This window comes from Zingiber officinale, chromosome 9A (genome assembly GCF_018446385.1).
Source record: "Zingiber officinale cultivar Zhangliang chromosome 9A, Zo_v1.1, whole genome shotgun sequence".
NCBI classification, from domain to species: domain Eukaryota; kingdom Viridiplantae; phylum Streptophyta; class Magnoliopsida; order Zingiberales; family Zingiberaceae; genus Zingiber; species Zingiber officinale.
This window is the reverse complement of record NC_056002.1, coordinates 49222401-49294489: the sequence shown is the minus strand read 5'-3', so window position 1 is coordinate 49294489 and position 72089 is coordinate 49222401. Positions and strand designations below refer to the sequence as shown.

The 72089-nt window shown below is 38.7% G+C and overlaps 1 protein-coding gene and 1 long non-coding RNA gene across 3 annotated transcripts; one reads left to right on the top strand and one right to left on the bottom strand.

Annotated features, from left to right (window-relative positions):
• The first annotated feature begins 31749 nt into the window (after positions 1 to 31749).
• LOC122021289 lies at positions 31750 to 32897 on the top strand. 2 transcript variants are annotated; one of them, XR_006122497.1, is made up of 3 exons: positions 31772 to 32148; positions 32249 to 32417; positions 32520 to 32897. It is a non-coding gene; the product is annotated as an uncharacterized LOC122021289 (long non-coding RNA). The 2 variants fall into 2 exon arrangements; XR_006122496.1 differs by having other exon boundaries at positions 31750 to 32417.
• Positions 32898 to 33910: 1013 nt separating this feature from the next.
• Positions 33911 to 37311, bottom strand: LOC122020141 (zinc finger BED domain-containing protein RICESLEEPER 2-like). The gene is made up of 5 exons (XM_042577923.1): positions 35306 to 37311; positions 34917 to 35229; positions 34744 to 34856; positions 34213 to 34645; positions 33911 to 34126 (listed from the first exon to the last, which is right to left on the bottom strand). Exons 1-3 carry the CDS (start codon positions 37001 to 37003, stop codon positions 34759 to 34761), a joined length of 2109 nt encoding a protein of 702 aa, XP_042433857.1. The 5' UTR covers positions 37004 to 37311; the 3' UTR covers positions 33911 to 34126; positions 34213 to 34645; positions 34744 to 34758.
• Between the last annotated feature and the right edge of the window lie 34778 nt (positions 37312 to 72089).

Genomic DNA, 72089 nt, shown 5'->3' with positions numbered 1-72089 from the left:
GGTTGTAATGTTAAGGGTCGTTACCCAGCTAATGCCCGGACATGATGCCTATGTCAGGAATTCAGACAGGTTTCTCGATCAGGATGCCCAGGTCAGAAATTCAGATAAGTTACTCGGGTGAGAGGTCCAGGTCAGGAATTCAGGCAAGTTTCTTGGTCAGGATGCCCAGGTCAGGAATTCAAATTAGCAATATCAGGAATAAGGAAGAAGAAGAAGGAACCATCTCTACTGGTCAGGTTCTCTCACAGTAGACTCATATACACTAACTTGATACGCCTGGTCGGGATATGACGGATTACTCAGATGCACCCTGGTCAGGCCGGGCGATCGCTGGTTGTCAGAAGTTCTCTTGTTCATGCTCGATCAACGAAAACGACAAAAGAGTCAGAGAATTGTAACCACCTGTCAGAGAATATCTATTGTGTGTCAGGATATATTCTAGCGGTCTGTGACCAGCTGATAGCAGAACCTTCCTCCGACCTATAGGAGGATGCCAAGTGTCACCCACTGCCAGATAGAGTCTGACATCCGACATTCCCTGACACTTGCTAGAAGCCCTAAGTACACAAGGCCATATATAAAGGGGTGTCCTCTCCCTGGCACAGGTACGCTCACTCACCTTTTCTCATCTGTCTTCTACTTTATGTAATTTTTACTGTTCTTCTGGGGAAAAAGTACCTGACTTGAGCGTCGAAGGGATTGCTCCGGGGACTTTTCCCTGGTTCTTGATCCCTAACGTGGGGGGAGTTCGTTTGAGTGTGCACAGGAAACTCTCACTTCATTATCCTCGTCATCAACCCTCGTCAGCAGTCCGTGGAACTTGCCCGTATAGTATTGTACTCGTGGGAAGCCTCCATCGCCTTCTGTCAATGCTAGCGACAGCATAACCGACCTCCATCCAACTCAGATTCCGGACGGGATCAATTTGGCACTGTCTGTGGGAACACATTTACCTGTTATGGAATGTGTAGATGGAAGAGACCGGTAGAATCAACGTGACTATGACCGCTGGAGATTATGAGCTATTCAAAGAAGCCAAAAGGCATGCAGCTTCAGCAAAACAAACCACCGTTTCCCGATCGCATAAGATGCCTGAAGTTTCCAAGGATCCAACAAATATTTCCGATCGGGGATCTGAAAGAAAACAGCCTGAGGAGTTTCCCTCGACCTTCTACAGGGTGCCCGGTCTGGGTTTCTATCAGCGGGACCCTGGGTGCTACAACTAAAAGAAAGACCAACCGCAAGCTTCTATGACGGAGAGTTCCCTGCCCAGGGACTCTAAGATGGGAAAAGCTATTGTCCTCAGAGAAGAGCCCAGGGTAGAACCTGAAGAGCAAGTGTCTTTCTCCCTAAGGGTACTAGAGGAGAAGTTGCCCAAAGGGTACAAGCCCCCTGCTATTGGGGAATACGACGGTAGTAGGGACCCTGAAGATCATCTTCGCAAATTTAGAAACGCGGTGCTGTTGCATCAATATAGCGATGCTGTCAAGTGCTGAGTATTCCTGAACACCTTGTCTGGCTCAGCGCAAAAATGATTTGATGGACAGCCACACGGGTCCATCACTTGTTTTCAGGACTTCAAAACCACTTTCTTGCGTCACTTCGCTAGTAGCAGGAAATATCAAAAAATGGACCACTGCCTCTTTGCCCTCAAGCAGGGATCTGATGAACCTCTAAGGAGATATATTTAGTGCTTTAATCAAGTGGCTCAGGATGTCCCCTCTGCCACTTCAGAAATACTGATGAGCGCCTTCTCTCATGGATTGGTAGAAGGGGAATTCTTCAGAAACCTCATCAGAAGCCCTGTGAAGAATTTCGATGAAATGTTGGAGAAGACTGCCAGTTATATCAATGTAGAGGAAACACAGGCAGCGTGAAGGAAGGCTGATAGAACACCTTCTTCCGTCAACAAGCCGAAAAAAAGAACACCCCAGCCACCGACTCAGTCTATACCGCGCGCTCGGGAAACCCGACCTCCCTTTCCACCTAGTCAGGATTCCCGGCCGGTCCTAAGGGTGGCCACGGTCCATGCTCCCAAACCTGGTCTGTGGGGTCCTCGTTACTGTACCTACCATCGATCACATATGCACGCCACCAAAGATTGTTTTCAATTCGCTCGTGACTCTCAGCGCGCTACCGAGTTAGGCCTACCAGCTCTCGAGCTGGCACCCCAAGTGCAGAAGATGATAGACGACCAATGTATTACAGCGGGTCAAGCCAGCAAACCCTAATCAGATAGGGCGAGGTCGAACGGTCAGTAGCATGGAGGTGTCAGGTGTTGGTGTAAGCCGCACCAGAATCAAACCTGAGTTTTGATGTTGTCAAAGGTTCAAGTTAAGTCTGTTATGATCTAAGAAGTTGACTGAGTGTGCAGGATGTTTACTCAACAAAGAAAGACCTAGTTGGAGGCTAGGCAAGAGAAATCTTAGCAGATCGTGGAGCCCAGGCACAAATCCAAGCAGGTCAAGGGGACCCAATGCTTGGAGGTATGATCAAGAGGTCTGGAGGGCTGAAGATCGAAGGAAAAGTCCTGGGGAGCCGATCAAGGCTGAGTGAAAAGTCCAAACTAGATCTGGAGGATCAAAGTTTGACAGGTGGGTTGAGGTAAACAAACTAGAGGAGCAACTTTGAGGTCGAGTTCCAGAAGGGAACAACCCTAGGTCGCTGATCCAACTGAAGAAACCGGGAAAGTTTCCAAGTTGAGATCTAGAACAGTTCTACTATTCTTTTATTACTCATTCATTATTATGCTGTGTGCTAACATCTATATTGCAGGAAGTTTTTATTCTAACACTGTGCTGCAGGTCAGACTGGATCGGTCGACCGAACAAAGCATAACAGACAAAATCAGAAAGCAAACAGCTCAGACCAGATCAAAGTCAAATTCCGATCAAAGCTTCATCGGTCGATCGAACAGTAAGATCGGTCAACCGATCCCTGGTGACTCAGCACAGACTAAGTTAACAAACATCGATCAGCAGAAAAGGGAAAAGGCTGATTGGTCGACCGAACCGGATGATCGGTCGACCAATCCAATCAAAATTAATTACAACATTAATGAGGATCTCGGCAGATTTCGACGAACAGGGAAATAGACTGTTCGGTCGATCGAAAAATGGGTTTGGTCGACCAAACCATTCATGAGCATTTACTGCGACAGATCAAGCCAGCTACAGTCTTCAGCGAGGAAGGAATGGAGCTGGTTCGGTCGACCAAAAAGAGGGATTGGTCGACCGAACCTCCAGTACTCTTATAAATTGAGGCTCGAAGTCAGAGGCAGAATAGAAATTTCTAATCAATTCTGGTGCTCTTCTGCAAGCTGCTCACGCCTACGATTTCAGCAAGCAACTTCATTCGTGCCGACCAAGCTTCGTCTTTCAAATCTTATTGTCGGTATACTTATTTTATATTGCACTTAATTTACATAAGATAGTAGGTGTGTTACTATCTTAACATTCTTGTATCTGTACGATTCGCTTCTTTCCGAGGATTTCGGAAAGAAGGATTTTAGTACTTTGCCCATCCTTGTGGTCAAGGACTGCGGGCCTTCGAGTAGGAGTCGAGCTAGACTCTGAACGAAGTAAAATACTTTGTCTCCTTTTTATTTCCGCTGCACGACTTTGATTTGAAAGAAAAGAATAGTTTTAAAAAGCGCGATATTCACCCCCCTCTATCGCTCCAAATGATCTATCAATTGGTATCAGAGCCCGGTTAGCTCTGAAATTTCTTAACCGATTTTCAAAGCATCTTTTTAAAAACTTTCTTTTCTTTTCCTTTAGAATATTTTTATTATTTATTCTTCAGACACTACGAACTCATATCAAGAAGGATATAGTGTCCGACTTCCACTATTCAAAGGAGAAAATTTTAGTTATTGGAAGAATAGGATGGAGTGTTACTTGAAGTCCGATATCGAGCTCTGGTTCACTGTTTTGAAAGGATATACTCCCCCAACAAAGGACGGAACAACACTAGAACCAGAAGAATGGACTCCCCAAATGATCAAGAAGGCACAATTAAACTACAAGGCGATCAACACCATTCAGTGTGGGCTTACTATGGAGGAGTTGAACCGAATCGGTCCCTACGACGACGCCAAAGAATTATGGGACTCGCTAGTCAAGCTACACAAAGGAACTGACGACTCAAAGGTAAACAAATGAGATTTACTTTTAAATAATTTATTGAATATAAAAATGTTTCCCGGAGAGACGGCCTCGCAACTATATGCTCGACTGAAGGACATCTTAAACGACCTCCACCTGATCAAGCATAGTCTTGAAAACCGCGACACAATAAGGTATGCTTTGAACGCTTTTCCGAGGAATGCTTTGTGGGCATCAATTGTAGATGCGTACAAAGTTTCCAAGGATCTTTCAATTCTTAAGTTAGACGAGTTATTTTGTGATTTGGAATTACATGAATAGTGTAACACAAGCCATGTCGAGAAAGGTGTAGCTTTGTATGCAGGATCAAGAAAGGAAACAAGATCAAAAAAGAAGACCGAGTCAGAAAGCAAACCAGACTCAGATTCAACAAACGAAGAAGAATTAGTCAACATGGTCCGAAGGTTGTTGACTAAAAGGAAGTTTAGAAGAAGCACCAAAAAGACCTCACCAAATTAGATCCAAAATAAATCAAAAGTGATTTGTTATGGATGCAACAAGAAGGGCCATTTCAAAAATGAATGTCTAAATCGGAAAGAAGAAGGACCCAAATCATCAAGACGAAAGAAGGCTCTTCAAGCAACATGGGACGAAACTTCTTCCGACGAAGCTGACGCGGAGCAAACGAAGCACTCGAGCCACCTTGCATTTATGGCAAGAAATGAAGATTCCGGGTCCGAGTCCGATGAAGAGTACGAATCCAAGATCGACATCGAGTTCGATAGAAGCCTCGGATCGGAAGATCCAAATATAGTAACGATTTATTCAAAGTCTAATTTGCTTAAAGTAGTTAAATGTTTGCTTAAAAAATTATCAAAATCAGAAAAACAAAATAACTTGTTACTTATGGAAATAGACCACCTTAAGCAACAAGTTAACTTGAGTGACTGAACTAACCGAGTTCAAATCAGAACATCAACTCAAGTTGAAAAACTTGAGGAAGAAAATTCCGATTTGAAAGGTCAAGTCGAGCGACTCAAGAAAATGTTGGAAAGGTTCGAAATGAGATCAAAGTGTCTAAATATGGTACTTGGATCACAACGAGCCGTGTACAACAAATCAGGACTTGGTTACAAACCCAAACAAACAAACAAACCATACTTATCCTTAATCAGTCAAAATACTAGAAGTCAAGTCAAAGCATGAGTTCAAACAAAATTTTTAACCAAACAAATTGAACCAAACCTCTACTTGGTCCCTAAGAGTCAAATCAATTACTTAGATAGACCTTATCTAAACTATGACTCAGGGGGAGCAAATAGAAAAATAATCCAACCAACTTGATTAAATCAAACTCAATACTTAGCCTTAATATTATTATTATTATTTTGCATAGAATAGTTAGATGAAAAAGGTTTACCAAATCCTACAACATAGCATCGGAATGGATTGGGATGATAGTACATCAAGAAAACTTTGTCGAAGGCATGCCTAGGCTGAATATGGAATTTTACCTGGTGCATTAGACTTAGTGGACCTGACCGAAGCTACCCCAGTCAAACATGGGCTAGTTAGACCAAAATTTAGTACTAAGTTTTTTGGGCAGGAACAGTTTGGAAAGTCTTCAGCAAGTGGTCTAATGATATTCAGGTAGGCCATATGCCTCTCCACTGAACTGAAATTTATCCTTAGGACGCCTGCTTGATTAACCCAAAACTAAATTTGAATCTAACATGGGTTCAATAACCTCTTTCAATAAATTCAAAATTAATTGAAACTTAATTCAAATCTAATTCAAACTTAATTAATTTAAATTCAAAATTAATTGAAATCTAATTCAAATTTAATTAATTTAAATTCAAAATTAATTGAAATTTAATTCAAAACTAATTCAAACTTAATTATTAAAAATTATTTTAAACTGAATAAAACTTATTTTAAACTTATTAAAAATTATTTTAAACTTATTAAAAATATTTTAAACTTAATAAAAATTATTTTAAACTTGTTAAAAATATTTTTAAAATTATTAAAAATTATTTTAAAATTATTAAAATTTATTTTAAACTTATTTTAAAAACTTATTAAAGTAAAAAAAAAATTAAAACTTATTTAAAAAACTTTTTAAACTTAATTATCTTAAAAATTATTTAACTAAAATCATAAATACACTTCAACAACTTTATAAACAACTAACCCACTCAATTTCATCCTTTAACCAAACTTTAGTTTAATCCTACATTGTGTAGGTATCCAAAGCTCTAGATAAATGAATTTTGGATAGCGGCTGCTCTAGACACATGACTGGGGATCAACACAAATTTACCAACATTGAATTCAAAAGCTTAGGGTCAGTTGCCTTTGGAAACAATGGCAAGCTAAAGGTAATCGGTACAGGTGAAATTCAATTGCATTCAAATATTTCAATTAAAAAGGTTTTACTTGTTGAACATTTTAATTACAATTTGCTTAGTATAAGTCAACTCTGTGATTCAGGATTTAAGGTTAAATTTTTATCTTCTGAATGCTTAATAAGTTACAATGACTCAACTAATATATTACTAAAAGGCTTTAGAGATAAAAATATATACTTTATTCATTTACCTAAAACAATATCCAAATGTTTTCTAACTAATAATGATGAAACTTGGTTATGGCATAGGAGATTAGCTCATACCCACCTTAGAAATTTATTAAACTTAAGCAAAAATGGTTTAGTAAAAGGTTTGCCAAAACTAGGAAATCCTATAAATAAATGTTGTAATTCTTGTCAACAAGGAAAACAAATTAAATCAACTCATAAACCTACAAATCAAAATAGAACAAATAGAATACTTGAACTAATACATTTAGATTTATTTGATTCTCATGGAATAAAATCTTTAAATGAAAATCTTTATTGCTTAGTAATCATTGATGACTACTCTAAATTTACCTGGGTAAAATTCTTATCAAATAAAAGTGACACTTTTGAAACATTTAAACATTTTTGTAAACAAGCAGAAAATGAAAAAGAAATTAAAATTAAGAAAATAAGAAGTGATAATGGAGGTGAATTCAAAAATCAAAACTTTAATACTTTTTGTTTAGATAATGGATATCAACATGAGTTTTCATGCCCTAAAACTCCACAACAAAATGGCTTAGTTGAACGTAAGAATAGAACCTTACAAGAAGCTGCTCGCATAATGTTAAATGAATATAATATACCAAAACATTTTTGGGTTGAAGCTGTTAATACAGCTTGTTATGTCCAAAATCGAATTATAATTAACAAAGACTAAAATAAAACATCTTATGAAATTTACTTTAATAAAATTCCTAACATAAAATATTTCAAAGTTTTTGGTTGTAATGTTCATATCTTGAATCATAAAGATCACTTAAGCAAATTTACTTCAAAAACTAACCAAGGAATTTTTCTTGGGTACTCATCTACAAGTAAAGCCTATAGAGTTTACAATAAATCTACTTTGAAAATTGAGGAAACCACCAATGTAACCTTTAATGAAATTGATCATATTTCAATCAATGAACATGGTTCAAATTCTAGTCATCCAGTTAATCAAGAAGAAGAAGATGAATTAACAAAACAAACAACCTGAAATTTCTAATCAAAGAATATTAAAATCTAATCATAATCATCCAGTTAATCAAATCATAGGAAATCCTGAATTAAGGGTTCAAACAAGATCTGCCTTTAGAAATCTAAGTCAAATAGCATTAATATCTAAAATTGAACCTAAAACCATAAGTGATGCGTCAGTAGACCCTGACTGGATAATTGCAATACAAGAAGAGTTAAATCAATTTGAAAGGAACCAAGTTTGGGATTTAGTACCTCCACCAAAAGGAAAAATAATTATAGACACCAAATGGATATTTAGGAATAAATTAGATGATCAAAGTGAAATTCTATGAAATAAAGCTCGTCTAGTAGCCAAGGGGTTCAGTCAAGTCGAAGGACTAGATTACGACGAGACCTATGCCCTGGTAGCCCGGCTTGAATCAATTAGAATGTTGCTTGCCTATGCAGCATTTAAAGGTTAAATATGCCTTTTTAAATGGTTACATTAAGGAAGAAGCCTACATAAGTCAACCACCCGATTTTGAGGATATAGAAAACCCAACCTATGTTTTTAAGCTAAAAAAGGCATTATATGGCCTAAAGCAAGCACCTAGGGCTTGGTATGAAAGACTGTCTAGTTTCTTAAAATCTAAAGGGTTTAAAGAAGGACAAATTGATCCTACCCTATTTATAAAAACCTTTAATTCAGATATTTTCATAGCACAAGTTTATGTTGATGATATTGTATTTGGTTCAACTAACTCACAATTCTTAAATGAATTCATAACCTTAATAGAAAATGAATTTGAAATGAGTTTAGTTGGTGAATTAAATTACTTCTTAGGTCTTCAAATTATACAAAATAAAGATGGTAACTATGTACATCAAACTAAATATACAAAAGATCTTATTAAAAAATTTGGTATGGAAGATTCAAAAGACAGTAAAACTCCTATGGCAACTAACATTAACCTTGATAATGATGAAAATGGTAAACCTATTGACTTAAAGCTTTATAGAAGCATGATAGAAAGTTTACTTTACCTAACTGCGAGTCGAGCTGACATTTTATTTACAGTTAGTATGTGTGTCTGTTACCAAACTTGTGCGAAAGAATCCCATTTGTCCTTGGTTAAACGAATTATTAAATATTTAAAAGGAACTGTCAATGTAGGAATTTGGTACCCTAGAACTTCACTTTTTGACCTAGTCGGATATTCTGATTCCGATTATGCTGGGTGTAAGTTGGATAGAAAGAGTACAAGTGGAGGATGTCAGTTGTTAGGTTCGTCTTTAGTTAGTTGGTTTAGCCGTAAACAAAAATGTGTTGCCTTATCAACCACTGAAGCCGAATACATAGCAATGGGCGAATGTGTAGCTCAATTGCTATGGATGTCACATACATTAAAAGATTTTAATCTAGATTATAAAAATGTAAAAACCTATATTGATAATATAAGTTCTATAAACCTAACTAAAAATCCAGTACATCATTCTAGAACTAAACATATAGAGGTTAAACATCACTTTATTAGGGACCATGTGTCAAAAGGAAATATTGAATTAAATTATATAGAATCTAAATTTAACTTGGCAGACATTTTTACTAAATCATTACCTGAAGCAGAATTTAGTAATCTAAGACGACAATTAGGAATGTGCTTTATAGAATAGGTTTGTTTGTTTTTGAAATTATTACTTAATTTATCTTTCAAATTTTTTTTTGTAAAAATTCCCTTTCAAATTTTTAGTTTTCAAAATTTCTTTCAAATTTTTTGGAATAGCTTAGGATCTACCGTAGAATTGCATGATCCTATAGTCCTAGGAGCCAGCATCTCACAAACACAGTAAGATCCCTTGTTTGATAACTTAGAATGGGTGAGATGCTTAGGTCTTAGCCCTATATTTTAGATGCTTAATGTCAGTGCATTGCTATAAATCTGGGCTTTAAAACAACATACATGAATCAATTTGGGTTAACTAACCGGTAAAAATCCAGTTAATACTAAATACTCAAATTGACCAACCTGAGTTATCAGCTACTATCTAGTGGTAGTTAACCTTGAACAAAGGTTGGACATTTTATCATAAGGATAATTTTCCTTAGTTTTCCTACCCATGCTTGGACTCTAAGGAATTTGTCAATTTTAGGGGGAGCTTCAAACATGATTTTTAACTTTATATCTTTTTTGTTTAGTGACCAACTCCTTTTCAAAATATATATTTTTTTAAAAAAAATTTATATAATCTTTAAATTTTATTTTCCAAAATTTTTCAAACTTATTTTTGCCTTAGTGAAATATTCTTCCTTTTCAATATTATTTAACTTAATATTAATAAAAAATAATAATAATAATAATAAAACTATTTTTCAAAATTATTTTAGTAAATTTTTTTTTCAAAATTTACTTTACTTAGTAATTTTTTTTTTCAAAAATTTTTTTTCAGTTTTTTTTTACTTAGTATTTTTTTTCAAAATTTTATTCAAAATTTATCTTACTTAGTAATTTTTTAACAATTTTATTCATAATTTACATTACTTAGTAAAGTTTTCGAACAATTTTTTTCAAAATTTACATTACTTAGTAATATTTGTCAACAATCTTACTTGGTTTTTGGGTCTTCCCCTATTTTTGATGTGTGTCAAAGGGGGAGAGATAGTTAATTCAGGGGGAGTTATTTAACTCAGGGGAAGAAAAATTGCTTGTTTATTTACTTGTTGCATATTTTAACTTAACTTTGAACCTTGGTTGCCAAACATCAAAAAGGGGGAGATTGTTGGTGCAAGCCTCACCAGAATCAAACCTGAGTTTTGATGTTGTCAAAGGTTCAAGTTAAGTCTTGTTATGATCTAACAAGTTGACTGAGTATGCAGGATGTTTACTCAACTAAGAAAGACCTAGTTGGAGGCTAGGCAAGAGAAATCTTAGCAGATCGTGGAACCCAAGCGCAAATCCAAGCAGGTCAAGGGGACCCAATGCTTGGTGGTATAATCAAGAGGTCTGGAGGGCCGAAGATCGAAGGAAAAGTCCAGGGGAGCCGATCATGGCTGAGTGAAAAGTCCAAACTAGATCTGGAGGATCAAAATTTGACAGGTGGGTTGAGGTAAACAAACTAGAGGAGCAACTTTGAGGTCGAGTTCCAGAAGGGAACAACCCTAGGTCGCTGATCCAACTGAAGAAACCGGGAAGGTTTCCAAGTTGAGATCTAGAACAGTTCTACTATTCTTTTATTACTCATTCATTATTATGCTGTGTGCTAACATCTATATTGTAGGAAGTTTTTATTCTAACACTGTGCTGCAGGTCAGACTGGATCGGTCGACCGAACCAGCGGTTCAGTCGACCGAACAAAGCATAACAGACAAAATCAGAAAGCAAACAGCTCAGACCAGATCAAAGTCAAATTCCGATCAAAGCTTCATCGGTCGACCGAATAGTAAGATCGGTCGACCGATCCTTGGTGACTCAGCATAGACCAAGTTAACAAACATCGATTAGCAGAAAAGGGAAAATGCTGATCGGTCGACCGAACTGGATGACCGGTCGACCGAACTGGATGACTGATAGACTGATCCAATCAAAATTAATTGTAGCATTAATGAGGATCTCGGCAGATTTCGACGAACAGGGAAATAGACTGTTCGGCCGACCGAAAAATGGGTTCGGTCGACCGAACCATTCATGAGCATTTACTGCGACAGATCGAGCCAGCTGCAGTCTTCAGCGAGGAAGGAATGGAGCTGGTTCGGTCGACCGAACCTCCAGTACTCTTATAAATTGAGGCTTGAAGTCAGAGGCAGAATAGAAATTTCTAATCAATTCTGGTGCTCTTCTGCAAGCTGCACACGCCTACGATTTCAGCAAGCAACTTCATTCGTGCTGACCAAGCTTCGTCTTTCAAATCTTATTGTCGGTATACTTATTTTATATTGCACTTAATTTACATAAGATAGTAGGTGTGTTACTATCTTAACATTCTTGTATCTGTACGATTCGCTTCTTTCCGAGAATTTTGAAAAGAATGATTTTAGTGCTTTGCCCATCGGTGCGGTCAAGGACTGCGGGCCTTCGAGTAGGAGTCGAGCTAGACTCTGAACGAAGTAAAATACTTTGTCTCCTTTTTATTTCCACTGCACGACTTTGATTTGAAAGAAAAGAATAGTTTTAAAAAGCGCGATATTCACCCCCCCCCCCCCTCTATCACTCCAAACGATCTATCATCAGGGAGCAAGGAGAAGTTCGAGAAGAGGAGAATAGAGGAAATACGACCATTCGAGAGATAGGTATGATTTCTGGAGGGCCTACAGATGAAGATTCGGGAAGGGCAAGTAAGTATCACTAACGACGTTTAGAAATTCACGCTGTTGGATGCAGCCAAGAGCAAGCGGCTGGTCCTGTCATCAGCTTCGGACCACAAGATTTAGAGTGGTTGGAGCTGCCCCATGATAATGCCTTAATCATCAAAGCTATCATAGTTAATAGCCGCGTGTCCCAGATTTTTGTCGATGTCGGGAACTCTGTCAACGTACTGTTTAAAATTGCATTTGAAGAAATGCAGATAGACGCTCGCGAGCTTCAACCAGTGGCTACCTCTCTATACGGCTTCACGGGCAATGAAATAAAGCCCATGGGCCAGATCAAGTTGGCCATATCCCTGGGCAGCGAGCCCCTAGTGCGAACAAGGAGGAAAACCTTCATCGTGGTGGATTCGCCCTCGTCTTATAACGTCATACTGGGTAGGCCGACATTGTAACACCCCAACCCTCCTCACTACTAGTTTGTGAGGGTGGAGCGCTACTAGACTACTAACTTATCTTAACTAATGTTGCTCACATGAAATCATCTATGCTTAAAACTCTCAAAACTCAAAGCATACAATATGTAACAGCGGAAAACATACTACTCAAGCATACGTTCACAACTAAAACTATACATAAATCTGAACATGCTAGAAACTATATATATGAATCTACACAAGCATGCAACAATGATAAAACTCAGATAATAAAACAATGTGCATAGCAATTAAAAGAAAGAATTCTAAACATAAAATATCCAATGTAAACCTAACAACATGAAAGAATGGTTCCAATATTCTGAATACAAAGTCTTAATGAATTATTAAACTAAATCCCAAGGCTTCCATAGTCCAAACATCACACATCCATCCGCACCTCCTTGTCGCCTTCCTTCGCTATAGCTTTTCCTTTCCTTTATCTGCAGTAAGAGGAAATGCAACTATAAGCAAAATTGCTTAGTAAGCGCTATCTAACTCATAAAACTCGAATATGCATATGAATATACTAAAATGCTAAACATGTAAAGCTACTCATCTAATAGCAAACAACAGCAAGAAAATTCTAAATAACATGCTAGCATAAAAGAAACTAAACTTGCTGAATTTTAAACTTATATAAAGCTTATTTCATTTGCTCAAAACTTATACTTTTATACTTCAAAATACTAATCTCTTGGGCCCAGGCTTAATACCAATGCGCGCTCCCTAATAGAAACTGAGGTAGCGAGCCACCAATCCTACGAGGGTAAAGACCTTGGTCTTACCAGGGCCGAGACCTCAAAAACGGTCACATAGATTTGTTTAACGACAACCTCGGAAGTCGGGTACTAGTCTTCTCAAGTAAAATACTTATACTTGTTAATACTTCTAATAAAAGAATGCTTCTTTAAAAACTGAAATGTTTAAACAAATTTTACAATTGAAATGCTTAAACAAAAATCTACATACGAAGCTTTAACAAACAAAACTGCATACAAAGCTTAACAAAAGAAAACTGCATACTATGCTAATCAAAATTCTGCATACTTTAATTTGCTACCAAAATTCTGCATACTTATAAATAAAACCATTCATGCATATTGAGGTGGCAAGGAAAACTTAAATCTGTATGCTTGAAATAAACAACAACAAGACCTAACCGAAACACTAAAGCCATAAGCACCAACTGAAAACTAGGGTTCAGATTATAGCTCTTAAAGAAATCAATCACACATTCATTCAAGACTAAAAAAAACTACTGAAACTTAAAAAGAAACCACAGTATGCTTATCACATATACGGTAGTTATACACCATGCATCTAGTAAAAGGTTTGCCATTGGAAACCCAAAAAAAACATATCTATTCTTCATGCTCAATGCCACGGTAAGGAAAAAAACAAGATATAACTATTCTTCATGCTCAATGCCACGGTAAGGTAAACAAGATATAACTATTCTTCATGCTCAATATCACGGCAAGGAGAAAAAAAAATACAAAACCCAATCATTCTGCATGTTCTGTATCACAGCAAGGACAACCAAAAACCCATTCCTAACCATTCTGCAGTGATCCACAAAAAAAAGACCCAAACCTGTTGGTGCGGTTAGCACTAACGATTTAACCCAGGTTTTGATGAATGACAAATCAGGTTAAGTTAGTTTGTTATTATCTGACACTTTGATCAAGTGTGCAGGAGAAGCCCAGACAGGTCGACGGGTTGACCGGATGTCTGGCACGAAGTCCAGCTAAGGTCGACGGGCTGACCGGATAGCTGGCGAGAAGTCCAAGCGGGTCGACGGGCTGACCGGACGCTTGGCGAGAAGTCCAGCTAGGTCGACGGGCTGACCGGATAGCTGGCGAGAAGTCCAAGCAGGTCGACGGGCTGACCGGACGCTTGGCGAGAAGTCCAGACGGGTCGACGGGCTGACCGGACGTCTGGCAGGTAAGTGAGGTAAGTCACTGGAGGGGAGTGACTGTGAGGACGCGTTCCCGGGAAGGGGACATTAGGCGTCGATCCGGCTTAGATCCATTTCGGATGTCTAAGTCGAGATCGTGACTAGATTCCGGTCTCGGAAAGACGGAATCTAAGTCATACTCTCTTTATCTATCTGTTGAACTTTAACTGTGCTAACCATTTGTTTTACAGGATATATATTTGCCTCGGACTAACCTTGTTTTGCAGGAAAAAGGAGTCTTTCTGGAACAAGGTGGTCCGGGCGCCCGGAGGTCCGGGCGCCCGGAAGGCGAATTTTATCCAGACACCTCGTCGCTACGTGGAGCATCTTGATTTGAGCGGTTACGTCACACTCCAGGCGCCCGGAAGGATAAAAGAAGCCCCAGACAGGAGCTTCAGAATCAACTTTGACTGAGAACTCTTCTGCTGATCTTGCTGCTCGACGTTCAAGTGCGACGTCAACGACGCTCCGACAAAAGTGCTCTTCCGGTTTTTGTTTAATTTTCCTTTTGTCGGTATTGCTTTATTATTTCTAGCATCTCCTGTACTTTTTCTGTAATCATATTTCGACTTGCTAGTGATTGCCCAACGAAAGTGGTCAAGGACCACGGGCCTTCGAGTAGGAGTCGTCACAGGCTCCGAACGAAGTAAAAATATTTGTGTCTACTTTATCTTTTTCCGCTGCGCTTAAACTCTTGTTTTGCGAATCGATATTCACCCCCCCCCTCTATCGAATCTAACGATCCTACAAGTGGTATTAGAGCAGGTACCGCTCTGATTTGGTGCAACCACCAATCAGACAAGGGTGAATTTTTTTTAATTAATTTTAAAACTGGTGTTTCGATAACTTAATATTTAACTAATCAATTTAAATTAGTGCAACACGAATCTAGTTTTTTTTTATCTTTTTCTTCCCGCACTACTAATCCAAGACCAAGTCTTGGGATATTTTTTCTTGGTTATTTATTTGTGCACAGAATGTCCCAACAAGAAGGATTCAGCACAGTGCGACCTCCACTCTTCAACGGGGACGACTTCCCTTACTGGAAGAAGCGCATGGAGGTCTACCTCAAGACAGACTTCGACCAGTGGATGAGTATTACAAAACCTTACAAAATTCCAGTGGACAACGCCGGGAATCTAGTGGATCCTGAAGACTGGACAGCAGATCTCAAGAAAAAAGCGTCTACAGAAAACAAAGCGATCAACACTCTACAGTGCGGACTAACAAGAGAAGATCTAAACAGAGTCGGTCCACACAAGAACGCTAAAGAATTATGGGACAAACTGATCGAGCTGCACGAAGGAATAAGCGACGCTAAGGTAACAAAACGAGACCTGTTTTTAAATAAAATTTTTAATATAAAAATGCAGGAAGGAGAAACAGCGAATCAACTCCACGCGAGGATCAAGGACATCCTCAACGGGCTCCATGCGATAGGCCACCAAATGGAGAACAGAGACTTAATAAGGTACGCTTTAAACGCTTTTCCACGTAATAGTTTGTGGGCATCAATAGTGGATGCCTACAAAATTTCTAAGAATCTTTCAAAATTAAAATTGGATGAGCTTTTCTGTGAATTAGAATTGCATGAACAAACTAATGCTGGAGCCGAGAAAGGTGTAGCCTTATTTGCAGGTTCCTCCAAGAAAAGCAAGCCTGAAGTTGAAGAAGAATCTGACCAAGACTCCGAAAACGAAGAACACTTGGTGAACTTGGTAAGAAAAATGTTCACCAGGAGAAAGAGGATCTTCAGCAAAAAGGATCTTCAAAAGATCAGCTCTCCCTCAGAACAAAAGAACGTGACCTGCTACGGCTGCAACAAAAAGGGACATTACAAGAACGAATGTCCAAAACTAAAGTTCGACAAACCAAAGCCAACCAAAAAGAAGGCACTCAAAGCAACGTGGGACGACTCCTCGGACGAATCGGAGGAAGAAGAGCAGAAACATCAGAGCCACCTCACACTGATGGCCCGCGAAGCCGAAACAGATAACGAGTTGGAAGATGAAGATGGGTCTGAACCCGAAACAAGCCACGAGTCCGTACTCGTTTCCGAAGGCCCGAATGAGGTATACTTTAATTTAAACAAATTTTTTTTTAGAATTATTTCCTGTTTAAATAGTAAATTAACTAAATTAGAAAATGAAAACAAATCACTTCTTGAGGAAAATCAAAACCTCAAGGAACAATTAAAGAATTCGAATCCAACTCAAGATCTAACACTTGAGGAAGAGAATTTATCATTAAAAAATGAAATAAACAATTTAAAAGAGATGTTAGAAAAATTCACAACAAGATCAAAAAATTTAGACTTAATCTTAAATAATCAAAAAGCATGTTATAATAAAACCGGACTAGGATACAAGTCGAATTCAAATAAAACCTTCAAATCATTAATAACCCAATACAAGTCAACCAATCTAGCTTGGGTTCCGAAAGCGTGTCTGACCACGCAAGTAGGACTTAATCAATATTATATACCTAAAGAAAAAATACATTATATAAAATTAAATAAACCAAATCAAAATCCAAAATACAAACCTAAATCAAATTCAAAATCTAAACAGAATTATCACCAAGTTAACTATAACTATAAAAAGAATCGACACAAGCCTAAAATCAAAACTTAAATTAATGGCCAATAATTCAGGGGGAGGCTCCAGAATAGCTGGCACCTCCAAAACTAACTTACCCGATAGGGTAACCCAAAATTTACCAACCCGGCAGGGTAATTAGGATTAGTTAAAAAGAGACCAAGTTTAACTTGAAACATGGTACTGGTGAAATTTTTGGATGATAGTACGTTAGGGAAACTTGGGCATCGCATGTCTAGAAAGATATGGTTTCGATCTGGTGCATTTGGCCAAGTGGAACTGACCGAAGCTACCCTTAAACGAATCCTAACCAGTTAGACCAAGATTTAGTACTAAGTTCCGTGGATAGGACTATTCGGAAAACCTCGAAAGGTTGGTTACTTCTAATGATGTCCTTGTGACTCACCAAGCTTAGAAGTTTATCCGAAGTATGCCTATTTGTGGAAACCAAAGCTAAGTCTGAATCTAACACAAGTTAAAACAAAACTCTGTAATCAAACTAATTTCATCTCACAAAATCATAGGATTCCCTGATTGATAATATAGATCGGGTGAGATGAATAAGGCTTAAAAATTAATTTCAAAATTTTAATTTTAAAACTTAAATTAATTTCAACATTTTAATCTTAAACTTAAAAATTATTTTCAAAATTCTAAACTTAAAAATTATTTTCAAAATTTTAAAAATTAATTTCAAAACTTTAATTTTAAACTTAAAAATTAATTTCAAAATTTTAATTTTAAAACTCAAAAATTATTTTCAAAACTTTAATTCTAAACTTAAAAATTATTTTCAATTTTAAACTTAAAAATTATTTTCAATTTTAAACTTAAAAATTATTTTCAAAATTTTAATTTTAAAACTTAAAAATTATTTTCAAAATTTTAATTTTAAAATTTTAAACTTAAAAATTATTTTCAAAACTTTAATTCTAAACTTAAAAATTATTTTCAATTTTAAACCTAAAAATTAATTTCAAAATTTTAATCTTAAACTTAAAAATTATTTTCAAAATTCTAAACTTAAAAATTATTTTCAAAATTTTAATTTTAAAAATTAATTTCAAAACTTTAATTTTAAACTTAAAAATTAATTTCAAAATTTTAATTTTAAACTCAAAAATTATTTTCAAAACTTTAATTCTAAACTTAAAAATTATTTTCAATTTTAAACTTAAAAATTATTTTCAAAATTTTAATTTTAAACTTAAAAATTAATTTCAAAATTTTAATTTTAAAACTTAAATTAATTTCAAAATTTTAATCTTAAACTTAAAAATTATTTTCAAAATTCTAAACTTAAAAATTATTTTCAAAATTTTAATTTTAAAAATTAATTTCAAAACTTTAATTTTAAACTTAAAAATTAATTTCAAAATTTTAATTTTAAATTCAAAAATTATTTTCAAAACTTTAATTCTAAACTTAAAAATTATTTTCAATTTGAAACTTAAAAATTATTTTCAAAATTTTAATTTTAAACTTAAAAATTATTTTCAAAATTTTAATTTTAAAACTTAAAAATTATTTTCAAAATTTTAATTTTAAACTTAAAAATTATTTTCAAAATTTTAATTTTAAACTTAAAAATTATTTTCAAAATTTTAATTCTAAACTTAAAAATTATTTTCAATTTTAAACTTAAAAATTAATTTCAAAATTTTAATTTTAAACTTAAAAATTATTTTCAAAATTTTAAACTTAAAAATTATTTTCAAAATTTTAATTTTAAAACTTAACTCCAAAAAAAAAAAAAAAATGCAGTCAAAAACCAGGGGCGGGCGCCCCTGGTATTCCCCTCCGGGGCGCCCGGAGGGGATCCGAGCGCCCCGCCCTAAATCAACCCCGAGCACCCGGAAGGGATCCGGGCGCCCGAAGCTCCCTATAAATACGGGGCAGCAGGCGCCCCCAATTTTTGCACCACTCACTCTCACTTTTGCCAAGGTTCACTTCGAACCTCAGCGCGAAAGTACTTTTAACTAAAATTTTCTTACGGTGAAGACGCTGTCGCGATTCAACCGAGGTCGTCAGATCTATATTTATCGATGGCTCCTCGGTAAAACTTCTTCCCCTATCTGAAATTTTATTTGAAATTATCTTTGCAAACTCTCTTAGAATATTTTTTTAAACAGTAAGAAACGAACAAATACTGGTGCTGGACCCTCCAATGCTAGTACATACCCTAGGTTTCCCACAGACGAACTTAGGATTAAGTTTGAGTCCACCATTTATAAGGCCATAAGAACTACCTGCATAGATAGATCGTTCTTTCTAAGGTCATGTCCCTCGGCTTTAGAGGTTATAGGCTACTATAACTTAACGAACCTTGTCGAATGTACCAGTCCAATAAACATAAGCCTGTGTGCTGAATTTTGCAATAACCTAGTAAAAGTAGACGATTTCACCTATACCACTAGGGCAGCAGGCACTGATATCGTATTTTCCCCTACGACTATCCGAGAGTTTTTAGAGTTGCGTCCATCTACTTGCTCCTTTTTGTGCTATCCTCCGAGGGATCTACCGTTCGAAGATCCCTACTCACATATTACTCTCGATACGATCTATTCGTATTTTTTCGGGGGAGAGAGAGATCCCACGGTGACACAGTTTAGGTCAGTAGAACTTCGAGTCCAGGACTACGCTCTTTATAGGGTTGTAGTCCTTTGCATTTTACCACTGACTACTCGGGACATCGCTGTGATGCGCCCATTCCATTCGTTCTTACTTTATGCCCTGATTCATAGGTTAGACATTGACATTAGCCTACACATCTTCTCCACCATTATCTATTCAGCTGGATTTGTGACTGACAGTCGAGTCCATATACCATTTGGTCACATTCTGACAGCCTATATGCCCTCGTTGCACATTGATGTCACTAGGGGAGACGTTGCCCATATGACCGAGTTCGATGTTATAGCCGCTCGAAACTTTTCCCTAGCCGGCATCCACATAGATAGAGATGACGGGACTATGTCTTGGCGGAGGGGGGCACAACACCAGCCCGATCCAGACGCACAGGTGGACGAGTTCATGCTCGCACTATTTCCAGAGGAAGCCGCACCGGCTCCACCACCACCCCCAGCTCGAGCACCACAACACGCTCCCCGCACTCTAGCCGACCGTATGACCGGACTAGAGAGAGCTATGGCGAGTCTCCAGCAGGAGAACTCTGACTTTCATCGGGACATGCGGCGAGAGGTTGCCGAGTTACGAGCTGCCGGAGTCACCCGACACACTGAGCTGATGGCACTTCGATCCTTGGGATCTGGACCACCCCCTTCATCATCTCAGTAGCCTTAGTGATGACCTACTTCTGTAGCTACACTACTTGTAAAATATTTTGGATTTATCTAGTGGCGTTTCAAACTTACATTGAATATGTTCTATCTTAATATGCTAGGATCTTTCAAAAATACTTTCAAAAATGATTTTACTAACTTATAGGCTAAACTTGTTTGTTTTCAAACTTTCCATTCTTAGACTTTCAAAAACAGTTTTGGCCTTAGACTAGTTTTGAATCCTTAGAAAGCATGTGCCCATAGGTCTAGTTCTTGAGCATCTCACCAACACCTTAGGTTTACCTTGCTTGTGTTTGATAAACATAGAAAGGGGTGAGATGCATAGGCCAACTGTCTGGACTTAAGATGCTAATTTCAGTGCATCAACATAAATCTGGACGTTAAATACAATTCAGATATTAATCAGATTAAAGTTCATCAGTCAAGTCAAACACTGACTGGTTGTAATTAACTTAATCTGACTAACCAAGTGAAAGCTACTATCTTCTGATAGTTAGTTAGTACCTAATTGGCTAGACAGCTGGTTAAAGTTATGTCAGGTTCAGGGGGAGGAATTAATTAAAAATTTTCCTTTATATAAAATATTTTAAATTTTGTTTGAAAAATGTTTTCTTAAAAATTTTTTAAACCTACTTTTGAAAACTAACTCTTATAAAACTAAGCTGTTTTTAAGAATTAGGTTTTACATCCTATTGAAAATTAGATTTAACTTAGTTTTGAAAATTGTGGAAATTAGATTTTTCAAAACTTAAGTTTACAAACTAAGCTTCTCAAAAATTTTTTTCCTTAATTTTGAAAATCAAAGTTCAATAATCAATCTTCAAAATCAACTTGCTTAAAATTGTGAAATTTTTTAAATCAACTCAAAATTGTTTGTTTTAAATCACAAACTTTTTATCCTTTTTACTTAGTCTTTGAAAACTCAACTTTTCAAGTATTTTAAACCATGGTTTTGAAACTAGTACTTTTGAACTTTAAAAGTTTGATTTTTTTTATTTTACTTTATCAAAGTTAGTTCTCCCAAACTCCTTTAAAAACTAAAAGTAAAGTTCAAAATCAATATTTGCAAACTGAAATTTGATTTGCAAAACTCAGTGTTGAAAATTATGAAAGTTAGATTTTTCAAACTTAAATCATTGTCAAAACTTAAGTTTTAATCGTTTACAAATTTAGTTGTGAAAAATAAATCAGTTTTGGAAAAATAGGTTTTTCACACTTAGTTTTGGAATTTTTGGTTTTGAAAACTTATGTTTGAAAAAGCATTTCAAAGTTGAAACTTGTTTTGAAATTTAGACCTTATACACTTATGTTTGTAAATTTAAATCTTGAAATTTTTCTAAAAACTACTGCTTTATACAAGTTTTCAAAACTTTATACTCCCCCAAGTCAACTTGATCTTTTCTTGGATTGAAAAATTGTACTTTTGTCCTTAAATTCTGAACTATGATTGTTTAAGTATTATTCAGTAACTCTACACTATGATTATTTACCTTTGTTCATTTTTTTTGATGAATGCCAAAGGGGGAGGAGGGTTAGGTGGTTAAGTTAGCTAAACCAATTTGAAAATACTAACTAACTTAAAAACCACATAAATGCATGTTGTTACTTGCATATGTTTTCACTAACTTAACCAGGTTGTCATTCCATCAAAAAGGGGGAGATTGTTGGTGCGGTTAGCACTAACGATTTAACCCAGGTTTTGATGAATGACAAATCAGGTTAAGTTAGTTTGTTATTGTCTGACACTTTGATCAAGTGTGCAGGAGAAACCCAGACAGGTTGACGGGTTGATCGGATGTCTGGCACGAAGTCCAGCTAGGTCGACGGGCTGACCGGATAGCTGGCGAGAAGTCCAAGCGGGTCGACGGGCTGACCGGACGCTTGGCGAGAAGTCCAGCTAGGTCGACGGGCTGACCGGATAGCTGGCGAGAAGTCCAAGCAGGTCGACGGGCTGACCGGACGCTTGGCGAGAAGTCCAGACGGGTCGACAGGCTGACCGGACGTCTGGCAGGTAAGTGAGGTAAGTCACAGGAGGGGAGTGACTGTGAGGACGCGTTCCCGGGAAGGGGAGATTAGGCGTCGATCCGGCTTAGATCCATTTCGGATGTCTAAGTCGAGATCGTGACTAGATTCCGGTCTCGGAAAGACGGAATCTAAGTCATACTCTCTTTATCTATCTGTTGAACTTTAACTGTGCTAACCATTTGTTTTACAGGATATATATTTGCCTCGGACTAACCTTGTTTTGCAGGAAAAAGGAGTATTTCTGGAACAAGGTGGTCCGGGCGCCCGGAGGGGATCCGGGCGCCCGGAGGTCCGGGCGCCCGGAAGGCGAATTTTATCCAGACACCTCGTCGCTACGTGGAGCATCTTGATTTGAGCAGTTACGTCACACTCCAGGCGCCCGGAAGGGATCCAGGCGCCCGGAACAGCATATAAAAGAAGCCCCAGACAGGAGCTTCAGTATCAACTTTGACTGAGAACTCTTCTGCTGATCTTGCTGCTCGACGTTCAAGTGCGACGTCAACGACGCTCCGACAAAAGTGCTCTTTCGATTTTTGTTTAATTTTCCTTTTGTCGGTATTGCTTTATTATTACTAGCATCTCCTGTACTTTTTCTGTAATCATATTTCGACTTGCTAGTGATTGCCCAACGAAAGTGGTCAAGGACCACGGGCCTTCGAGTAGGAGTCGTCACAGGCTCTTAACGAAGTAAAAATATTTGTGTCTACTTTATCTTTTTCCGCTGTGCTTAAACTCTTGTTTTGCGAATCGATATTCACCCCCCCCTCTATCGAATCTAACGATCCTACAAAACCTACATGCTTAATCTATACCAGCCATCTTCTTTCCTTCTTTGGGGTTCACGACAGTAAGCACAAAAACACCACCTCTTATGGGATGCTTCGAACAGAAAAAAATAAACCAGATTCCAACAGCTACTCCTACTGTAGGTGAGAAGCACTTGCTTCCACGTTCTTGGACTCACAACTGAAGAAAAAGGCTTCTAGGGTTCCAGATATTTGCAAGTTCCAGCCTCTTCTTCGTGCCTACGGATTCTCCTCGCCGAGAGGATCGTGATGGTGAAGAAACCTCTCGGAAATCACCCTCGACCGCTCGTCGGAGAGAAGCCCTAGCTTCTCTTCTTTGTTTTCTCCCAAACGGCAGTCGCACGCGAGAGAGAAAAGGAGAGGAGAGGTTTAGGTCACGGAAACAGAACCTCAACTTATCCCTCTTTATAACTTAGTATTTCTGTTATCTACTACCACATAAATTAATTTCGCTATCTCTTTTTATCAGCACGACCCTGCTAGGTTCTTGGTCATCATGCTTCGCTTAAGTCTCGGATCGGGTCGGAGGTCGCGGGTTCGAACCTCGGCTGAACCTCTTTATTTTTTGAAACTTCTTTCTTTTGGTAAAAATACCAAACGAACTCCGAAAATTACATAAAAATACTCCAAAAATTCCTAAAAATCTCTAGAATATTTCCAAAGCATTTCTAAATATTTTAAATTACTATTAGGACTCGAAATGAGGAAATTTGGGTTGTTATAATTCTCCATACATTATAAAAAGTTTATCCTCGAACTTAGAATAATTATGGATATTTCTGTCACATACTGTCCTCACGCTCCCAGGTAGCTTCTTCGTGCTTCTGGTTCTACTAGATGATCTTCACTAGTGGTACCTCTTTGGCTGAATCACTTGGCTAGGGTCGTGGAGACACTTCTTTAGCATGGAGACATGAAATATATTATGTATTGCTGACATGTCTTGTGGTAAGTCTAGCTTGTAAGCTACTTTCCCAATCCTTTCTGTGATCAGGTAGGGTCCTATGTAGCGGGGACTTAACTTGCCCTTCTTGCCAAATCTCATCACTCCCTTCATCGGAGCAACTTTGAGAAAGACTTAATCCCCTACTTGGAATTCAAGTGGCCTACGGCGTGCATCAGCATAACTTTTCTACCTACTCTCGACAGTGTCAATTCTCTGTCTGATCTTCTGAATAGCCTGAGTGGTTTCATCTATCATCTCAGTCTGCCTGCCTAGTCTGATTCCATCTCTTTTCTTTCACCAACCTCCAATCAACATATAGGTGATCTACAATTTCGACCATACAGTGCCTCGTAAGGTGCCATCTTGATAGTGGCATGGTAGCTATTATTGTAGGTGAATTCAGCTAAGTACAGATACTTGCACCAACTTCTCTTAAAATCTAATGCACAAGCCCTGAGCATGTCTTCTAAAATCCGATTTACGTGTTCTGTCTGTCCATCAGTTTGGGGATGGAAGGTTGTGCTGAACTTGAGTTTGGTGTCTAGTGCATTCTGAACACACTCCCAAAAATGAGAGGTGAAACACCCATCCCTATCAGAAACAATCGACTTCAGAACTCCATGAAGTCTGATCACTTCCTTGACATATAGTTGTGTCAACTGCTCTATAGAGTGGAATACCTTGATGGCTAGAAAATGGGTAGACTTGATCAATCTGTCCACTATCACCCATATCGCATCATATCCATTAGTAGTTCTTGGAAGTCCTGTTATGAAGTCCATGGATATTTCTTCCCACTTCCACTCTGGTATTGGGAGAGGCTGTAGAACTCCTCCTGGTCTCTGGTGTTCTGCTTTGACTCTCTAGCATGTTAGACAGGTACTGAGATATTTTGCAATATCTCTCTTGAGTCCAGACCACCAAAATCTCTGCTTCAAATCTTGATACATCTTGGTGGAACCAGGATGCATGGAGTATGGTGTACTATGAGCTTCTTCTAAAATTATCCTTCTCAATTCCTCATCATTGGGGACACAAAGGAGGCTCCCCTGATAAAGAACTCCACTGTCTGATACCCGAAACTCTGATTTTTCTTCTTTTTGTATCCCTTGCTTGATCTTCTGGATATTTGGATCTTCACTTTGCTTTCTCTGTATATCCTCAAGCAAGGTTGACTCTAAGGTCAATGCAGAGAGTTGCCCATAAACAATTTCGACTCCAAAATCTGACAATTTCTTCTACAGTGGCAGTGCTAATGATGACAATGACACCAGAGTTGCACTGGACTTTCAACTTAGTACATCCGCCACTTTGTTAGCTTTACCTGGGTGGTAGAGGATTTCACAGTCATAATCTTTAACCAACTCTAACTACCTACGCTGTCTCATGTTTAAATCTTTCTAAGTAAAGAAATACTTCAAGCTCTGATGACCGGTGAAGATTCTGTACTGAACTCCATACCAATAATATCGCTTGAGTTTTAGTGCAAAAACCACAGGTGCCAGCTCAAGATCATGAGTGGGGTAGTTCTTCTCATAGTCTTTGAGTTGTCTGGAAGCATAAGCTATAACCTTCCCCTCTTGCATGAGAACAGCTCCAAGGCCCATCTTGGAAGCATCACTGTAGATGTCAAAACTCTTGCCACTCTCTGGAACAGTCAGGATGGGAGCACTGGTCAGTCTTTTCTTCAATGCCTGGAAACTCTCACATTTGTCTGACCATTCAAACTTCTTGTTCTTCTTAGTTAGGGCTGTTAGTGGAGAGGCTATCCTGGAAAAGTCCTCCACGAATTTCTTGTAATATCCAGATAAACCAAGGAAGCTTCTGATCTCCCTGGCGTTCTTGGGTCTACTGCAGTTGTTGACCGCTTCTATTTAGGCAGGATCCACCTGGATACCTTCTTTAGAAATGATGTGACCTAGAAATGCCACCTGCTCTAATCAGAACTTGCACTTTGAGAATTTGGCATAAAGCTGCTTTTGCTGAAGGGTCTGCAATACTATCCTCAAGTGCGTGTCATGCTCCTCTGGGCTTCTTGAATAGATCAGAATGTCGTCGATGAACACGATAACAAACTTGTCAAGGTATTCTCTGAACACTCTGTTCATTAAGTCCATGAAGACTGCAGGTGCATTAGTCACTCCAAAAGGCATGACTACAAACTTGTAGTGTCCATATCTGGTCTTGAAAGCTGTTCTGGGTATATCACTTTCTTTCACTTTCAACTGATGGTACCCAAAGCGCAGGTCTATCTTAGAGAACACTGTTGCCCCTTCAACTGATCAAATAGATCACCTATTCTGGGAAGAGGGTACTTGTTCTTAATTGTTACTTTGTTCAGCATTCTATAATCTATGCACATCCGCATAGATCCATCTTTCTTCTTAACGAACAACACTGGAGCTCCCCATGGTGAATGAATGGGATGGATGAAGCCTTTGTCAAGCAGATCCTGGAGTTGTTCTTGTAGCTCTTTCAGTTCTGCTAGAGACATTTGGTACGGAGCTTTTGAAATTGGACCGGTACCGGGAACCAACTCAATTTCAAACTCCACTTCTCTGTTGGGAGGTAGTCCAGGTAGCTCTTCTGGGAATACCTCTGGATACTCACAGACTACCCGAACATCTTCCTACTTGGGTCTTTCTTGTTCTTCTGCATTTACAATGTACGCAAGAAAACCAGTACACCCTTTAGCTAACATCTGGTGAGCTGTGAGGGAAGAGAGGAATTTCTGGGTCTTCCTCTTCGGCACTCCCTTAAACTCAAAGGATGGTTCACCTTCTGGGTTGAAAATCACTTTCCTTCTGTGGCAGTCCACCGAAGCACTGTACTTGCTGAGGAAATCCATACTCAGAATGACATCGAAATCTTGCATCGCAAGGACTACTAGATCCACATATAGCTCTTGGTCTGAAATTCTGACTGGTACAACCCGAAGCCACTGGTTGGACTCCATGACTTCCCCAGAAGGTAGGGTCGTTAAAAGCTTAGAGTTCATGCTCTCTGTAGGCATCTGAAATTCTTTGGCAAAGAGTACTGATATAAAAGAATGGGTCGCCCTAGTATCAAATAGTGCATTAGCTAAATGCTGAAAAATAACTACTTGACCTGTTATGACCGTAGAGGCACTAGCAGCCTCCTCTTTGGTGAGGGAGAATACTCTGGCACTGGCTGAAACTGGTGGAGCTTCTAATCTTTCTTGACTGAGCTGAGGTCCGTCCAGAGTTGCAGGCATGTAATATAGCTGAGGCTTGTTCCCGTATTGTGCTGCTTGTTGCTGAGGTGCTTTGAGCTTGTTAGGACATGCCTTAGCCAGATGTCCTTCTTGACCACATGAATAACATCCAGTCATACCCAAAAGACAGTCTCCTGGATGTACTTTCCCACATTTAGAACAGGGAGGGAACTTGGCCTGCTTGTCTGTTGAACCTCCCTTTTGGCTACCTCCTGTATTCCATCGCTTCCTCTTGTTATCTTTGCCCTTCCAGTTCTGCTTACTTGCTTGGGGCTTCTGACTCCCTGCTATCTTGTCCTCTATCTTGACTGGCTTGAGTTGTGTTTGTTGTGCCTTGATGTTGTTCAGATAGTGCTCAGCGACTAATGCCCTGCTAACCAGCTCTTCACCAGTCTGTGCCCGGTGAGTTCCACTACTCACATTAAGTGCTATTTCTGGCATTTCAAAGTAAAATATCTTAATTACTTCTTCTTTAAATGCCTTGGCATTTTAACAAACACCTAGTGTGCAAAAATCCCTAAAGTCTTGACTTTAGGATCTACTTAAGGCCTTGACCTTTTTCTTTCTTTTCTTTATCTTTCTTATACTTTTCTTAAACTCAAAATACTAATAGGGTATTTTTCCATATGTATCTATAAGTGAAACTAACTAGGTAACACACAATCATGCGTAGAACACAAAAGAAATCTGCACATACAATATTTCTACGACGAGAAATCAACGGAAAACACCTCTTACTATAGGTGAGCAATACTTCTAATCATTTCTCTATACTGCACATAAATAATAAAGGAAAACATTTATAGAAAGTATAAATACATTGTTACTTGAAGACGGCAAGGCTGATGCTGATGTGTGTGTGATGGTGGAGAATGGGGACTGCTCTGATACCAACTTGAAACACCCCAACCCTCCTCACTATTAGTCTGTGAGGGTGGAGCGCTACTGGACTACTAACTTATCTTAACTAATGTTACTCACATGAAATCATCTATGCTTAAAACTCTCAAAACTCAAAGCATACAATATGTAACAGCGGAAAACATACTACTCAAGCATACGTTCACAACTAAAACTATACATAAATCTGAACATGCTAGAAACTATATATATGAATCTACATAAGCATGCAACAATGATACAACTCAGATAATAAACCAATGTGCATAACAATTAAAAGAAAGAATTCTAAACATAAAATATCCAATGCAAACCTAACAACATGAAAGAATGGTTCCAATATTCTGAATACAAAGTCTTAATGAATTATTAAACTAAATCCAATGGCTTCCATAGTCCAAACATCACACATCCATCCGCACCTCCTTGTCGCCTTCCTTCGCTATAGCTTTTCCTTTCCTTTATCTGCAGTAAGAGGAAATGCAACTATAAGAAAAATTGCTTAGTAAGCACTATCTAACTCACAAAACTCGAATATGCATGTGAATATACTGAAATGCTAAACATGTAAAGCTACTCATCTAATAGCAAACAACAGCAAGAAAATTCTAAATAACATGCTAGCATAAAAGAAACTAAACTTGCTGAATTTTAAACTTATGTGAAGCTTATTTCATTTGCTCAAAACTTATACTTTTATACTTCAAAATACTAATCTCTTGGGCTCAGGCTTAGTACCAATGCGCGCTCCCTAATAGAAACTGAGGTAGTGAGCCACCAGTCCTATGAGGGTAAAGACCTTGGTTTTACCAGGGTCGAGACCTCGGAAACGGTCACCTGGATTTGTTTAATGACAACCTCGGAAGTTGGGTACTGGCCTTCTCAAGTAAAATACTTATACTTGTTAATACTTCTAATAAAAGAATGCTTCTTTAAAAACTGAAATGTTTAAACAAATTCTACAATTGAAATGCTTAAACAAAAATCTACATACGAAGCTTTAACAAACAAAACTGCATACAAAGCTTAACAAAAGAAAACTGCATACTATGCTAATCAAAATTCTGCATACTTTGCTAACAAAATTCTGCATACTATATTTATCAAAATTCTGCAAACTAAGCTAACAAAATTCTGCATACTTATAAATAAAACCATTCATGCATATTGAGGTGGCAAGGAAAACTTAAATCTGTATGCTTGAAATAAACAACAACAAGACCTAACCGAAACACTAAAGCCATAAGCACCAACTGAAAACTAGGGTTCAGATTATAGCTCTTAAAGAAATCAATCACACATGCATTCAAGACTAAAAAAAAAACTGCTGAAACTTAAAAAGAAACCACAACATGCTTATCACATATGTGGCAGTTATACACCATGCATCTAGTAAAAGGTTTTCCACTGGAAATCCAAAAAAAAAAAAAAACATATCTATTCTTCATGCTCAATGCCACGGTAAGGAAAAAAACAAGATATAACTATTCTTCATGCTCAATACTCTATTCTCCATGCTCAATGCCACGGTAAGGTAAACAAGATATAACTATTCTTCATGCTCAATACCACGGCAAGGAGAAAAAAAACAAAACCTAATCATTCTGCATGTTCTGTATCACGGCAAGGAAAACCAAAAACCCATTCCTAACCATTCTGCAGTGATCCACAAAAAAAAACACAAACCTACATGTTTAATCTATACCAACCATCTTCTTTCCTTCTTTGGGGTTCATGGCAGCAAGCACAAAAACACCACCTCTTATGGGATGCTTCGAACAGAAACAAAAAGAAACCAGATTCCATCAACTACTCCTACTGCAGGTCAAAAGCACTTACTTCCACGTTCTTAGACTCACAACCAAAGAAACAAGGCTTCTAGGGTTCAGGAGATTTGCAAGTTCTAGCCTCTTCTTCGTGCCTACGGATTCTCCTCGCCGAGAGGATCGTGATGGTGAAGAAACCTCTCGGAAATCACCCTCGACCGCTCGCCGGAGAGAAGCCCTAGCTTCTCTTCTCTGTTTTCACCTAAACGACCGTCGCACGTGAGAGAGAAAAGGAGAGGAGAGGTTTAGGTCACGGAAACAGAACCTCAACTTATCCCTCTTTATAACGTAGTATTTCTGTTATATACTACCACATAAATTAATTTCACTATCTCTTTTATCAGCACGGCTCTACTGGGTTCTTGGTCATCACGCTTCACTTAAGTCTTGGATCGGGTCGGAGGTCGCGGGTTCTAACCTCGGGCGAACCTCTTTATTTTTTGAAACTTCTTTCTTTTGGTAAAAATACCAAACGAACTCCGAAAATTACATAAAAATACTCCAAAAATTCCTAAAAATCTATAGAATATTTCTAAAGTATTTCTAAATATTTTAAATTACTATTAGGAATTGAAATGAGGAAATTTGGGTTGTTATAGGCATTACATGAATTCTGAGTGGCGGTCTCCACCTTTCACTAAAAAAGCAAGTTCCCCGTGGGAGACCAGGTCGGGGAAGTTAAAGGAGAGCAGCGGGTCTCCCGTGGTGCTATATCGATATGGTTAGAGTGGAGGCTCGTAAAGCACAAAGAACTCAAGATGGTGACATCCACGCCATTCAAGAAGAGCCTCTCCCTGTAGCAGAGGAGCCCATTCCTTGAGAGGAGGTCCAACTTCATCCCGAGAGTCCGGAAAGCCTCACCCGCATAGCAAGTGACCTACTTGCCGAGCTCAAGACGGATCTGATCCAATGTTTGACGCACAACAAAGATGTCTTCGATGGGTCCCCAGAGGAGCTGCCAAGAGTCAAACCTGAAGTGGCAGAGCATAAGCTACATCTCTTACTTGATTCCTGACCGGTCAAATAGAAGAAGAGGAACTTTTCGGCTCAGCAGAACAAAATCATCCGAGCTGAAGTGGATTAGCTCAGGAAAGTTGGGAATATTAGAGAAGTACAATTCCCCTCTTGGCATTCTAACGTAGTTCTTGTGGCCAAGCCCAACAATAAGTGGAGAGTCTGCATTGACTTTCAGGATCTCAATCGGGCAAGCCCGAAAGACTGTTATCCACTACCAAGGATCGACCAGATGGTGGATTCAACGGCCGGCTGAGAAAGGATCTGCATGCTAGATGCTTATTAGGGATATCATTAGATTCCCTTGGCCCTGGAGGATCAAGAAAAGGTCAGCTTCATTACAGTGGATGGTACGTTCTGCTATACGGTCATGCCTTTTGGGTTGAGGAATGCAGGAGCTACATATCAAAAAATGATGGACAAGATCTTTCAGGTGCAGATCAGGAGGAATGTGGAAGTATACGTGGATGATATTCTCATCATATAACGGTCAAGACCCCCTAGCATGAACTACTTTTGGGTAAATAGCTAAACCGCTAGATTTATCTAATTAGATGGTTCATTCATTAGAAAAAAAAGGGGAAGTTAATGAATTCATAAAACAAAAAAAAGAGATAATAATAAAAACTAAAAGTTACGTGTGTCTATATATATATATATATATAGGGGTGTCAATTCGGATGGGTTGGGTGGGTTCGGGTTGGGTTGAAAATCAATTTTTTTAAAAATCACCCAACCCGAACCCGACCCGAACCCGACTCTAACCCGAAACCTATAAACCCGAACCCGAACCCGTTCCAACCCGGACAACCCGCCAACCCGCCAACCCGATTTTATTTTTAATTATTCTTTTATTTTTTTTATCAGTCTCAAAAAAATAAAAGCATGAATCTCAGTTGATGGTATCCAGGTAATGCTTAGTTCCACTAACTTTAATGTTTAGTTGATGGTATTCAGTTGATGGTATCCTTCTCACACGGTCACACCCAATGCCATTGTTATTGGCTTATTGCAGAAGAAGATATTTGATGTTCTCTACATGATAGCAGACATTCCTTTCTTGAAACCATACTAGATAAAAACCATTGTATGTTCTATTATCTATAAGATTTTCCTATTTATATTCCTATCTTAAATCCAGATTAGTCCTTTCACATTTGATGACCGGTTTTGGTCTTTTGGAGCAGGATGTTATTGACTATTGAGAAGGTAGACTGGTAGAGAAACAACCTACCGTCACCATTGGGCATTGGAGTTCTGCTGTTCTGGTGTCCACGGTCGGTAGTGGTATTTGCCACTGCTAAGTCTGATTATCTGATAGTCAGGATTCTCTTTGGTAGCAAAAAGAAACCTCAGGTGAGTCGTTGAGAGGCTTTCAATCTGGCTTGAATCTAACTAGTTGATGTTCTATCTTTAGATATATCTTGGTGTTGACTTCCTAAACCTTGCATTTTACAGAGACAAGTCTCAGCACCGTCTGCTTCCAAAACCAAGTCAGCCGAAACTGTGGGGAATGATTCTCCAGGCACTAATGAAGAGAAAGAAGAGAATGTAAAAGTTGATGATGCATCTGCTCCTCGAGCTCGGAAATCCAGAAGGAGACCTGAGGTAGCAAGCTCTTCAAATTTTGTGAGATGTTCACAGTTCAGATATGCGTTGCGTTGTTAGGCTTTCCAATGGCGGCTGAAGCGCACATTTGCCTCCTTCCAATTAAAAGTTAGCTTTACAATTTGTCCTTGAATTTGTGGACTAGAAATCTGTGTCTGTGGCTTATATAATTTCTTGTAATTTGCTTCTTTGAACAATTATTTTTAGAGTTAACATAGCTTCTTGTAATTTTATAGTTAGTATAACATAAATGATAGTTGAAGATAATAATTTGCAGGAGACCAGAAGGTCCAGAACCATACTTTATCAGCATGAATCTCATTTGCATAATCAAAACCATCAAAGCCAACTAATTTCCTAAACAGCTAAACAGCCTAAACTTGTACTCTCGATGCTTTGACTAGGAGCAAATGGATGACCACCCATGCCCATATTCATTTAGTTATCCTTATAGTTAAAATCAAACGTAACTTAACCGTACTATACACACAAGTAGCATGCATAATTCTTATACTGTTATTCATAAGGGAATCTATTTAAAGTTGAAGCCGAGTTTACACAAACTATGCATATGGAGACATGGAGTAATGGAAGAACAACATGCAGTAATGGAAGAACACCCTTATCATTTATCAACACCAATTCCTATTCTTTCAAATTTGACCCAATGTTCTGGCTAATTTTAAGGAAACGCACACCACATCAACACCGATTCATCACCTTCCAATTCAATCCAGAAATTCAAAACCAAAGCTATCTCAAGAATCTGGAACACAACAACCATCCATTCACCATCTGCCATTCGATTCAAAAAAAAAAACTCACAACTCACTTAAAGAACCCAAGCAGGGCATTATCATGAAAAGAACAACGCATAATCTACCAAAAATTTCATCTCAGAAATACAAAACTAGCATGATTAAACACCCATCCGTGAACTCATAACAAAAATTCCCTAAATCAACTCTGATTCGCCAAACCCACAAGGTTGCAGCAAGCACACATTGGATTGGATTCGTTACCAGGAAAAACATCACAGAATCAAATTTGTATTACCTTCTAAGAAGATCTACTTGCTCATGGTCAGGAAAAGGCCAATGACTCACCAAGTCAACGGCGTCGGCAAAGGCAGCGACGCTCGAGGGCGAGCGACAGACCGGAGAGGGTTGGCAGCATCACTGTAAGTAATGGAACACAAAATGACAAAATCTGAAAATCACCCATAAGCCATAACAACTCCATTGCATAACCAAAACATTGAACCCATTTTCTAAGCTCGTCCTAAATACCAAATACCAATGCTCGACTACTTGCAAATGGAAAAGAAACCACCGATTACAACATCATGAATCATAAGGCAACCTCAATGTCTCACAAATTCTAAGGGTCCTTCAAAACACACTCTTTCAAAAAAGGGCAAAACAAATACAATCTTACCACTCTGACTCTCTGAGCACCTGAAAGCATCAAATCAACAACAATTTTGGTAAACAGAATTTACAGGAAAGAAAGAAAGCTCCCAAGGGATCTTATAAGCTTGTACCTTCGTTTTTGGAGCCAGGCCAGCCATAAGAGCTGCAGCACAGCAGCAACATTGTCAGCATTGTTTTCTTCAATGAAACTGATGGTGGAGTTTATCACGAGCAGCACTACAATACCGACAAAGTCTTGCCAGTCTGGGGGTTTTCCACTGCCGATGGCCAAGGCAATGGCCATGATGGCAGCCATTTCCATCACCCATGAAAGGGGGTTCCACATGAAACCCAAAAATTAACTTTTAAGGCAATCCAAAAGGATTAAAGGTTAATACAACTATATTATCTATACAAGTAAACGATCCTATAGAGTCCAGAGTCTATACAAGAAAATTTATGATATCAATACAAAATAAAAAAGTTTTCAAGCTTCACAAAATAACTTTCAGTTTCAAGCTCCACTTTTCCATTGTTTTACTCCTCCTTTGTACCGAGTCAAACCTTGAAACAAGCCAACAAGGTATGAAATAAACAAATTAAAATCTAAAAGATTTTTAAAAACCTATACTTAATAAACTTAAATGGTTTAATCAACTTACTTTTCATTAGAATCATCAATCATGTGTTGCAGTAGGTTTTGATCCAGTATCCTCATTTGTGAATAAATTCATAATATTTTCAGTCAAATCATTCAACCCCACCTCAGTAGTTTCTACAAAAACAAATATTAGTAATACAAATAACTTTAAAATGAAAAAAAAAATCTACTTACCTTTCCCTCCAGCTAACCAATCTCTACAACAAACTAATGCCTCAACAACATCAGGCTTCATTGCACTGCGATATTGGTCAAGTATCCTACCACCGGTGCTAAAAGCCGATTCAGAAGCAACTGTAGAAATTGGAACACTCAAGATATCTCTAGCCATTTGTGCAAGGTCAGGATACCTAAATTGGTGAGCTTTCCAAAACCCGAGAATATCCAATTTTGTTATTCTATCAATTGTTGGTTCTTCCAAATATAGCTCTAATTGACTCTTTTGAGCTCTGCCAATGAATTCTAAACTTTGAAAAGTGTCAAATTCCTATATCATAAATGAAATGTATTAGTAACAAGTAGTAAAAAATAGTGAGGAAATGCAAAAAAATTATCAACAGTACCTTCAAAACATCCATGCATCCGCTGCCTAAATTTAGAGCAAGAGAAGCATTATCATCAATGGCACTATGAGAGCTCGAAGATGCACTGCTAGTACTTACCTTGGAAGCAATTCCCATGTGCATATATTCCTCAAACAAAGAAACCAATTTGGATCTTACAAGACTTAATTCATTACTACCATGTCCATATAACTTGTTGTAACAAAACTCAACAAATTGCATCTTGAACCTCGGATCAACTATCACGGCAATGGCAAACAAAATGTTATAATCCTTCCAGTACTTATCAAATTTATGAAACATCCGATTGGCCATTGATCTCATGAAATCATCAGAGCTTTGCAAGGCTTGACTTATTGTCAACTGAACCGTAAAGATGCGAGGAAAGTAAAGGTTGGCAGTAGGATATTTCACTCCAGAAAACAAAGTTGTTGTCTCATAGAAAACCTCAAGGAATTTGAATATTTTTTCAACTTGTCCCCACTCATCAACCGATGGACAATGTGTGAAATTAGTATTGGCCAATCTCAAATGATTAAAAGCACGCCGATAATACATGGCACTAGAAAGCATCAAATATGTAGAATTCCATCTAGTAGGAACATCTTGCCTTAGTGATTTCTTAGAATCAAGTGAAGTTTGGGTAACCGATTCTATATACTTTTGCTTTCTCACTTGACTACCTTTCACATACTTTACATATTCACGAATTTTATCAACAGAACTATCAATTCTTTTCAAACCTTCTTGCACAATTAAATTGAGAATGTGTGCACAACAACGAACATGCAAAAACTCGCCACCACTCACTAATGAACAATTTAAACCAAGTTGATCCCTTAAAAGGCCAACAAACACATCATTTGCAGCCGCATTGTCTAATGTAATTGTGAAAACCTTTCTCTGAATTCCCCAAACATTGAATAAACTATTAATTTTATCACACAATGCAATACCAGAGTGAGGTGGAGGCATGTAAGAGAAGTTAATTATCCTTTTTTGTAAAACCCAATTAGAATCAATGAAATGTGCTGTCAAGCATATATAACCATCAGTGGCAATAGAAGTCCACAAATCAGAAGTGAAACAAATTTTTCCAGGGCATGAATGCATTTCTTGAGCTATTCTATTGCATTCATTTTTATGCATCTTGAGAATATCAGTCCTTGCGGTGTTTCTAGTGAAATAATTTACTTGAGGTTCCAAATACGTAAAAATAGATCTAATTGCCTCATATTCCACAAACTGAAAAGGTAAATCATGCTTCACAATTGCTAAGATTAGCAACTCTCTAAATCTTTCTTGGTTAAACCTTTGTGACCTAATGGCAAGACTTTTATCACCTTGTTCTAACAATGCTTGAGCAATATCACTAGTTTTCTGTTTCAGACATTGATTAAGGATATGACGTCGGAGATTACCTGTACCCATGCTACTTTCTGCTTTGTATGTAATCCCACAAGCTTTACATTTGCAACGCAAATCTTCTCCCTCTAGTTTAGGAAGTATCTCAAAATATTGCCACCACTTTGATTTCAAGAGTCTCTTCCGTTTGCCACTTCCGGAGGCCTTGCCTTGCGAAGAAGTTTCTTCATCTACATTTAAATCCCTCGTAGTCATAGATACAGCTGGTGCACCCTCCGGTTCCTCCTCCTCACTATCCTCCTCTTGATCGAGATCAATAGGTTGAGAAGCCATGTTGTCGATGACGATGTTGGGGAAATATAAGAGAATCGTGAACCCCCTTCCTTCGACTGCCTGAACCCTGTCCCTGTCGATTGTCGTGGATTTGTGGACGAGGGCCAATCACGGTCGCGTTGGCGATCACGACGAAGTATAGGACGGCGCCGGCGGCAGAGAAGAGGAGGAGGAGGAGGAGGACGGTGCTGGTCGCGGGCTCACGGTGTCGCCTGCCTCCTATCGCCTAAACTCCCGAGTCCCGATTCTCCCGAAGTTTCGAACCGAAGCTGTGGCTGCGATTCTGGCATTCTGCGAAGCGGCGAAGCCCTAATGGCCTAATTAAAAGTTTAAAACATTAAATAAAAAAAAAAAAAAGATTGGTCCAGTGGGTTCGGGTTGATTCGGGTGGGTTCGGGTTTATGGGTGACCTGATTCTTAATTCAGGTCAACCCGGGTTGACCTGAACCCAACCCAACCCGAAAAAAAAAAATCGGGTCAGATTTCGGGTTCAACCCAATCTGACCCTAATCCTAAAATCCCAACCCTAACCCAATATTTTTCGTGTCGACTCGGGTCGGGTTATCGGGTCGAGTTCATTTTTGACACCCCTATATATATATATATATATATATATATATATATATATAAATGGTTGAGCCTTTTTTACTGGGGGAAAAAACTAAAGCCAATAAATATATATGTATGCCTATATATATATAAAAGAAAACGACTTAGGGTAAGGGGAAGAGAAAAGGAAGTGGGGAAAAGAAAAGGAAGCGTAAGGGGGCGGCCGCCGCTGTGGTCGTTCTCGCCAAAGCATAGCAAGAGAACAAAAGCGTGAAGTTTTTGAGAGAGGCGTTCCGACCAAAGACTCCTCGCTCGTGCTCCCTATCTCCTTGCACTGAGGATCGAGATTTGAGCATTTTACAAGCCCAGGCACTTCTTAAGCCCCTGTCCTTTTTGTTTACTGGATCTGCGACATTCAAATAATATTATACATGTTAAATTGTTTTACCTGTCCTACCAGTATCCTAGAAATTTACTCATGTCTACATAGTATTTACATGATTTAAATCAAGTTCTACTAGGTTCTAGAAGCGGACCTGATAAAAGGATTATTTTAAATGATTAGGGAATTTATGGAATTAGGATGATATGTTTTAAGGCTAAGTTATTTAAAGTAGAATGATTGCAGATTTAGTCTTTCAAAAAAACCAGTAGCCATTACGTCTCCTTTTCCTTTCCTGATATATGGGCACCGTTCATTTGATATTATGCATGTTATATTGTAAGCATGACATACCACTTTCATAGGAATTTACCCACGTTTGTATGGCGGTGCATGGTTTAATCAAGCTATACCAGATTCTTGAAGGGCGCATGATGAAAGGACTCTCATGGAATTTATGAAATTAGGATGTTATACTTTAAAGCTAAGTTATTTATATTTAGATCATATCGCACCAAGTTGAAAGGTAACAACAGGTGGCAAATTCTCTTTAGCCTGACATTTCTATTATGTTAGTTGCTTATATATATATATATATATATATAATTACTATGATGATGACTCCGAGGGAGTCCGTTTATGGGAAAAGGCTTCAGAGGGAGTCCGATTATGGGAAAAGGCCCCAGAGAGAGCCCAATTACGGGAAAAGGCCCCAGAGGGAGCCCGTTTACGGGAAAAGGCCCCAGAGGGAGCCCGATTACGGGAAAGGACTCCAGAAGGAGCCTAACATTGAATTTCCATATTAGGCCACAACCCAGTGACGAGGGTTACTGGTACCCCACCGTCAGGTACCAGGGTTACCTAGTTGTGATTGATCAATTGACTAGATGATAATAGCCAGTCGCTTTTAACGATTACACCTCACCTTAAAGGGAATATTGATATATGATAACGATTAAAGCTACACAATGATATGGGGATTGGTGATGAGCTCTTGAAAATTCTTTTAGCACCAGCTTATGTATACTAATGTAATTTCTGGATATCTTTTCCTATTTTGTACCATGCGAATTTATATCTCTCATACTGCATGCTACCTTCCTATTACATGTACACTTATCTCCTTCACGCTGGACTTATGCCTTCTCTCATTCAATATATATTCAAACTGTAACAGCTGCTATCTTCTCTTTTATTACTGAATGCCAATCTTGCTTATCTGTTTTTTTACCGGATCATGTAATTGAATTTCTTTGCATAAAACAGCTGCTATCTTCTATGGATATCTCTTATCTTCTTTTTAAACTGAAGATCGTTAACCCAAACATGCTGTATACATGATATTTGCTATTACTGGTTAAGAAGTGCTGAGCCTTAGACTCATTCAATTTGTATAGGTGCAGGTGATAATAATTATGAGGTTGAAGGCTCTGACGCTTGACTAGACCGGACCAACGCAATACACACCCGAGGACCCCGTTGCTCACCGCGTTAGGATAGGACAATAATTTTTATGATTTATGTGGGAGTTAAAAAAAAATAAAGAAGTATGCCTAAGCATTATTCCTAAGTTCTTGCTATAATTAGATCGATTTCTTTGAGTTTTTTTAATCACACTGGTATGGTTTACCTGCCATTAGCATTTTGTTTGTCCCGTCATGCTTTGTTATAATTATATATCTCAAATTCTAGTTTTTCTTTTTCCTCACATGGTGGTGCATTTTCATTCATTTAGATTACCTACTTTTTGAAAGTGTGTTAACGTGTTGTACACCACATGTCTACCCATGCAAATGCACTCAATATTAACGTAAAGTATAATCGGTGCATCTCAGTCGAGTTAGCTTATTATATTAGTCTGAAGTATACTGGTATTATTTATTGTAAGTAGGAATCAGGGTCGTTTCACATCAAGTCTCATTTAGCCATAAACCTGATTATGGATGTGGAAGAGACATGCTGCACCCTCCGAGAATATGGGTTGAAGTTAAATTCATTAAAGTGCTTGTTTATGTTAGGATGTGTACTAAAAGCCTAGCTTTTTGTATGAATATTTATTTTGAAATGAGAATCACATTGGTCAAATGTCTGCATTTAGTTAAATGCAGTTGTTCATTTAATTTATATTGTAGATAACATGGTGTGTAGTGTCACACAGAAGATAATGTTATCAGTTCCTTATAAATTATAAATAGTAGCTCACAACCAAGATGTATTGGGACAAACCATTGGAATGGTTGTAGTGTGATTTGGTATTAGTTTATCTTGACTATAAAATTACACTAGTACACTATGTGTGTATTGATTAGGACCATTTGAGGTTGTTCTTTTTATACTGACTGCATAAAAGAACAAAACCTCTGTTATTATGGATGTGCGTACTCTTAATCCCGATATAATAACAAACACATATACTTAGTATTTATTTCTTTAATTTATCAAAGGGTGAGATTTATTCAGTTAAATCAATATGCTCGATAAGTTGGAAAATAATATTATTTATATGGTGTGTTATTGATTATAAAAGGAAACTGTGTCCTAGTAATCTAGGTTGATGATGTCTCCTTGAGGAGCTCATAAGGATTATCATGTAAACTCTGCAGGTGGACTTAGTCCGATATAATAATAACGTTGAGTGGTACTACTCTTGGAGCTAAATGTTAATTAAGTGAGTTGTTAGTAACTCATTTAATTAATGGACATACGATATCTTAAAAACAGGGAGACTAATACACTCATGATAAGAAGAAGTCTATATTGTAATATGGGATTGGTGCGGTAGTTCAATAATAACTCTTTAGTCGTATGAGTTATTATTAATAAACTTGAATTGGGTGTTCGGGTTGAACACAGGAAGCTCAAGTCCATCAGGAGACCAAAACCAATTCCTCCTCTCGGTCCCTATTGTAGCCTCTATAAAGCCTCGCATTCACCCATTTAGATTGTGCTTCCTACCCAAGAAAGGGACCGACCACATCCTTGCTTGGTGCCCAAGCAAGGGGACGACCAAGCCTTGCTTCCTACCTAAGAAAGGGGTCGGCCAACCCTTGCTTGGTGCCCAAGCAAGGAGCCGACCAAGCCTTGCTTGGTGCCCAAGCAAGGGACCGGCCAAACCAAAAGGAAAAGAAAAGAAAAGAAAAAGAAAATAAAAAAAAGGGGAGATTTTTTCTCAAGAGAATTAAAGATTTTTCTAAAAAGAATTGCATTGATTCTTTCTTAGAAATTTTCTAAAAAGAATTATATTAATTCTTTCTTAAGAAATTTTTCTAAAAAGAAATAAGTTAATTTTTTCCTAGAAATTTTTTAAAAAAAGAATTATATTGTTTTTTTCTTAGAAATTTTCTAAAAAGAATTATTCTAATTTTTTCTTAAGAAATTTTTCTAAAACGAATTATGTTAATTCTTTTTTAGAGATTTTTTCTAAACAAAAATCTATTACTTTTTCTCCCTTTTTATCTGGGGCAAAGGGTTATAAAAGGAGAGGAGATTGTGCCACAAAAATCAACAATTTAATTAAGAATTGATAAGTTTCTCTCCACAACTAAAAACCCTCTCCTTTCCCTTAAGGCTGGCGCCCCATTCTTTCTTTTCATTCCTCTAGGGTCGGCGCCCCACTTCTTTTCTTCTTCCCTTTTCTTCCCTCTAGGGCTGGCGCCCCATCTTCTCTTGGTGGTCAGAGCTTGGAGGAAAAGAAAACGAAGAGACGAAGCACCTTGGTGGCCGGCGGTTTGGAGGAGAAGAAGAAGGAGGAGGCGTTCTTTTCTTTGCATCTTTTGGTGGTAGGCGGCTTGGAAACAAAAAGGGTTTGGGTGTTTTTGTCTTGGTAGATCATTGTCCACACGACGTCCAAGAATAGGAGAGAAATATGATAGAAGATCAAGAGGTCTTTGTCTACGAAGAAAGGTACAACTAATTATTTATTCCACAATGCAACTAGTTTTGTTTTCTTTGTATGGATCTTGAAATACCAACACAAGAGGCTAGCGATTTTGTATTTTCATTTTTGTGCTTCGATTTTGTGTTTCAATCTTGTGCTTTGATTGAGGTCTCTGTAGTTAAACCTAAGGTTACTGTGAGAAGTTTAAATATTCAATTTTTTTGAAAGGCTTTGTCTAGGAAGTAGTGGATGATCCCATAACCAAGAAGGCCTAGTGCCTCGCCTATGACCTGGAAGTCGATCTTTGAAATAAATATTTAATCAACTTCTGTAATATGGTTTAACTTCAGAAGAACACAAGGGTTGAACTTGGAGTAAAAATGTTAAGTTTTGTTTCTAATCCAAGTTTAACTTCTAAAGAGCACATGGGTTGCTAAGAAAAGTTCTGTGCTTGTACAAATTTTTTTGTACAAGGAAAATAGAATGGTATTCTAAGTAGCACCCAACAAGTGCTATCAGAGCCAGGTTGCCAGAAGGTTTAACTGCTGACTGTGTACAAGAGCTATGGTATGATTGAGCCATGTGGGTACGATATTGACCTCGAACAAAGAAGTGAGAGCTCCTATGTTTAAATCAAGAGGACCAGACACCAGACAGAAAGTCCTAGTAGGTCGGGTGGACCGAGGGGAAGGAAGATCTGGTGGGTCGAGGATCAGACATGGGAAGCCTGTGGTCCTTTGTTTGAGGGGGGGGATTAAATTTCCATTGGCATGAGGCCTTTTACCACTTACTGGGTGCTACTTGGAATACCGTTCTATTTCTCTTGTACAAAAAAAAATTGTACAAGAACAAAACTTTTCCTAAAAACCCATGTGCTCTTCAGAAGTTAAACTTGGATTAGAAACGAAACTTAACATTTTTACTCCAAGTTTGTTCTTCAAAGTTAAAGCTAGATTGGAAACGAAACTTAACATTTTTACTCCAAGTTCAACCCTTGTGTTCTTCTGAAGTTAAACCATATTACAGAAGTTGATTAAATATTTATTTCAAGGATCGGCTTCCAGGTCGTAGGCGAGGCACTAGGCCTTCTTGGTTATGGGATCATCCACCACTTCCTAGACAAAGCCTTTCAAAGAAATTGAATATTTAAACTTCTTATAGTAACCTTAGGTTTAACTACAGAGACCTCAATCAAAGCACAAGATTGAAACATAAATTGAAGCACAAAAATGAAAATACAAAATCGCTAGCCTCTTGTGTTGGTATTTCAGGATCCATAGAAAGAAAACAAAACTAGTTGTACTGCAGAATAAATAACTAGTTGTACCTTTCTTCGTAGATAAAGACCTCTTGATCTTCTGCCGTATTCATCTCCTCTTCTTGGACGTCATGTGGGCGACGATCTACCAAGACAAAAACACCCGAACCCTTTTTGTTTCCAAGCTGCCTACCACCAAAGGATGCAAAGAAAAGAATGCCTCCTTCTTCTTCTTCTCCTCCAAACTGCCGGCCACCAAGGTGCTTCGTCTCTTCGTTTTCTTTTCCTCCAAGCTCCGGCCACCAAGAGAAGATGGGGCGTTGACCCTAGAGGGAAGAAGAAAAGAAGTGGGGCGTCAGCCCTAGAGGAAAGAAAAGAAAGAATGTAGCGCTGACCTTAAGGGAATGGAGAGGGTTGTTAGTTGTGGAGTGAAATTTATCAATACTTAATTGAATTGTTGATTTTTGTGGCACAACCTCATCTCCTTTTATAACCCTTTGCCCTAGATAAAAAAGGAGAAAAAGTAATAGATTTTTGTTTAGAAAAAATATCTAGAAAAGAATTAACATAATTCTTTTTAGAAAAATTTCTTAAGAAAGAATTAGTATAATTCTTTTTAGAAAATTTCTAAAGAATCAACATAATTCTTTTTAAAAAAATATGTAGGAAAGAATTAACATAATTCTTTTTAAAAACATTTCTTAAGAATTGTTATAATTTTTTTTAGAAAATTTCTAAAAAAGAATCAACATAATTCTTTTTAGAAAAATCTCTAATTCTGTTGAGAAAAAATCTCCCATTTTTTTCTTTTCTTTTTCTTTTCTTTTTCTTTTCTTTCTTTTCCTTTTAGTTTGGCCGGCCCCTTGCTTGGGCACCAAGCAAGGCTTGGCCGACCCCTTTCTTGGGTAGGAAGCAAGGCTTGGCTGGCCCCTTGCTTGGGCACAAGCAAGGATGTGTCCGACCCCTTTCTTGGGTAGGAAGCAAAATCAAAACGGGTGAATGCGAGACTTTATAGAGGCTACAATAGGGACTGAGAGGAGGAATTGGTTTTGACCTCCTGATGGACTTGAGCTTCCTGTGTTCGACCCGAACACCCAATTCAAGTTCATCAATAAAAACTCATACTACTAAAGAGTTATTATTGAACTACCACACCAATCCCATATTATAATATGGACTTCATCTAATCATGAGTGTGTTAGTCTCCCTGTGTTTAAGATATTATATGCCCATTAATTAAATGAGTTACTGACAACTCACTTAATTAACATCTAGCTCAAAGAGTAGTACCACTCAACCTTATTATCATGTCGGACTAAGTCCACCTGCAGGGTTTACATGAAAATCTTTATGAGCTCCTCAAGGGGACATCATCATCCTAATAAATAGGATACAATTTTCTTCTATAATCAACAACGTACCATATAAATAATATTATTTCCTAACTTATCGCGTCTATTGATTTAACGAATAAATCTCACGCTTTGATAAATTAAAGAAATAAATACTAAGTATATGTGTTTGTTATTATATCGGGATTAAGAGTGCGCACATCCATAATAAGAGAGGTTTTGTTCTTTTATGCAGTCAGTATAAAAAGAACAACTTGAAATGGTCTTACTCAATACACACATAGTTTACTAGTGTAATTTTATAGTTAAGATAAACTAATACCAAATCACACTATAATAATTCCAATGGTTTGTCCCAATCCATCTTGGTTATGAGCTACTATTTATAATTTATAAGGAACTGATGACATTTTCTTCTGTGTGACACCACACACCATGTTATCTACAATATAAATTAAATGAACAACTACATTTTACTAAATGCAGACATTTGACCAATGTGATTCTCATTTCAAAATAAATGTTCAAACAAAAAGCTAGGCTTTTAGTATATATCCTAACAATCTCCCACTTATACTAAAAGACTATGCTGCCATATATGTTGCCAAACATCTGATTCTCATCCCCTCAACATGCTCATCAAAAGCCCTCACCGGAAGAGCCTTAGTGAAAGGATCTTCCAGGTTATCTGCTAATGCAATCTTGGAGACAACAACTTCTCCTCGCTTTACGATGTCTCGTATCAGGTGATACTTGCGCTCAATGTGTTTACTTACCTTATGGGCTCATGGTTCCTTCAAGTTTGCTACTGCACCACTATTATCATAATAAATTGTGATAATTTTGGGCAAACCAGGAATTATATCTAAGTCCATCAAGAAGTTTTTGAGCCATACTGCATCTTTGGATGCCTCAGAGGCTGCCAAATATTCAGCTCCCATGGTGGAGTCCGAAACACATTTCTGATTAACACTCCTCCATGTTATAGCTCCACCTCCCAAAGTAAACACATACCTCGAGGTTGGCTTACTACTGCCCCTATCTGATTGGAAGTCAGAATCTGTGTAACCTACAGGGAGCAAATCATCTACCAGGTAAACCAGCATATAATCTCTAGTCCTTCTTAGATTTTTCAATATATGCTTTACAGCAATCCAATGTCCCTGTCCTGGATTACTTTAATATATGCTAACCATGCCCACGGCAAAACAAATATCCGGTCTCGTACATAGCATCACATACATTAGGCTTTCTACAGCTGAAGCATAAGGAATTACCTTCATCTCATCTATCTCCTTTGATGTTTTAGGACACATCTCTTTAGATAAAGGTACTCTATGACAAAAAGGTAGAAAACCTTTCTTGGAGTTTTGCATGCTAAAACGAGCTAGGATAGTATCGATATATGAAGTTTGGGATAAACACAACATTCTTTTCTTGTGATCCCTTATTACTTTGATCACAATGATCACAAGAATATGCCCACATTCTTCCAAGTCCTTCATATCGAATTGCTTGGACAACCATACTCTTACATCTGACAACACTTTGACATTGTTGTCAATGAGCAAAATGTCATTTACGTATAGTACAAGAAATACTACCATATTTTCTTCACTTTTCTTATATACACAAGACTCATCCGGACACTGAATGAATCCATAAGACTGGATCACTTCATCAAATCAGATGTTCCAAGATCTTGAAGCTTGCTTTAGTCCATAAATGGACCGATTGACCTTACATATAAGATGCTCTTTGCCCTTTGCAGTGAATCCTTCTGGTTGCTTCATATGGATGTTTTCTTCAAGACTTTCATTAAGGAAAGCTGTCTTGACATCCATTTGCCAAACCACATAATCCATATGAGCAACAATAGATAAAAGAATCCGGATAGACATGAGCATGACTACCGGCGAAAAGGTTTCCTCATAATCGATTCCCTCTTTTTGAGTATACCCTTTTGCAACAAGCCTTGCTTTGAAGGTTTCCATCATCCCATCTATCCCTCTTTTTCTTTTGTAGACCCATTTACATCCAATAGATTTTACACCATTTGGCGGTTCTACAAGCTCCCAGACCTTATTAAAATACATAGATTCTATTTCGGAATTCATTGCATTTTGCCAAGATGCTGCATCTTTATCTTGGAGTGCTTCATCATATGTACAGAGATTAGGTTCATGTTCACCAGGAATCAAGTCCGAAGACTCTCCCAAAACATGAATCTATCAGGTTGCCGAACAACCCTCCGATGAGGCACTACTTATAATTGTGCATCATTTGTGACACGTATTGCAGTTTCTTGTGGTATCTCATCTTGCACCATTGGTACTGTAACGACGACCCTTCTTACTACTACTCTCTAAGGGCGACCGTTACCTAACTACTACTCTACTTACTAGTGTCACTTATGCTATTATTAGCAACACTTAGATTTATCACGGCCCTAGAGGAATTCCTATCGAAAAATTTCGGCAGAGTCTCCCCTGTACCGGTGACCAAATCAACAATACAAATAATCTATACTCAGCCACAGGCGGCTGGAACATATATTTTCACAACCACGCAGTAATAATACACACTATAACTAAAAGAAAGTTATTCTAGCAATAGTAACCAAACATAACTCCAACAGTAGGACATATCAAGCTACAAATACGAATTAAACTCCATTACAATCTCAACTTCATAATAGCATTTAAGAAGAAAACTAAAAACATAAACTGAAACTCTAAACAGGTAGGTCTTGAAAATTTGCTAGCAAACTCTGGATCTCTCCATAGTCCAGTCATCACACACCTTCATCACCACCACCTTGTCGCCTTCCTTTCATACTTTAGCTTTTCCTTTATCTGCAGTAGGAGGAAAAATAAATCTATAAGCGAAACGCTTAGTAAGTACTAATCTATCTCATAAAAACTCGAAGTGCATAAAAATGCAAACGATACTGAAACTGAAATGCTAAAAGAAAAGCTACATGTACTCATCTAATAGTAAAGTACTCAAATAAACTGCATACTCATGATATACCAGAATAAAGCTGAATACTGGAAATAAAATTAAACATGCTCACTAAACTGATAAGAAAAGTAATGAAACTCATGCTGTATGCTTAGAATTAAATGAACTAAACTTCTGTTGATTCTAAACATAGGTGGTACTTGTTTCATTTACTTATAGCTTTATATTTGAAATTAGTCTTTTAATTTCTTTCTTCTTCTTTTTATTTTTCTTTTTCTTTCTTCTTCTTTTTCTTTGGGCCCAGGCTTAGTACCATCTTATGCGCGCTCTCTAATAGTGACTGGGGTAGCGAGCCTCCAGCCCTATGAGGATAAAGACCTCGGTCTTACCAGGGCCAAGACCTCGGAATTGGTCACCTGGATTTGTTTAACGACAACCTCGGAAGTCGGGTACTAGCCTCTCTTTAAGATAAAATACTTATTATCTTTAAATAATTCTAATATAAAATGCCTTGGCATTTTTCAAACGCTTAATGTGTTTTTGATCCTCAACTTCTAAAATTTAGGATTCAATTAAAGCCTTGGTCTTTCTTAGCTTATACTTATAGGGTAACAAAAGAAATCTAACCCTTCACGATGAGGAAAAACTATTCATGACAGTGAGAAACCAAAACTGAATGCTATCATAGCTACAAGAAATCCCAACTGAGTACTCAAAGAAATCTAACAGTAAGTGTAAGAAAACTGAACTGAAATGCTAAAATACATGCTGTTCGTGCTCGCTGAAATAACAAAAATTAACTAAAGGCTGAAACTAAATCTGCATGCTTAAAACTTCCAACGGAAAGATCTAAAACAACAATTAAACTAAAGGCGAAAATTGAAAATGCTAAATCCAGGAATCTGGAACAAATGTTAGAGTAGCACTAAAAGCTAAACTAAAACTGAAGACTTAATGCTAGGGCTGGAATCTACACAAAGGTGCTAAAAATAAAGATCGTTCGTGCTTGTTCAAGTAAGGAAAATGCACCACACACACACACACACACACACACATATATATATATATATATATGTTCTGTTCATGCTAAATAAGGTAGCAAGGAAAGGAAAACTAATCTGCATGCTACTATAGATAAATCCGTTCATGCCCATTAAACAAGGAAATAAAATCTAAGATGCTAGTTATAAGAGGCTGTTCATAGTTGGTAAATCAGCAAAGAATTAGATACTGGGATGCTAAAAGGGGCCGGCTACTCATGCCTATTAAGCTACAAAAGAACTCATAATGGAATTTCTAACTACAAGGCTGTGCATGCTTGTTAAACCACAAAAGAATTCAAATCTGCAATGCAATAAGAAAGATTACTGCTACTAACAACATCTACACGTGGTATACTAAAGCATGCATCAAACCAAACTGAAACCAAGCAATTATACTTATCCAACAAGCATCCCTAGCTGTTCATTGCTGTTTACTCGGCCACAAAGGATTTAAAACTGCCTATCTACAGGAATAGACAGAAATTGTACCAATTCTAATACATAACAAACCTCAAAGGCTGTTCTTATTTGTTCCAGCAAGGAAGAATCTAAACTAAATAGCACTACATGGCATAGAACAACCTCATGGCAGTAACATCAAAACCCCTAATCTGATGGCATGCTTTGGATTCAAGAAACTCAGGAAACAAGGAAACGAAACTGAAAGTTCGAAGCAACTCCTACCACAGGTGAGTAGTACTTACCCTTGCTTTTAGGACTTACAACCGAAGAGAAGCAAGTTCTAGGGTTTCGAGTGAAGCTTGAAGATCTCGGCGGCTCCCTTGAGTTCCCGAGCTCCCTTCGTCGCGGTGACCACGCACGGGTGAAGGCTGGCTGGAAGAAGCCTTCATCGGCACTAGAGAAAAGACCTAACGCCGTCGCCCCTTTTCGCCCGAGAAGGATCGCTCGAAGAACAGCGCCGTCGCGAGGAAGGGGGAGGAGAGGTTTCGGGCTCGGGAAGAAAATTTAGGTATTTTTAAAACTAGGGTTTTCCATTATAACTATACCTTAAATCTATTTCTCTCCATACTTGGTTAACAAAACCCGCGTAGCTCAGTTGGTTGGCTGCGTCCGGTTGGGTCAGGTTCGGCCAGAGGTCTTGGGTTCGAGTCTCACCTTCAATGATTTTTGGTCAAAACTTCTTTCTTTTTGTAAACCTACTAAACGACCTCCAAAAATTACGTAAAAATACTCTAAAAATTCCTAAAAATCTCTAGAATATTTTAAAAGTATTTTTAAATATTTTTATGGATTTTTAGAACTTGAAATAGGGAAAATTGGGTCGTTACAGGTACTAAAGTAGACGTGTCTTCTCTTATTTCCTCAAGAACAATTTTACTCATGGGCTTGTGGTTCATCATGTAGTCCTCTTCAAAAAATCAGGCATTGGTGTTAACAATGACCTTCTGATATTTAGGACTATAAAATAAACCACCTTTCGTTTCTTTAGGATAACCCACAAACAAGCGAACTTCTTTACGTGATTCCAACTTATCAGCATCTCCCTTTAGCACATGTGCTGGACTACCCCAAATCTGAATGTGTTTCAAACTAGGCTTATGCTCATTCCACAATTTTGTGGGTGCAGAGGGTACTGACTTAGAAGGTACCAAGTTCAGAATGTATGCCGTCGTTTCTAGAGCATATCTCCAAAATGAATTTGATAATTCTGAATAACTCATCATTGATTTAATCATTTCTATAAGAGTCCTATTCCTTCGTTCCACCACACCATTCTGTTGGGGTGTACCAGGTGCAGACAGTTGGGATTGAATCTCGACCTCTGATAAGTAACTTCTAAACTCTCCTAAGAGGTACTCGCCACCACAATCAGACTATAGTGTCTTGATACTTTTGCCATGACATTTCTCCACATCAGCTTTGTACTTTTTGAACTTATCAAAGCACTCAGACTTGCGGCGCATCAAGTAAATGTACCTATATATCGAATAGTCATCTATAAAAGAGACAAAATATTCGAAACCACCTCTCGCCTGGATAGTCATAGGTCCACACAAATCCAAATGAACCAATTCCAACACATCTTTGGCTCTATACCCCTTGGCCTTAAAAGGTCTCTTAGTCATTTTTCCTTCCAAGCAAGATTCACAGGTTGAAAAGTTTTTCACCACCAATGAACCCAAAGGTCCATCAGCTATTAGCATTTGAATCCTACTCAAGTTAATATTACCAAGCCTTAGATGTCAAAGATATGTTTGGTTCATTTCCGAAGGTTGCTTTCTCTTTTTAGAATTAGAAGATGTGTTATTAATTTTCATTTATTGCATTGTGAGAGTTATTAGATTAAGAGTATACAAATTGTCAACCAATGTACCAGAACAGATAACTACCCTATTTTTCTTGACAACTACTTTGTCATCAAAAGAAACAAAATATCTATCCATAAATAGTTTAGAAACTGAAATCAAATTATTTCTAAAACTTGGTACATAAAGGCAATTTCTCAAAATTAATGTTTTATTCCTATCAAAGGATAAATAAACATCTCCCACTGCAACAGCCGCCACTTTTGTGGCATTGCCCATGTAGACGGTGATTTCCCCTTCATATAGTTGTCGGGTTTCTTGGAACCCCTGCAATGAGTTACAGACATGATCAGTGACACCCGTATCTACACACCAGGTACCGGCAGATAACACCACTAAACATGTTTTGATAACTAATGAATAAGATATACCTTCATTGTTCTCGTTTTTGCGAGGACAATCCAAGTTTTGTTTCCAATCAATGTAATTGGGACCAGTAAGTTTGTTTTGTTTTAAAATAACAGCGAGAGGATTGAAAGCCATTTTGAAATCCTGAGAATCACAAAATATTTGGTCAGAACTTTAGAATTTAAAATAATAATGATCCCTCAAACAATATAATTTTAAATTCACCAACACCTCAAAACACCGTGAATTTAGTATGCCACGATAGTGTGGACGTATACTAATTCAAACATTTGTAAGAGGAGGTTTTACCCATTAATTTTATTATCTTGTCAACCTAACTTTATGAGAAATAAAATTAATAGTTTGTTTATCTTCAGTCACACAAAATAATAGCAGTGACTCTGATGGGGAGGATACTATTAAATGCGCCTAAGTATATACCATTACTTAATACTTAGTCCATTAATTAGGATTGTGCCCCTTCAGATGGAGAAGATCACACAAAACTAAATAATTTCCTATAATCATCCATAGAGAAAGTTTGATCTAGTAATCCGCAAACAAACTAATCCGATGTGGAGGAAGGCACTCAGAGCCAATGCACAAGTTTTAATGCATCACTTACAAATAGTAATGAAGACCGTGTAATTTATTTAAATAATTCCTCTCCCACTTAGTTATTTAAAATCGAGGAATTTTAATCATGCACACACATCACAGCACACATCACAACACATAAAACAACATATAAAGGCAATAAATATGAAAATAAAATTTTCAACTATTATGACCTCATCCAACGCTGTCCTCCAATATGCTGTCAATGGATCAAGCCGTCGCGTATGCCACCAATGGATCAAGTCATCACTTCTATCTCGCTTCCTTCTCCGCTACACCTCTGGTCCTCAAATTGCACCATGCCTCACAAGGATATGACCCGCGACAAAAATAAAATTTTATATTTATCAATCCTATATTCCACAAGGGAATGTACATGTAATCTAGATCGAACAGAATGTAAAACAAAAACAATAATAATACGGCAATCGACCATATTTAATTATTACAATTATGCACACACAACAACCTCGACATGCCGAGGGTTCAAATCACACACAAGCACACAAAAGCCATAATAGTTGGATCTAGGATGCTTGCAACCATAGAGTTAATCTATCTAGCATATCCTACTCTTATCTGACCTAAACTTATGTATGAGCAGTGCATAATTTAACCGAAAACCAAACATATAGAGGCAGAAAACTAGCTCTGATACCACTTGAAGGATCGAAAAGAATTTAGGTATCTCCACAATTGCATGATATTGCCCACTTTGGACCTAAGCCCTCATAGTTTTGCTCTTGGGCTCTTCCCAAAAGGCCTCATGCCAATGAGATATCTTTTTCTCTTATAAACACATGATCTTTCTCATGTGTTTTCAATGTGGGACTATGTTTGTAACCTTGCAACCCCAACAGTTTGGAGCCAGTGGAGGAAAATTTTTGGGGTATCTGGTGACCGAGCGGGGAATTAAGGCTAATCCTGAGAATGTCCAGGTACTCCGAGACATGAGGGTTCCTCAAAATCTGAAGGAGACCCCGAAGTTAGTAGGCAGAATAACAACTTTATCCAGGTTTATTGCCCGGTCGGCAGATCGTGTGGCGCCTTTCTTTAAAGTGCTTAGGAAAGCTGCCAAATTTCAATGGAATGAGGAGTGCACTCAAGCCTTCGAAGAGCTAAAGAAGTATCTAGAAACCCTACATTCTTTGTTCAAGCCTGTGACCGGGGAAATGCTCTGGGTATACCTCTTAGCCACCCCTAATGCCATGGGGGCGGTATTGGTGAAGGAATAAGATAATGTACAACGACCAGTGTACTTTTTTAGCCACTTACTGAAGGGAGCTGAGACCAAGTACACAACCATGGAAAAATTAGCTTACGGATTGGTGCTCATGGCTCGTCACTTGAGACCTTATTTTTTGGCGCATCCAATTATCATATTAACTAACAGCACCATGGGGAAAGCTCTCACTAATGTAGAAGTTGTTGGCCGCCTCATCAAATGGGTGACTGAATTGGGGGAATATAACATATAATATCAGCCTCGCACTGCTATTAAAGCGCAAGCCCTCGCAGACTTCTTGATAGAAGTTCATCAAGCTGATTCTGAGGAGACTAGGAAAGTCTATGTGGATGGGTCGACTACTTAGCAAGGCAGTGGCATAGGACTCCTTTTGATATCTCCTCAAGAGGACATACTGCAACTAGCCGTTCGATTAAACTTCAGAGCCACCAATAACGAAGCAGAATATGAGGCCTTGTTGGCTGGGTTGCAAGCAGCTCGACATGTAGGAGTCGCTCGGGTACTTGTTTATTCAGATTCTCAATTGGTGGCTCAGCAAGTAACATGCAATTTCGAGGTTAACAGTGATAAGTTGCAAGTATACCGAGAAACATACGAGAAAATGAAGGAGGAATTCAAGGAGGTTATAGTGACTAAGATCCCTAGAGCTGAAAATAGCCAAGCTGACGAATTAGCCAAGAAGGCCAGTTCTCTAACTACTTGGGTGTTGGATAGGTCAATAGCGCAAATCTTTCTGATATCTCGTATAGATCTGCAAAATAACATGGAGGAATTAATTGATTGGAGGGCACCAATGATTAGTTATCTTCAACAAAACATCTTACCAGCAGATCCGGAGGATGCACGGTTGGTCCGGAAAAGAGCCCATGCTTATACTATGATTGGAGACCAATTGTATAAGCGAGCCTTCTCCAGGCCACTCCTCAAGTGCTTAGGAATAGAAGAGGCCAAGCATGTTTTATAAGAAATACATCTGGGTTGCTGCGGAAATCATGCCGGGGGTAGAACGCTGGCTTAGAAGGTATTACTGGTCGGATATTTCTGGCCCTCCCTACAGAAAGATACTCCGGTTGGTAAGCACTTGCCTATCTTGCCAGAAGCATCAAAATCTGATGCACAGGCCCACCACAATGCTGAAGACATCCATAGTTTCTTGTCCCTTCGACCAATGGGGAATGGATATAGTTGGCCCATTCCCCATGGCACCTGGTCAAAAGCGATTCTTATTGGTAGCTGTGGATTACTTCTCTAAATGGATAGAGATAGAAGCCCTGGCTAGGATCACCGAGGGAGCTGTCATTCAGTTCTTATGGAAAAATATCCTTTGCAGATTCGGTATATCGCACAAATTAGTCTCTGACAATGGGAGGCAATTTCAGGGCTGCAAGATCTGAGATTGGTGTCAGGGATTTGGTATCAGTCAGGCCTTTGCATATGTGGCATATCCCCAAAGCAATGGGCAAACAAAAGTCATCAACAGAGAGATAGTGCGGGGATTGAAGGTTAAACCGGATCATGTGGGAGGTAATTGGGTGGAAGAATTGCCCAGTATCCTATGGGTATACCGCACGACCCCTCGAGAAAGTACAAGGCTTACTCCATTTCATTTGGTCTATGGTAATGTGGCGATGGTGCCTATAGAGATCAGAGTACCCTCCCTCAAACGAATACTATATGATGAAGGAAATACCAAGCGACGACTAAACGAGCTGGATCTCATTAGTGAAATCCGCGAGCGGGCAACTTCCAGATTGGAAGCTTATCAACAAAGGATGCGACAAAATTATAATAGAAGAGTAATCCCTCGATTCTTTGGGGAGGGAGACCTGGTATGGAAGCAAACCAAGCCAGTAGGTGAAGTAACCAAGCTAGCACCTCAGTGGGATGGACCTTATAAAGTTATTAAGAAATTAGCTGTTGGCGCTACTCGGAATTCCATTCTCTTTCCCCTGTACAAAAATTTGTACAAGCACAGAACTTTTCCTAGCAACCCATGTGCTTTTCAGAAGTTAAACTTGGATTGCAAATGAAACTTAACATTATTAATCCAAGTTTAACCCATGTGTTCATCAAAAGTTAAACCATATTACAGAAGTTAATTAAATATCTATTTCAAGGATTGACTTCCAGGTCATTGGCGAGGCACTCGGCCTTCTTGGGTATGGGATCATCCACCACTTCCTAGTCAAAGCCTTTCAAAGAAATTGAATATTTAAACTCCTTATAGTACACCCTAGGTTAAACTACAGAGACCTCAATCAAAGCACAAGATCGCTAGCCTCTTGTGTTGGTACTTCAGGATCCATACAAAGGAAAAATAAACTAGTACACAGCGGAAACAATTAACTAGTTATACCTTTCTTTGTAACTTAAAGACCTCTTGATCTTCTGCTTTATTCCTCTCCTCCTCTTGGACGTCGTGTGGGCGACGATCTACCAAGACGCAAAAACCACCCAAGTCCTTCTTTCTTCCAAGACTTTCGGCCACCAAGGGATGAAAGCTAGGAACACCACCTCTTTTTCTTCTTTCTTCTTTGCAACCCGCTGGCCACAAGATGGTTGAAGCCTCTTGATGCCGCCGGCCTTAGGTGAGAAAGCAAGGGGAGAATAAGAATATGAGGGGGCCGGCCACAAGGAGAATAGAAGAGGAATAGAAATTATGTAGATGATTACTATTTCTAAGGCACCATCTATCCTTTTTTATAATCCTTGGTAATGGCTAAAAAGGAAATATTTTAACAACAAAAATCTCTCTTTTAAATTTTCTATTGTGGATGGCTACAAAAGGAAAGTTTTAAAATTAAAAATCTTTCTTTTAAACATTGTAGATGGCTACAAAAAAGAAAGATTTTTAAAATTAAAACCTCTCTTTTAAATCATGGTTACAAAAAGGAAAGTTTTAATAAAAATAAAATCTTTCTTTTAAACCATTGTAGATGGTTACAAAAGGATAGATTTTTTAAATTAAAAACTCTCTTTTAAAACCATGTGGATGACTTCAAAAAGGAAAGTTTTTAAAATTTAAAATAACTCTTTTAAAACACTGTAGATGACTACAAAAAGAAAGATTTAAAAGATTAAAAACCCACTTTAAAACCCATTATGGCCGGCCCCTTGCTTGGGCACCTAGCAAGGGGTGGTCGACCCCTTGCTTGGACACCAAGCAAGGGGTGGTCGACCCCTTGCTTGGACACCAAGCAAGGGGTGGTCGGCCCCTTGCTTGGGCACCAAGCAAGGATGTGGCCGACCATAAGGATGACTTGGGTGGATGTGAGGCTTTATACATAGAGGCTACAACAGGGACCTAGAGGAGTAATTGGTTTTGGCCTCCTGATAGGCTTGAGCTTCCTGTGTTCGACCCGAACACCCAACTCAAGTTCATCAATAATAACTCATACCACTAAAGAGTTATTATTGAACTACCGCACCAATCCCATATTACATTATGGCTCCTTCTTATCATGAGTGCGTTAATCTCCTTGTGTTTAAGATATCGAATGTCCAATAATTAAATGAGTTACTGACAATTTATTTAATTAACATCTAGCTCAAAGAGTAATACCACTAAACTTCATTGTCATGTCAGAATTAAGTCTAACTACAGGGTTTACATGACAATCCTTATGAGTTCCTCAAGGGGACATCATCATCCTAATAAATAGGATACAGTTTTCTTCTATAATCAACAACGTACCATATAAATAATATTATTTCCCAACTTATCGGACCTATTGATTTAACGAATAAATCTCACGCTTTGATAAATTAAAGAAATAAATACTAAGTATATGTATTTGTTATTATATCGAGATTAAGAGTATGCACATCCATAATAACAGAGGTTTTGTTCTTTTATACAATCAGTATAAAAAGAACAACCTTTAATGGTCCTACTCAATACACACATAGTGTATTAGTGTAATTTTATAGTCAAGATAAACTAATACCAAATCACACTATAATAATTCCAATGGTTTGTCTCAATCCATCTTGGTTGTGAGCTACTATTTATAATTTATAGGGAACTGATAACATTATCTTCTGTGTGACACCACACACCATGTTATCTATAATATAAATTAAATGGACAACTGCATTTAACTAAATGCAGACATTTGACCAATGTGATTCTCATTTCAAAATAAATATTCATACAAAAAGCTAGGCTTTTAGTATACATCCTAACAATCTCCCACTTATACTAAAAGACTATGCTGTCATATATGCTGCCATACATCTGATTCTCATCCCCTCAACATGGCCATCAAAAGCTCTCGCTGGAAGGGTCTTAGTGAAAGGATCTGCCAGGTTATCTGCTGATGCAATCTTGGCGACAACAACTTCTCCACGCTTTACAATGTCTCGTATCAGGTGGTACTTGCACTCAATGTGTTTACTTGCCTTATGGGCTCGTGGTTCCTTCGAGTTTGCTACTGCACCACTATTAGCACAATAAATTATGATAATTTTGGGTAAACCAGGAATCACATCTAAGTCCATCAAGAAGTTTCTGAGTCATACAACTTATTTGGCTGCCTCAGAGGTTGTCACATACTCAGCTTCCATGGTGGAGTCTGAAACATATTTCTGCTTAACACTCCTCCATGCTATGGCTCCACCTCCCAAAGTAAACACATACCCTGAGGTTGACTTACTATTGTTCCTATCTGAATGGAAGTCCGAATCCGTGAAACCCACAGGAAGCAAATCATCCGACTGGTAAACTAGTATATAATCTCTAGTCCTTCTCAGGTACTTCAATATATGCTTTACGGTAGTCCAATGGTTTGTCCTGGGTTACTTTGAAATCTGCTAACCATGCCCATGGCAAAATAGATAACCGGTCTTGTACATAGCATCGTATACATTAGGCTTCCTACAACCAAAGCATAAGGAACTATCTTCATGTCCTTTATTTCTTTTGATATTTTAGGAGACATCTCTTTAGATAAAGGTACTCTATGCCAAAAAGGTAGAAAACCTTTCTTGGAGTTTTGCATGCTAAAACGAGCTAGAATAGTATCGATGTATGAAGCTTGGGATCAGCTCAACATTCTTTTCATGCGATCCCTTTTTACTTTGATCCCAAGAATATGTCCACATTTTCCCAAATCCTGCATATCAAACTGATTGGACAACCATACCCTTACGTCTGACAACACTTTGACATTGTTGCCAATGAGTAAAATGTCATTTACGTATAGTACAAGAAATACCACCACGTTTCCATCACTCTTCTTATATACACAGACTCATCCGGACTCTGAATAAATCCATAATACTGGATCACTTCATTAAATCAGATGTTCCAAGATCTCGAAGCTTGCTTCAGTCCAGAGATAGACCGATTGAGTTTACATACAAGATGCTCTTTGTCCTTCGCAATGAATCCCTCTGGTTACTTCATATGGATATTTTCTTCAAGGCTTCCATTAAGGAAAGGTGTCTTAACATCCATTTGCTAAATCTTATAATATATATGAGCGATAATAGATAAAAGAATCCGGATAGACTTAAGCATGACTACCGACAAAAAGGTTTCCTCATAATCGATCCCCTCTTTCTGAGTATACCCTTTTGCAACAAACCTTGCTTTGAAGGTTTCTACCTTCTTGTTTGTCCCTCTTTTTCTTTTGTAGATCCATTTACATCCAATGGCTTTTACACCATTTGGTGGTTCTACAAGCTCCTAGACCTGATTAGAGTACATAGATTCTATTTCAGAGTTCATTGCACTTTGCCAAGATGCTGCATCTTTATCTTGGAGTGCTTCATCATATGTCCAGGGATCAGGTTCATGTTCACCAGAGATTAAGTCTGAAGATTCTTCCAAAAATATGAATCTATCAGGTTGCCTAACAACCCTCCCACTACGACGAGGCACTACTTGTAATTGTGCATTATTTGTGACACGTGTTGCAGTTTCTTGTGGTATCTCATCTTGTACCGTTGGTACTAAAGTAGTCGTGTCTTCTCTTATTTTCTCAAGAATAATTTTACTCATGGGCTTGTTGTTCATTACATAGTCCTCTTCTAAAAATCAGGCATTGGTGCTAACAATGACCTTCTAGTCTTTAGGACTATAAAATAAATCACCTTTCGTTCCTTTAGGATAACCCACAAACAAGCGAACTTCTGTACATAATTCCAACTTATCAGTGTCTCCCTTCAGCACATGTGCTGGACTACCCCAAATCCGATTATGTTTCAGAGTAGGCTTACGCCCATTCCACAATTCTGTGGGAGTAGAGGTTACTGACTTAGAAGGTACCAAGTTCAGAATGTACACTGTCGTTTCCAGAGCATATCCCCAAAACGAATTTGATAATTCTGAATAACTCATCATTGATCTAACCATTTCCGTAAGAGTTTTATTTCTTCGTTCTGCCACACCATTCTATTGGGGTGTACCAGGTGCAGATAGTTGGGATTGAATCCCGGTCTCTGATAAGTAACTCTTAAACTCTCCTAAGAGGTACTCGCCACCACGATCAGACTGTAGTGTCTTGATACCTTTACCATGACGTTTCTCCACATCAGCCTTGTATTCTTTGAACTTATCAAAGCACTCAGACTTGCGGTAACATGGTGGTGTCATGAAATATGGTGGAACATATCCTCCAGGAGCATATAAACCCTCATTTTATTTTTCTACCTCGAAAGCAGAGTAAGATTTAAATATAGCCTATTTAATTAAAGCTTACATAAGGTATTTTGGGATTGTAGGGGACATCACCATGTTTCCTTCAATTGGCCCTAAATGTAACACTAAAGCAGTAGCTCTGGGAATAATCCTTGGACCAACCTTCCGACGTCAATCAGATCTCTAGACCAGCTCCAAGGGAGTTTTGAACGACCTCTCGGTCAGGTTCCAAACTCTCACCCAGTGTGAGATATAAGAGAGCTTGCTCTCACACCTCCAGACTCTCACCCTAGTGTAAGTTATAAGTGAGCCTGCTCTCATGTGCAACGACCTCTCGGTCAAGTCCCAGACTTTCGCCCCAGGGCGAGTTATAAGTGATCATGCTCTCACGCCTCTAGACTCTCACCCCAGTGTGAGTTATAAGTGAGCATGCTCTCACGCCCAATGACCTTTTGGTTGGGTTCCAGACTCTCACCCCAGGGTGAGTTATAAGTGAGCCTGCTCTCACGCCCAACGACCTCACGATCGGGTCCCAAACTCTTGCCCTAGTGTGAGTTATAAGTGAGTCTGCTCTCACGCCCAACGACCTCTCGGTCGGGTCTCAAGCTCTCACCCCAGTCCGAGTTATAAGTGAGCATGTTCTCACGCCCAATGACCTCTCGATCGGGTCCCAGACTCTCGCCCTGGGGTGAGTTATAAGTGAACATGCTCTCACGCCTCCAGATTCACACCCCAGTTCGAGTTATAAGTTAGCATGCTCCCATGCCTCCAGAATCTTATCCTAGGGTGAGTTATAAGTGAGTCTGCTCTCATGCCCAACGACCTCTCAGTCGAGTCCCAGACTCTCACCCTAGTGTGAGTTATAAGTGAGCCTGCTCTCACACCCAACGACCTCTCAGTCGAGTCCCAGACTCTCGCCATAGGGCGAGTAATAAGTGAGCATGCTCTCACTCCCAACGACCTCTCAGTCAGGTTCCAGACTCTCGCCCCAGGGCGAGTTATAAGTGAGCCTGCTCTCACACCCAACGACCTCTCGATCGGGTCCCAGACTCTCATCCCAGTGCGAGTTATAAGTGAGCCTACCCTCACACCCAACGACCTCTTAGTCAGGTCCCAGACTCTCACTCCAATGCGAGTTATAAGTGAGCCTGCTCTCACACCCAACGACCTCTCAATCGGGTCCCTGACTCTCACCCCAGGGCGAGTTATAAGTGAGCATGCTCTCATTCCTTTAGACTCTTACCCCAGTGTGAGTTATAAGTAAGCATGCTCTCACGCCCAACAACCTCTTGGTCGGGTTCCAAACTCTCGCCCCAGGGCGAGTTATAAGTGAGTCTGCTCTCATGCCTAATGACCTCTCGGTCGGGTCCCAGACTCTCGCCCCAGTGTGAGTTATAATGGAGCCTACTCTCACGCCCAATAAACTCTTGGTCGGGTGCTAGACTCTCGCTCCAGTGCGAGTTATAAGTGAGCCTGCTCTCATACCCAATGACCTCTCGATTGGGACCCAAACTCTCACCCCAGGTCGAGTTATAAGTGAGCATGCTCTCACGTCTCCAGACTCTCACCCGAGTGTAAGTTATAAGTGAGCATGCTCTCACGCCTCCAGACTCTCGCCCTAGTGCGAGTTATAAGTGAGCATGCTCTTGTTAGAGTGTATACTAAAAGCCTAGCTTTTGTAAACATTTATTTGTTACAATAAAAGAATCACATTGGTCAATTTCTGTATTTATTTGTTAAATGTAATTGTTCAATTAATTTATATAGTAGATAACATGGAGTGTGGTGTCACACTCAGAAGATCATGTTGTCGGTTCTCTATAAATTATAAACAGTTGCTCGCGACTAAGATGGAAATGAACAAATCATCAGTATAGTCGTAGTGTAATTAAGTATTAGTTTATCTTGACTAATAAATTACACTGATACACTTTAAGTGTATTGAGTAGGATCATTTAGGTAAGTTTTTTTTGTACTGACTTAGTAAAAGAACTAAACCTAAGTTATTATGGAAGTGTGTATTCTTAATCCTAATATAATAACAAACACATATATTTAATATTTATTTCTTTGACTTATCAAAGGGTGAGGTTTAGCTCGATAAATCAATATGCCCGATAAGTTGGGAAATGATATTACTTATAGTGTGTGTTGTTGATTATAGAAGGAATCTGTGTCCTAGTTATCTAGGTTGAGAATGTCCCCAAGAGGAGCTCATAAGGATTGTCATGTTAAACCCTGCAGGTGGACCTAGTCCGACATGATAATGAAGTTAAGTGGTACTACTCTTGGAGCTAGATATTAATTAAGTGAGTTGTCAGTAACTTCCTTAATTAGTGGACATTCGTAATCTTAAACACAGGGAGACTAACACACTCATAATAAGAAGGAGCCCATAATGTAATTTGGGATTGGTGCGGTAGTGCGATAATAACTCTTTAGTGGAATGAGTTATTATCGATGAACTCTTTAGTGTGACAATAACTCTTTATAGCTTGGTGGCCAAGCTTGTAGGGGTCGGCCAAGATTAATTCAAATAGGAGGGGTGTTTTGAATTTTTAAAATCTTCTCTTTGAAGAAAACTATAAGTTTTAAAAGAGAGATTTTAATTTTTAAAACTTTCCTTATTTGAATTAGGCCACATGTTTTAATAAAGAGTTTTAAAAGTTTTAAAACTTTCTTTTTTTTAACCATCCTCATGGTTTAAGAAAAAAAGGGAGATAAGTTTTAAAATTAAAATTTTCTATCATCATGTTAAAAAAGGAAATTGAGTTTTTAAATTTTAAAACATGGTTTTAATTTTTAGAAACTTTCCTTTTTTAACTCCTACTTTAGGAAAGAGAGCTTATAGAATTTTATAAGAATTTTTTTTAAAAATTTTATATAAAAATTATTTATTTCTTTCTCTTGTGGGGGTCGGCCATCCTTGCTTGGTGCCCAAGCAAGGTGGCCGGCCATATTAAAATTATAAAATCATCATCCAATTAATTTTGGTGATTGATTCAATCAAAAGGAAAGAAAATGAAAAATAAAAGGGAAAAGGAAAAACTCTTGGATGATTTTATTTTTTGTAAAAAGTTTTTCCTTATTTGACTTAGGCAAGTAATATAAAAGAAGGGGTGAGGGGGTTTCATGAAAGACAACTCTTATTCTTTTGCTTGGGTGATCTCTTGGTGGCCGGCCCTCTCCTTTCTTCCTTTCCCTTTGCTCTCTTCTCCTTGGTGGTGGTGGTGGCCGAATTCTAGAGGAAGAGGAAGGACTCTTTTGGGTGGTGTTCATCTTGGAGGATCGTTGCCCACACGACATCCAAGGCGAGGCGAGGAATACGGCAGAAGATCTTGAAGTCATTAGCTTACAAAGAGAAGGTATAACTAGTATTTTTCTTCCGCATCATACTAGTTGTTTTTCTTTGTATGAATTCTAAATACAAGAGACAATTAGTTCTAGTTTAATCAAATTTATTTTTCGATTTTGTGTTTTCTTCTTTTTTGAATTTGTGATTTGATTGTTCTTTTTGGTTAACCTAAAGTTATTTAAGGAAATAAATATTAGCTTTCCTTAAAAGGCTTTGCCTAGGTGGTGATGGTTGCTCCCATATCCAAGAAGGCCATGTGCCTCGCCATGTAGTCCTGGAAGCCAATTTTGGAAATTAATATTTATGGAATTAATAACCTAGGTAGATTTGAATCAATAGTGTTAAGTTCCGCTTGCGATTCAAATCTAAACCATTAAGAACAGATAAGTTAAATTTGGAATCAATGATGTTAAGTTCCGTCTGTGATTCCTAATTTAACTTCTAAAGAATACAATAGGTTATTTAAGAAAAGGTTCTACACTTGTACAAAAAATTTTTGTACAGTGGAACCGGTACGTTTTCCTAGGATTAACCAACAATTTGTATCAGAGCTAGGGTTTGCCTCTATGTATTTTTAGAATTTAAATAGGTTATGCACATGTCATACATAATTTAGGCAGGAAAATAGTTGGATGTGCTAACTCTTTGGTTGCAGGCTCCAACTATTATGGCTTATTGATATTGTGTGTGATTGGACCCTTGGGCATGTCAAGGGCATTATTTGTGTGCATGATTGTATGTATAAAAATACAGCAGGAGCTGTATTATTATTATTTTTTAGAATTTTATTTTTGTTCAATCTAGAATACATGTACATTCCCTCGTGGAATATAGGATCGATATATGTAAAATTCTATTTTTGTTGTGGATCGGATTCTTGCGAGGCGTGGTACTTTTGGAGCACCGGAGGCGCAGCGGAATAAGAAGTAAGAAGGATGCGACAACACGACCCGATGGCGTTGGCTAAAGAAGGCAGCAGCTAGGGTTGGAGCATACTAAAGATAGTGATGGAAAAGGCCATAATAGTTGAAAAATTAATTTCCAAATTTATTGCTTTTATTTACTGTGATATTTATATGCATGTGATATATGCTAGGATAGGTTAAAAATCCTCATTTTTAAATAACTAAGTGTGAGAGGGATTTTAATAAATCTCATGGTCTCCATTACTGGTTTGTAAGTGATGCAACAAGCCTGCGTGTTGGCTTTGAGTGCCTCCCTCCACAATGGATAGGTTTGTTGCAAATCACTAGATCAAACTTCCTTTTATCGATGGTTATAGGAAATTATTTAGGAGTGTGTGATCTTCTCCAACTGAAGGGGCACAATCCTATTTAATGGACTTAGTATCAAGTAATGGTATACACTTAGACGTATTCAATAGTATCCTCCCCAACGGAGTCACTGCTATTGTCTTGTGTGACCAAAGTGAAACCAACTATTAATTTTATTTGTCATAAAGTTAGGATGACAAGATAATAAAATTAATGGGTCACACCCTCCTCTTACAAATGATGAATTTGTATACGTCCACACTAACGTGGCATGCAATATTCACGGTGATTTGAGGTGTTGGTTAATTTAAAATAGTATTGTTTGAGGAATCAATATTATTCTAAATTTAGAGTCTTGACCAAAGTTTATTTTTGTGATTCTTAGGATGACTTTCAACCCACTAGCCAACTGAAAGAGAACAAACTATATTGATTGGAAAAGAAACCTGGACATTGTTCTTACTGCTGAAAGCTATAAGTTTGTACTGACTGAGGCTTGCCCTGATGCACCTGACGGTGACTCTACCCCAGAGGAGATTGAGTATCATAAGAAATGGGTAAAAGCTGATGAGATGGTGCGGTGTTATATTTTGGCATATATGTTAAATGTATTGCAACATTAGCATCAAGATTTACCAACAGCTTATGATATAATGAACAATCTCAAAGAACTCTTTGGGCACCAGAGTCGGACTACTAGGCAAGAGGTAATGAGGAAGCTAATGACAGCCACCATGTCTGAGGGGATACCCGTAAGGGATCATATCCTCAAAATGATGGCTTATCTGAATGAAATACAAGTCCTTAGAGGAGAAATCGATGGAGAAACCCAGGTCGATATTGTTGGAGGATCGGTGGCCGGCTTGAAGGGGGGTTGGATAGACGGCGCCCCCAAATCGATTGCTTCCTACGTATTCGTTAGCACAGCGGAATACAAAGAATACAAATACGAATACGAAAGCTAAATACTAAATACAAGAATGGAAATGCAAACCGCTAACACGTTTGTTTACGTGGTTCGGAGATGATGCTCCTACTTCACGGCTGTCCGTAAGGTGGACGATCCCTCAATCCGTCGGTGGATTAGTCCCCGGCAAACTCCGGCTAGCTCAACCTCCTTGTGGGTGGAGAAACCTCACCACAACACTCTCCAAAAATACTTGGACACAAGGGAACCTTTGAGCACTTAGAGACTACTAATTAGGCTTTAACCAAGTCTAATTTCGTCGCCTTGGCCGGCCATACCAAGCTCCTTCTTATAGAGCTTGGGAAATCAACCTTTGATTTGCAGTTACCGATCGTGGTGCGCACTCAGCTATCTATCGGTCGATGGTCCCATGACCATCGGTGATCCGACCATTTCGAGACGCGAGAATGTACATGCTCACCACCGATCGGTGGTCCCGATACCGTCGGTGGTACAACCCTAAACTTAGGGTTTCCCATCCCGAGTATATTTCACTCGCACTCGGACCCTCACGACTCACTTGACTCTTCTTTGCAGCTTTGACCTCTTGCCTTCAAGCCTACTTCCTTTGGCTCTCGTCCCTCGGATGCATCCAAGCTCGCGGCTTGTCTCCAATGTCATCCTTCGCGTATGCCTCGAAGTCGCTTCCCTCGGCCCTTGTCCTTGCTGCCTTGTCCACGATCCCTCAGATGCATTCAAGCCCGCGGCTTGTCCTCAATGCCATCCTTCATCGGACCCGAAGCCGTCAACCCGCGTCAAATGTGTCACCTGCAGTCCTGCACAACTCAAGTACACATATCAAATAACGAGGGTAAACCTAACTTAAACCCTTTGCCCAAACACCAAAACACATGGTCCCGCGGACCATTGGGATTGCTCCAACAATCTCCCCCTTTTTGGTGTTTGGCAATACGTTTAAGTTAGGGAAAACATATAGCAAATAAACATGCTAAAAACAAATGGACTTACGATGCCAAGGCTACACATGCTAATACAATGGACTTACATTGCCAAGGCTACACACTTGGACTTACACCGCCGAATGGACTTACGTTGCCAAGGCTACACACTTGGCAACCGCCGAATGGACTTACGTTGCCAAGGCTACACACTTGGCAACCGCCGAATGGACTTACGTTGCCAAGGCTACACACTTGGCAACCGCCGAATGGACTTACGTTGCCAAGGCTACACACTTGGCAACCGCCGAATGGACTTACATTGCCAAGGCTACACACTGGACTTACGTTGCCAAGGCTACACACTTGGCAACCGCCGAACAACAATGGATCATGTATTGGAACCTATCCCAAGGCTCCCCTACACCTATGCTCCCCAATGAGCTAGGATTTTACAACGGGCTTTTTAAGAACCTATCCCAAGGCTCCCCAATGAGCTAGGATGTTTACAACGAGCTTTTTAAGAACCTATCCCAAGGCTCCCCCTACACAAAGGTACTTTCAGGTTTTCCCAACTAAACCTTACTTCTCCCCCTTTGCCTAACATCCAAAAAGTTCTCTACACTCATCCCAATTGTTGAAAACTTATCATCTAACTGACCCTAAACTCATGTATTAATCCCCCTTGGATCCCATACATCTAACCGAGTTGACATGGTCACATACCAATGCTGAAAACAGTTTCAGACTGGTATCAGTCGACTGCCCCAAGTGCCAGTCGACTGCCCCCCTTCGACAGAACCTTACAGAAACATTCTGTGGTCGAAAAACACTGTTACCAGTCGACTGGTATCTGTACCAGTCGACTGGTACCCTATTTCTGAAAAAATTAGCCTTTTCAGGCCAACTTCAGAAATGCACCAATAATTCCCTAGACCTCCAAAAATTCCCAAATTTTGTGGAGAGGTCTATTGTACCAGTGTCTACTTGGGAAAAATACATTACAAAATGTATCTATCACCAATCCCAAGATTGACACAAAATCCAAAACTAGCTAAATGGTTCAATTGAACCTTGACCTAAAGTCCTAGTTTTGCCTTCCTTTTGATGTATTTGCCCATACCAACCCACAATGCATCCCTAGCATTGGTTTATATGGCATCTATACATCCAAAACCAATTATCATGCTATATGACCCCAAATGTCATATTTCTTGCATGAAACACAAACCATGTGTGCCAAATCCCTAGGTTTGAGACTCAAGTCCGTCTCTAAACCACTTGGCACACTCCATGGCTCCTCTAGACTCCCAAGTAGAACCCACCTGAGATCCATTGGCCATGGGTCCCAAATTGACTCTTGGAGCTCCCCCTAGAGCTGTTTACCTTAGTCACCTCCCTAGGTGACTCATCTATTGTGACCAAACCACAATGATGTCCCTTAGAAGATCTCCTTATCTTCTTGATCTTGGACACATCATCCTTGCCATAATCATATGCAACCCTAGCATATTTCTTCTCATTGGCTTTAGATGACTCTCCCTTGCCCTCATCATGTGCCACCCTAGCACATGGTCTCCTTTTGGCCTTGGAGACACTAGATCGGTATCCCAAACCCGATCTATCATTTTTGGGTTTTTGACTACCCAACACCATACTTAATCCCTTAGATCCAATAGTGAATCTCTTAAGGAATTTCTCTAAACCATCAAGCTTTGCCTTCAAAGCTTGATTCTCCCTTTCTAGGTTCCTAACCCTAGAGTCAACATGTCCACCTTGGACATTCCTAGACCTACCCTTTCTAGGCATATGTCTCCCCTTCTTGGGATTAATGCCTTGGTTCTCTATTACCTTCTTCTCCTTAGGTAATGAGAATTTAACTTTCCTAGGTCTATCATGTATAGGTCTCCTAGGGTTATGATCTACATTAACCCTATTCTTATCATGATATTTAAATCCAAAATTTTTCATTGCTACATAATGATAATCATTAATTTTCCTAGCATGCTTGGAAGAATGAAAATTTGAATTACAATTCAAATTAGGGTATACCTCCCTTACCCTTGAAGCTCCCCCTTGATTTGAGCTCTTCTTCTTCTTCTCCCATTTCTTTAGATGCGCTAGCTTCTTAATTTCTCCCTTCTTGGGCATTTGGTGTGGTAGTGGCCCTTCTCTCCACACGTGAAGCATATGATGCGCAATCTCCTCCTTTGGGCTTCTTCACTCCTACAACCCATGTTAGTATTCAAAATAACTTGATTGGGTTTAGGAGTTACCTTCTTCTTACCCAATGGACACCTACTCTTGTAGTGTCCCTTCTCATTACACCCGAAGCATACAATGTGATCTTTTGACTTTACTTCGGTGGAGGTACTTACTAAGTTGACTTCCAAGACTTCTTCTTCACTTGTCTTGGATTCTTCCTCACCCTTTGAGGATGTCTCCTCATCCACACTAATGGATGCCATTTCTTCATCCTTCTCCTCCTTCTCCTCGGAAGTTGAGTGCTCGTCACCTTCCGGTTGCTCCCCCTCTACTTGAGCAACTAGACCCATCTCAATGGGTTCTTCTTCCTCTTGTGTAGGTTTAGGTTCTTCTTGTAGAACCATCTTCACCTTGCTCCACAACTCGTGGGCGTTCTTATACTCACCTACACCATTTATCACATGATTAGGCAAAATATCAATCAATATAGATATTACCTTTGAATTTGCCTCCGATCGTGTGGTTTGCTCTTCCGTCCAATGTCGTGATCGGAGCTTCTTTCCTTTCTTGTCTCTTGGGACTTCAAATGGTTCCTCGACAACCATCATTGTGTCCCAATCCGTCTCGAGGAAGTTCTTCATCCTCATCATCCAATACGTGATGTCCCCAAGGCTTCCTCCTTCAAATTTTGGAGGGACAATAGACCTGGCCATCTTGTGCTTCCTTGGCGGTTAGTCCAACGGAGAGCGTCCTCGCTCTGATACCACTTGTTGGAGGATCGGTGGCCGGCTTGAAGGGGGGTTGGATAGACGGCGCCCCCAAATCGATTGCTTCCTACGTATTCGTTAGCACAGCGGAATACAAAGAATACAAATACGAATACGAAAGCTAAATACTAAATACAAGAATGGAAATGCAAACCGCTAACACGTTTGTTTACGTGGTTCGGAGATGATGCTCCTACTCCACGGCTGTCCGTAAGGTGGACGATCCCTCAATCCGTCGGTGGATTAGTCCCCGGCAAACTCCGGCTAGCTCAACCTCCTTGTGGGTGGAGAAACCTCACCACAACACTCTCCAAAAACACTTGGACACAAGGGAACCTTTGAGCACTTAGAGACTACTAATTAGGCTTTAACCAAGTCTAATTTCGTCGCCTTGGCCGGCCATACCAAGCTCCTTCTTATAGAGCTTGGGGAAATCAGCCTTGCTGATTTGCCCGTTACTAGTCGACTGGTCCATGCACCAGACGACTGGTGCCAGCCCAACGGCACTCCAACGGCTATCTACCAGTCGACTGGTCCCAGCACCAGTCGACTGATCCGAGCCATTTCGGGCACATAGAGCTTCTGTGCTCACCACCAGTCGACTGATCCCAGTACCAGTCGACTGGTACAACCCTATACCTAGGGTTCCCATCCCGAGTATATTTCTCTCAGCACTCTGACCCTCACGACTCACTTGACTCTTCTTTGCGGCTTTGACCTCTTGCCTTCAAGCCTACTTCCTTTGGCTCTCGTCCCTCGGATGCATGCAAGCTCGCGGCTCGTCCACAATGCCATCCTTCATGTATGCCTCGAAGTCGCTTCCCTCGGCCCTTGTCCTTGCTGCCTTGTCCACGATCCCTCAAATGCATTCAAGCCCGCGGCTTGTCCTCAATGCCATCCTTCATCGGACCCGAAGCCGTCAACCTGAGTCAAATGTGTCACCTGCAGTCCTGCACAACTCAAGTACACATATCAAATAACGAGGGTAAACCTAACTTAAACCCTTTGCCCAAACACCAAAACACATGGTCCGGCGGACCATTGGGATTGCTCCAACAGATATAATTCTCCAAACGCTACCTAGAAGTTTTGAGCAGTTCCGCCTGAACTATAACATGAACAAAAGAGAGTATACGTTGGCGGAACTTCTAACATAACTACAGGCAGTAGAAGGAATATTTCGTCACAGTTCTCAGATTCACTATGCTGAAAATGGTTCTACTTTTAAGTCGAAAGGCAAGAAGAAGAAGAAACAGGTCTTTTCAGGAAAGAAGGTGAATAAACCTCAGAGTACAGGACAGAAAGCTGGAATGAAGAAGCTGAAGGGCAAGTGCTTCATCTGCAAGCAGTCTGGACATTGGAAAGCGGGTTGTCCTCGTAGGAACCAGAACAATAAAGGTATATCTCATACTCTAGTTGTTGAAACATGTTTAGCGGTGTTATCTACTAGCACCTGGTGTGTAGATACGGGAGCCACTAATCATGTCTGCAATTCTTTGCAGGGGTTCCAGGAAACCCGGCGACTATTTGATGGAGAGATAACTGTCTACATGGGCAATGCTACTAAGGTGGCGGCTGTTACAGTGGAAGACGTCTATGTTAGGGTGTATACTAAAAGCCTAGCTTTTGGTATAAACATTTATCTAGTAATAAGAATCACATTGGTCAAATGTCTACATTTATGATAAATGTAGTTGTTCAATTAATTTATATTGTAGATAACATGGTGTGTGGTGTCACACACAGAGGATCATGTTATCAGTACCTTATAAATTATAAACAGTAGCTCACGACCAAAATGGAAAGGAACAAATCATTAGAAGGTCGTAGTGTAATTAGGTATCAGTTTATCTTGACTGTATAATTACACTAGTACACTTAGAGTGTATTGAGTAGGATCATTTGAGGTCGTTTCTTTTATACTGATTTTATAAAGAAACAAAGACCTCGGTTATTATGGAAGTGTGTGCTCTTAATCCTAATATAATAACAAGCACATATATTTGATATTTATTTCTTTAATTTATCAATGGGTGAGATTTAGTTCGATGAATCAATAAGCCCGATAAGTTGGGAAATAGTATCACTTATAGTGTGTTGTTGATTATAGAAGAAGCGTGTCCTAGAGATACTAGGTTGATAATGTCCTCAAGAGGAGCTCATAAGGATTGTCATGTTAAACCTGCAGGTGGACCTAGTCCGACATGATGATAAGGTTGAGTGGTACTACTCTTGGACTAAGATACTAATTAAATGAGTTGTCGTTAACTCACTTAATTAGTGGACATTCGATATCTTAAACAGGAGACTAACACTCATGATAAGAAGGAGCCAAAATGTAATTTGGGATTGGTGCGGCAGTTCAATAATAGTTCTCTAGTGGAATGAATTATTATTGATAAAATTAAGTTGTGTTCAGCTACACGGGATGCTTAATTTTATCGGGAGACCAAACAATTCCTCCTCTCGGTCCCTATCATAGCCTCTTGTATATAGAGATTTACCCCCCACATACCCACCTTCTTACCCAACCAATAGGGGCCAAGCAAGCTAAGCTAGGACCGGCCAAGCCTAAAGGTTGGCCTTAAGGTGGTGACCATAACTTGGAGCCCAAGCTTAGGTGGCCGACCACATCATAAAAAGGATTTTTATTAAAATTATTTCTTATGTGGATATCATAGTTTTAAAGAGTTTAAAATTAAATCTTTCCTTTTAAAAGCTTTCTACAAAAGATTAAGAAAGATTTGAAATCTTTCCTTATTTGTAGATTGAAAGGAGATTTTATTTTTAAGAAAAACTTTCCTTTTAACCATGATAATAATTTAAAAGAGAAGTTTAAAAATTAAATATTCTCTTTTATTAGTTTCTACAAAAGATTAAGAAAAGATTTGATATCTTTCCTTATTTGTAGATTGAAAAGAGATTTTAATTTTTAGAGATAACTTTCCTTTTGGAAATTATCCACATGTTTAAAAGAAGAATTTTAATTTATAAAATTTCCTTTTTATTAAC

Coding starts and splice junctions, on each gene's coding strand:
- LOC122020141 (XM_042577923.1), bottom strand. CDS start 37,003: ATGGCTTCTCAACCTATTGATCTCGATCAAGAGGAGGATAGTGAGGAG. Junction 35,230..35,305: donor GATGCATGGATGTTTTGAAG/GTACTGTTGATA, acceptor TTTATGATATAG/GAATTTGACACTTTTCAAAG. Junction 34,857..34,916: donor TTGGTTAGCTGGAGGGAAAG/GTAAGTAGATTT, acceptor TTGTTTTTGTAG/AAACTACTGAGGTGGGGTTG.